Source organism: Emys orbicularis, chromosome 10, assembly GCF_028017835.1.
Source record: "Emys orbicularis isolate rEmyOrb1 chromosome 10, rEmyOrb1.hap1, whole genome shotgun sequence".
Lineage (NCBI taxonomy): Eukaryota > Metazoa > Chordata > Testudines > Emydidae > Emys > Emys orbicularis.
The window spans coordinates 47,502,974-47,566,150 of record NC_088692.1 but is presented as its reverse complement, the minus strand read 5'-3'; the positions used below and the strand labels follow the sequence as shown (position 1 = coordinate 47,566,150).

General features: G+C 46.9%; 4 protein-coding genes across 4 annotated transcripts in view; all 4 read left to right on the top strand.

Moving 5' to 3' along the window:
- The first annotated feature begins 5,740 nt into the window (after nt 1-5,740).
- Nucleotides 5,741-11,169, top strand: B2M (beta-2-microglobulin). The gene is made up of 4 exons (XM_065412481.1): nt 5,741-5,884; nt 7,491-7,769; nt 9,100-9,134; nt 10,277-11,169. The coding sequence occupies exons 1-3, from the start codon at nt 5,818-5,820 to the stop codon at nt 9,111-9,113; spliced, it is 360 nt and encodes a 119-aa protein (XP_065268553.1). The 5' UTR covers nt 5,741-5,817; the 3' UTR covers nt 9,114-9,134; nt 10,277-11,169.
- A 7,010-nt stretch (nt 11,170-18,179) lies between these two features.
- TRIM69 (tripartite motif containing 69) lies at nt 18,180-34,547 on the top strand. The gene is made up of 6 exons (XM_065412697.1): nt 18,180-18,686; nt 22,895-22,990; nt 28,969-29,202; nt 30,174-30,196; nt 32,011-32,135; nt 33,918-34,547. Exons 1-6 carry the CDS (start codon nt 18,180-18,182, stop codon nt 34,457-34,459), a joined length of 1,527 nt encoding a protein of 508 aa, XP_065268769.1. The 3' UTR covers nt 34,460-34,547.
- Nucleotides 34,548-38,577: 4,030 nt separating this feature from the next.
- On the top strand, nt 38,578-55,347 carry TERB2 (telomere repeat binding bouquet formation protein 2). Its single transcript, XM_065412827.1, has 7 exons — nt 38,578-38,641; nt 46,248-46,329; nt 49,842-49,987; nt 51,519-51,580; nt 52,169-52,254; nt 53,280-53,371; nt 55,085-55,347. Exons 1-7 carry the CDS (start codon nt 38,578-38,580, stop codon nt 55,228-55,230), a joined length of 678 nt encoding a protein of 225 aa, XP_065268899.1. The 3' UTR covers nt 55,231-55,347.
- A 5,995-nt stretch (nt 55,348-61,342) lies between these two features.
- LOC135884837 (trichohyalin-like) overlaps nt 61,343-63,177 on the top strand; it is a 10,207-nt gene continuing 8,372 nt past the window's right edge. The window contains exon 1 of the mRNA XM_065412391.1: nt 61,343-61,406. The gene's annotated coding sequence lies outside the window, so the exon portion shown is untranslated. The remainder of the gene's footprint in view (nt 61,407-63,177) is intronic.

The following is a 63,177-nucleotide window of genomic DNA, read 5'->3' as shown; positions in this document are numbered from 1 at the left end:
GCCATGGTAGGACACTTTACCACGCCAGGCCAGTAGCATGTAGTCTGGAATCATTGCATAACAAAGCATGGCAGCGTATGGTCCCGGTGTTTGCTGGCATGCAGACAACATCCATTCCTTATCGCTCTTTGTTATCCTCAGGAGAGTGATATCATTCACGGTCACTTGGTTGAAATGGGGCGATTTTATTAAGGGGACATTCAGAGGTGCCCCTTCCTGCTCTGCTGAACAGAAATATTCCCCGCTGTTAGCCACGCGGTGGGGGGGAGGGGTGAAGTGATCATCCCAGAGAATTGGGTGTGGGGGGGAGGGGAGTTAGTTGGGTTTGTGCTGCATGTTAACCCGGAAACCGCAGCCCCTCCTTTTACATTGCAAACCCATTTTAAATGGCCAACCCAACGGGTGCTTGGTATGGGAAATGAGAGCGCTACATGTTAAGAAGGTTAAAAAAGCCAAAAGACTGTGTCTTACCATGGCTGCCTGCAAGCCGAAATCTGTTGCCTGGCACTGCGTGAGTGATCTCTCACACCAAACCGGCAGGCCCTCAATATAAGAGGAAAAATGCGACCTTGTAACGAAAGCACATGTGCTGTGTAATGTGAACAGCAAAATTTAACGTGAAAGAGTGTACCCATTGTTCTCTAAAATGTGTCTTTTTTAACCACCTCTCCCTTCTCCTCCACCAGCTGCAAATGTTTCTCCTTCACAGAGGCTAGTGAAGATTAGAAGGAGAAAACGGAGGACGCGGGACGATATGTTCACGGAGCTCCAGATGTCCTCCCACGCTGACAGAGCACAGCAGAATGCGTGGAGGCAGTCAATGTCAGACTACAGAAAAGCACAATATGAACGAGAGGAGAGGTGGCGGGCTGAATCGCGGGATGAACAGAGCAAGTGGCGGGCTGAAGATGATAGGTGGCGTCAGCTTGCAGACAGAAGGCAAGAGTCGATGCTCCGGCTGCTGGAGCATCAAACTGATATGCTCCAGCGTATGGTTGAGCTGCAGGAAAGGCAGCAGGAGCAGAGACCGCCACTACAGCCCCTGTGTAACCAACAGCCCTCCTCCCCAAGTTCCATAGCCTCCTCACCCAGACGCTCAAGAACACGGTGGGGGGGCCTCCGGCCACCCAGTCACTCCACCCCAGATGATTGCCTGAGCATCAGAAGGCTGGCCTTCAATAAGAGTTAAAGTTTTAAACTGCAGTGTGTCCTTTTCCTTCCCTCCTCCCCCACCCATCCCGGGCTACCTTGGCAATTATCCCCCTAGTTGTGTGATGAATTAATAAAGAATGCATGAATGTGAAGTAACAATGACTTTATTGCCTCTGCAAGCGGTGCTCGAAGGGGGCAGGGGAGGGTGGGGTGGTTGGTTTACAGGGAAGTAGACTGAACCGGGTGGGGGGAGGCGGAGGGTTCATCAAGGAGAAACAAACAGAAGTTTCACACCGTAGCCTGGCCAGTCACAAAACTCGTTTTCAAAGCTTCTCTGATGCGCACCGCGCCCTGCTGTGCTCCTCTAACCGCCCTGGTGTCTGGCTGCGCGTAATCAGCGGCCAGGCGATTTGCCTCAACCTCCCACCCCGCCATAAATGTCTCCCCCTTACTCTCACAGATATTGTGGAGCGCACAGCAAGCAGCAATAACAATGGGGATATTCTTTTCACTGAGGTCTGAGCGAGTCAGTTATCTGCGCCAGCGCGCTTTTAAACGTCCAAATGCACATTCCACCACCATTCGGCACTTGCTCAGCCTGTAGTTGAACAGGTCCTGACTCCTGTCCAGGCTGCCTGTGTACGGCTTCATGAGCCATGGCATTAAGGGGTAGGCTGGGTCCCCAAGGATCACGATAGGCATTTCAACATCCCCAACAGTTACTTTCTGGTCCGGGAAGAAAGTCCCTTCCTCCAGCTTTCGAAACAGAGCAGAGTGCCTGAAGACGCGAGCATCATGTACCTTTCCCGGCCATCCCACGTTGATGTTGGTGAAACGTCACTTGTGATCCACCAGGGCTTGCAGCAGCATTGAAAAGTACCCCTTGCGGTTTATGCACTCGGTGGCTTGGTGCTCCGGTGCCAAGATAGGGATATGGGTTCCGTCTATGGCCCCACCACAGTTTGGGAATCCCATTGCAGCAAAGCCATCCACTATGGCCTGCACGTTTCCCAGAGTCACTACCCTTGATATCACCAGGTCTTTCATTGCCCTGGCAACTTGGATCACAGCAGCCCCCACAGTAGATTTGCCCACTCCAAATTGATTCCCGACTGACCGGTAGCTGTCTGGCGTTGCAAGCTTCCACAGGGCTATCGCCACTCGCTTCTCAACTGTGAGGGCTGCTCTCATCCTGGTATTCTGGCGCTTCAGGGCAGGGGAAAGCAAGTCACAAAGTTCCATGAAAGTGCCCTTACACATGCGAAAGTTTCGCAGCCACTGGGAATCGTCCCACACCTGCAGCACGATGCGGTCCCACCAGTCTGTGCTTGTTTCCCGGGCCCAGAATCGGCGTTCCACGGCATGAACCTGCCCCAGTAACACCATGATTTCCACATTGCTGGGGCCTGTGCCTTGTGAGAGGTCTATGTCCATGTCAATTTCCTCATCACTCTCGTCGCCGCGCTGCAATCGCCTCCTCGGCTGGTCCTGGTTTTGCTTTGGCATGTCCTGGCTCTGCATATACTCCAGGACAATGCACGTGGTGTTCATAGTGCTCATAATTGCCGCGGTGATCTGAGCGGGCTCCATGATCCCAGTGCTAGCTATGGCGTCTGGTCTGAAAAAAGGCGCGAAACTAGTATCTGACGGACCAGGGGAAGGAGGGAGGGAGGGAGGGGCGAGTGACGACATGGCGTACAGGTACAGGGAATTAAAATCAACAAAGGTGGCTGTGCATCAGGGAGAAACACAAACAACTGTCACACAGAATGGCCCCCCCCAAAGATTGAACTCAAAAGCCTGGGTTTAGCAGGCCCGTTGATTTCACGGAGGGAGGGGGAAGCAAATGAATACAGAACAAATCTATTTTTTACATCTTAAGCTGGCAGACGACGGTGCAGCATGACTGATAGCCCTCGGCATCTTCTGGGCGCTTGGCAGAAAATAGCATACTACGACTGATAGCCATCATTGTCAAGACAGTTCGATAGGACTGAGCATGTCTGCCCAGGTGCCCATGATTGACAGCCACTGCAGTACAATGACGACGGATACCAATCGTAATATACCATCTTCTACCAAAAGGCAAGGGGCTGCTGCTGTGTGCAATGCAGCCCCACGTCTGCCAGCCCCACGTCTGCCAGCACCCAGATCGCCCTCGGCCTCTTCTGGGTGCTTAGCAGAAAATACTGGGCGCTTGGCAGAAAATGGCATACTACGATTGATAGCCATCATCATCAAGACAGTTCGCTAGGACTGAGCATGTCTGCGCAGGTGCCCATGATTGACAGCCACTGCAGTATGATGACGACGGATACCAGTCATAATATCTTCTACCAAAAGGCAAGGGGCTGGTGCAATGCAGCCCTACGGCTGCCAGCATCCAGATCGCCGATGAAGGCTACCAGTCATGCTGCACCGTCTACCGCCAAAAGGCAGTTAGCTGCTGCTGTGTAGCAATGCAGTACCACGTCTGCCAGCACCCAGATGACATATGGTGACGGTGAGCTGAGCTGAGGGGGCTCCATGCTTGCCGTGGTATGTTGTCTGCACAGGTAACCCAGGTAAAAAGGCGCGAATCTATTGTCTGCCATTGCTCTGACGGCGGGGGAGGGGCCTGACGACATGTACCCAGAACCCCCCGCTACACTGTTTTGCATCATTCAGGCATTGGGATCTCAACCCAGAATTCCAATGGGCGGCAGAGACTGCGGGAACTGTGGGATAGCTACCCATAGTGCAATGCTCCGGAAGTCGACGCTAGCCTCGGTACTGTGGACGCGGTCCGCCGACTAGAGCACTTAGAGCATTTTATGTGGGGACACACACAATCGGCTGTATACAACCGATTTCTATAAAACCGGCTTCTATAAATTCGACCTAATTTCGTAGGGTAGACATACCCTGAGACTCTTGCTGTTTGGGAACAAGCTATGCTGCTCTGGTAAAGGCAGATGGACCACGACCTCAAAAAGAACAGAATTTTTCTGCTAGAAACTAAAAATGGATGAGTAGAGGATTTTTATTATTCTGCCATGAACCTTACATTCTCCTTCACCAATTAGGAAAAATAAGTGACTAAGCAGGGAAACCAGGAAGTAACTGTCACTCCCTGAAAGGGTCAATCTTGGCTAGTCTGGAGGGACCAAAATGTATTAAGCTAAAAGCAAATCCCAATAAATTTAAATAAAAAACAAGAACAAAAACAGGGGCCCAATTCTGCCCTCATTCATAACCATGTGACCTTATGCTCTTGATGAGGGGCTTGCTTGGGTATAACTGAGGGCTGATTCTGGTTCCTTGTTACTCTATTTTCTAAGAATCTCTCTCTCTCTCTCTTTTTGTTTGTTTTCAGTTCCATGCACCGGTAACATTCTGCGCTGCAGGGAATGACAAACCTCACACCACACACACACTCAAGCGACCAGTAAACCACACAGGAAGACGCTAGAAGCTATGTCAGTGTCATGTGACACTTAGTTAATTTGTCATAAAACCCCCCACGGCAACAGGAACAATAATGATGAATCTTATTTTATATTTCCAGATACAAAGTAAGTTAAACTGGAGTTAAGTCTGTGGACATATCAGTAATTTAACAGTAAAAATACTGTAGGGTTGTTGGATGTGACAGACTGATAATACCCTGGACAAATCTTCTGGAATTAAGATAAACTTTACTGAATGAAGTTAAACCTTACGAATTAGGTTTAATACCTTTGGGGTCTATTGTATTAAAAATACAGTTATGGTGTGTTATTGTGGCATTGTATGTACCTTCTGTAGTAGGAGGGAACATTAATGTCATTCCTATTACCAGCCCTTTGAAGACACCCCCAGAAAAGTGTACATACACTAGTTCACACTGGATTCTTCAGGAACTACCAGACAAAGAAGGGTAGCCATGTAAGTCTGTATCAGACAAAGAAAGGATTTTTGGATAAATAACCTGGTTTTAAATTGGCTCAGGGCCTTCTTCCTGATCCAGAAAACGGATAGGCCCTTGGCCCATGGATGCCCCAATCCTTAAGGAAGGACTGTGTGCTAGCTCTGTTGAACTTGTGACCACCAAGGGCACTACCTCTACTTTATGGGGTTTTAAAGGAGGGCTCCAGCCAGAGCCTCAAGCTCCCCATCTGTAAAAGGGGCTAAGGAGACTGACCGCCTGTGCACAGCGCTGTGAGCACTGTGGCTGAGCAGGGCTAGGTAAGGTGGTGGGGATTTTTGCAGAAATCCCAGTTGCAGGTGCTGGAGAAGGGGATAGCGGCAGGTGAGGCGGCGGAGGCGCTGAGACTATTATCTTGAGCAGGGTCTCAGCTGGGAGAGAGGCGCTGTAAGGAACCAGAGCCGAGCCCAGGCTGTTACACAAAGGGCCCTAGCGAGAGGGGCCCGCGCTAGTTGCTCCGAGACTGGAGCCTGGAAAGCGAAAGCGAAACGAGAGCTGGAGCCCGAGGGAGGGGCTGCTGTGAGGAGCGCGCACGCGCTGGAAAGCCCCTCTCCGCTCGGATAACCTGTCAGTGGCATGTCTGCCTGGTGACGAGTGACGCGAGAGGCCTCACCCCGCTGTGATTGGCCCGAGCCCGGCAGAGTATAAAAGGCGCTGGCGGGGCACAGGAGCGCTAGTCCGCTGAGAGTGATCGCGGAGGAGTGAGTGTAGCTGGAGCCATGGCACGGGGTCTCGGTGTGCTGCTGCTGGTGCTGCTCGGTCTCGCCGGCCTGGAGGCAACCACAAGTGAGACCCGCTCCCTGCCGCGCCGGGACCGCGGGGTGGGGGTGTGAGCCTTGAGACCGGCTCCTGGCCGCGCAGTGTTCGAGCCAGCTGGGGGGTCCTGCCAGGCAGCGGGGGCGGCTCTTAGCCGGGGAGCCGGGCCATGCTCCGAGACTGGGGGCGACTCCCGCTTCAGCTGCGCGGGGTGCGCCGAGTCCTGTACTGGCCCGGGCGGGGGCACCACCCCAACAGCCCGGCCCGGGAGCGGGTCCCCCGGGCGGTGCTCAGCGCCCCGCGGCCCCCTGGCTGGGTTGCTGCGGAGTCCGCTGGGGCGGGCGGCTCTGGCTGGCCGTGTGCCAGGGGCTTTCCGGGAAGGAGCCTGATGGCGCTGCCCGCCTGGCTTTCGCTTTTGGTTGGGAGGGGGGCGCCTCTGCTGCGGTGGTGGGAGGGCGCTGGATGAGCCCCAGCACCGGGTTAGCCCCCGGCGGGAGCCCCCAGGGCTGCGTTCATACTGGGGGTGCCCTGGTGTGGCTGTAGCCTGTGCTCAGAGAAGTGGTGCTGCGGTGGGGACCCCACCTCCCTCCGTGACTCTGGCTGGGCCAGCAGGAGCCAGGTTCCACTGACCCTGCTTGCAATAGGGTGATTAGATAGCAAGTGTGAAAAATCGGGATGGGGGAGTGGGGTTATAGGCACCAATATAAGACAAAGCCCAAAATAGAGTGGCTGTCCCTATAAAATCAGGATATCTGGTCACCCTAGCAGTCAGGGAGGTGCTGGTCCTACACTGGCAGAAAAGCTGCTGTTGGCATAGGCTGTCTGCACTGGGGCTGTGCCAGTGTAGAGGCTCTAGCTGTGTCTATGCTGCCGGGATGGCTGGCATGTTGATTGGGCTAAGGATTTTTCACACACTGATGGGCATAGCTAGACTGATATGTTGTAAATGTAAACCAAGCTGCGCCCTTATTGTGCTGCAGTGCCAGTCCTGCTTGCGCTCCAGTAGAACTCAAGAGTGTCGTGGAAAAAGTCACCCACGCATTAATTTTAGTTCAGACTCAAGCCTAAGGCCCGTTTATTGCAATACATACCAATGCGTTGGGGTAGCAGTCCGAAAACTACCGCACCCGAGTTACCAATTGACCAGTCAACCACACACCTCATTTGGAACCAGAAGTATATAATCAGGCAGCAGAGATGGGATGGGGGGAAGTAAATACTGTATTGTACAGTACTGTTAAATGTAAACTACTAAAGAATTAAGGAAAATCTATTTTTTTGACAAAGTAAGGAAACTGTTTCTGTGCTTGTTTCATTTACATTAAGATAGTTAAAAGCAGCATTTTTCTTTTGCATAGTAAGTTTCAAAGTTGTATAAAGTCAATGTTCAGTTGTAAACTTTTGAAGGAACAACCATAACATTTCAGCATTGCGAACAGCCTCCATTCCTGCGGTGTTCATAACTCTGAGGTGCTACTGTACTAGAGCTTTAAAGGCTCAAACTCTAGCAAGCTGCCATTGTGCCCTGGCTTGGCTCTTTGAGTCATTAGTGCACAGCTGGTGGAGTCTCCCTGGGGGGAGACAATTACAGCAGCTAGGATGTCACTCAGCTCTGTTCTTTTCTCAACTTCTTCAGGTTCCCCCAAAGTACATGTGTACTCCCGCCACCCAGTGGAGGATGGCAAGTCGAATGTCCTGAACTGCTACGTGGAGGGGTTCCACCCCCCGAACATTGAGATCACCCTGCTGAAGAATGGTGTTAAGATGGATGCCATGGAAATGTCTGACCTTTCCTTCAGTGACGACTGGACTTTCCAGCGCCTGGTGCATGCCCCGTTCACTCCTAATGGGAAAGATTCATATGAATGCAAAGTGGAGCATAGCACCCTTACAAGTCCCAAGAACGTCAGATGGGGTGAGTATTTCACTACTTCCATCTTGTTCACTTCATCCCTCAGGAATTGTACACTGGATTTGGATTCTGTTGCTACTGAGATCCTGCACTCTGCCAGAGAATGCAGCTTGTCTGCTTAGTCACAAGTCCAGTGTGGTGTGTGGTGGTGGTGTTGTTGTTGTTGTTGTTTTATTATTAAGCGTAATACAATAGGGTGAGTTCCTGAATTCTTGTTTCTAGAGACCTTTGGCCTCTTCCTAGGCACCAGTGAAATAATTTGTTTCTCGCTGCCAAAGGGAACATGTAAATGAATGCACTGCATTGGAACATCTGATAGTAATGGAAAGAGGGAGAGACTAATTTCTGGAATAGTGGAGGTGCTGTAGATCAGATCAGGCTATATCTACACTGTGGACCTTACAGTGGCACAGCTGTACCACTGTAAGGGCTGCCATGTAGCCACTCTTTACTGGCAGGAGAGAGCTCTCCTGCCGGCATAATTAAGCCACCCCCCAACAAGCGGTGTTAGCTAGGTCGACAGGAGAGGTCCTCCTGCTGACAATAGCACTGTCCACACCAGCACTTTTGTTGGTGAAACTTATGTTGGTCCGGGATGTTCTTTTCACACCCCGATCGACAAAAGTGCTAGCGTAGACATAGCCTCAGTTAGCAGAGCTCTGGGGAAGGTGTGCACAACCCCTGCCTGTCCACTCTGTAGCTGGCTTTAATGTTATCATAGTGTCTTAATGGTATCTTATTCCCTTATACTCCCCTCTAAATAAAAACTGCCTGAACAGATATGTTAGATGTAACTTTTATATGACTTGCCTGTTGAAAAAGGGTAAGTTATTAAAAGAGCAGTTTTTGTCAGAGAAACCATTTTCAACCTCAGCCTGGTCTTTTACTTTGCTGTCCTGTCTGCAGGCTTTTCCCTATGTCCCTCTCCCTCTTCTCCCCCCCCCCCCCCAATATTTGATACATAATCACCAACAATAAAAGGTCCAGGACTTTGAATTTGTCTGTCATGCTTGTGATGCCAGGGTGAAACGGAATCCAGTTGACTTCTGCTTGCTGGGAGGAGGAAACCTGATTAGTTTAGGTAAACTAAGCAAAGATGCTTAGGACAGTTGGCAAGAAGATGAGGTTGTGGTGTCCGTTTCTTTTCTGGCCCAGTCCATAATCCCCTAACGTGAGCAGTGGTGGCTTATCACAGTGCATCTCTCTGGCTGCTGGAGTGATAGAACTCTCCCAGCTCTGCATTAGAATTGTTGTGATTGGTGGGAGGATTATTTGTGCAGCACAGCAACGTCTTGGAAGTGAAGGCTAACATCCTGTCATCCTCTTTTTGCAGACCCAGATAATTAACCTGCTTCTTAGACGCATATGGTAAGTTATGGATATTTCGTTTCTTGCTGTCAAAGTGAGTTTGGTGCTAGACTGATCCTTAGGGCTTGACTACATTATCTGCTGGATCGAGGGTCAGCAATCGATCCAAAGGGGGTTGATTTATCGCATCTAGTCTAGACATGATAAATCGACCGCCGAGCCCTCTCCTGTTGACTCCGGTACTCCACCAGGGTGAGAGGCAGAGTCAACAGGAGAGCATCAGCCGTCAACTTACTGCAGTGAAGACACTGCGGTAAGTAGATCTAAGTACATCGACTTCAGCTACGTTATTCATGTAGCTGAAGTTGTGTAACTTAGATCGATTTTCCTGCCCCCAGTGTAGACCAGGCCTTAGGCTGAAGCCCAAGGGAAGGAAGCAAAAAGCCTGCCATGCTGAGGCAGAAAGACAGGGAGAAGATAAACAGGCAGCTCTGTCTCTAGCTTATTAGGTGGTATGCGTGTGGCCTGAAATTGTTACTCTTCTTAGCACTGGTAACAATATCATGCCCATATGGAGACTACACTTGCTTGTCCAAGGATTAGAGAACAGCCTTTTGAAGCAAAATCTATTTTTGTAAGGCTTATGACTTCACTTGGCACCTGGAAAGAAGGGTTCTTTATATGTCACAGGGTCTGCTAGTCACCAGACCCCATGGTGTTTTTTCTTCTTAGGTGGGGAGAAGTGAATTTGACCTTTGCCAGTCCTTGCTTATGGTCTAGCTATATCTCCTGGGAGGGATGGCTAATACTGCATTAGAGTTAGAGGGACAGTAGTCCCTGTAAGGCATCATTTTTGGGCGGAGGGGGGCACAGGAGCGGTCTCTTGCCAGGCAGTGCTGGAGCAGCTTTGAGTTGGTGAATGATAACAAATGGCTTAATGTACAGCACCAGCAAATGCAGTACACCAAATGTGAACAGGTAAGAGGTTCAGTGCCTTAAACTGTCTGAGAAGCTTGGGCATGTGACTTTGGAGGTGCAGCTGCTCTTAGAATCTATGAAGTCCAGAACCTGTTAGGGTTTATACTAGTTGTTTGCAGATGGGATCTCTGAGCCAGGTTCTCCCTTTCAGATTGCTTATTCTTTATGATAATATAAACTTTGTTTTTTATTAATAATCTCCCCCCCCCCCCCCCCCTTTTCAGGTCTGAAGAACTCTGCCTTGCAATCTGAAATCAGCTTAAGCCCTAACCTGTTTTCCTCTGCGCTCTTCATACCCCACATTCATTTTGTATTGGAGCTGAATGTTTAGCTTTTAAGATAATGCTAAATAATTTGTGTGGGGGTGGTCTTTTGTAATTAATAACCCACTAGTGTGAAATGTTAGATTTGAGTCTGGGGCCCCCTGTGTATGGCAGTGTGACATTAGAGCTGGCCTCGCACCAAAATTCTCGATGCTCTGTCTGGTTGGGGGGGGGGGGGGGGAACACTTGGGTAATCTGGTGGTGGACATGTTATAGAATCATTATAGGTCTTATGCAAAGATAAACCAATCTTGTATTGGGCTGTCTGGCGGGTGTGCTACTGCTAGTTAAACTGGCAGTTGTAAAGTAAATCCTAAACATATCTCAGGGTCTTTAAGACCCACGGATCCTTCTTCTAATCCAGATATGCTGTGCTCATGGTATTGAGAGAGATTGAACTGCAAATTTGGAAGATTTTTGTCTTTCCAGTAGCTCCAGAACATAAGAGCTATAACAAGGTCCCAGCACAACCTACGTGTAGGCAGCAGCAGTCTTCGCCAGGGATGGGGGCAGCATTGAGGGCTATCAGGGCCTGAGTGCAACATGTGTTAAGCCCTTTGGGGTGAGCAGTAGTAGAGCTTTCAAGAACAACTCTTGGCTACAGCATTTCTTACTATAAATGCCAATCAATAAAATTATTGCCAGTTTAAAGCAATAAATCTGTGTGCAAGTCTGTTAAACATTTTTGGACAATCTCTATATGGATCTGCTTTACTAATTAAAAGAGTGTAACACTTTGTATGGTTCTTAATTGTATATAATGACATTGTCTTAAATATATTTAAAAAAAAATCAACCCTGTGGAAGTTGTGATTTCTTAAGTTGAAGAAAGAACCAGCCTGTATGAGGCAGTCTGGCTTGTTGGGCGTAACAGTGTAGGCAAGGAACCATGCAGTCTGGAAAAACCCTGGTTAGGAGGGGAAGAGGTATGGGTCTCTACCTACAAGAGGTGACGGCTAAGGAACCAGAAGCCCAGACTGGGAGCCTGTGCTGGACCATGGAGGGGAATACAGGTGCATTTTCCAGCCTCTGCCCTTGCACAAACTCCTATAAGACACCCCCATGACCAAACTTCTGTGTGAGAGTCAAATGAATCATGATCCTTGTGTTTCTGGAACACCCAGCCTCACTATAGGGAGGGGCAGTAGAGTGACCAGACAGCAAGTGTGAAAAATTTGGGATGGGGTGGGGGTAATAGGAACCTATTTAAGAAAGACCCCAAAATCAGGACTGTCCCTATAAAAGCGGGACATCCAGTCACCCTAAGGGGCAGAGCTATGAGAAGAAGACTGGCTCAGTGGAGTTGAGACATTGTCAATAAGGGTGGTCTTCAGACAACTTTTCAGAAGGATTTTGAGTGAGTCAGTTCTTCAACAGAAATAAAAGACTTGTTTGAAGACAAATGAAACAAATACAGGAGTTACTTAAGGAGGTCTGATTGTTGAGGTTGCCCCGGATACTGCCAGAACAATACAAATGCCCCACCTATTGCTCTGAGAAGGTGTAGCATTCAAACAGACTATCTAGCAGATACTCTACTTTAAATAAAGCTGTTGCCAGATGTCAGGAGGGTAAACCACCATGTAGTTCAGCTGCTTTGAATTTCTTGTAGACTTTTTGTTCCTGTTAATTAACATTTAATTAAAAAAAAAAAAAAAAAACTAAAATGACTAAAGCCTTCATGCATAAACTTATAAGTTTCGCTAAGGTCTGTTCTGTTCTTTCAAAACAGGAAAAATAAAGTGATAAGATTTAAGCCCGAGGTGGGCAAACTACAGCCCGCGGGCCGCATCCAGCCCGTGGGACCGTCCTGCCTGGCTTGCCCCTGGCCCCTCCCCTGCTGTTCCCCCTCCCCTGCAGCCTCAGTTCGCTTGCTCTGCGGCTGAGGCAATGCTCTGGGCGGCAGGGCTGTGAGCTCCTGGGGCAGCGCAGCTGAAGAGCCAGGCCTGACCAGGTCTCTGTGCTGCATGGCCGTGGCGGCAGCATGGCTACTGGCAGCGCAGTAAGGGGGCAGGGAGTGTGTGTGTGTGTGGGGGGGGATTGCATAGAGGGCAGGGGAGTTTGGGGTGGTGGTCAGGGGGCAGGGGTGTGAATAGGGATCAGGGTGGTTGGGGGGGAACAGAGGGTTGAATGGGGGCAGGTGTCCGGGGGGGTTGGATGGGGCAGTTGAGGGGAGTCAGGAGCAGGGGTCCCAGGGGGCAGTCAGGAAGGAGTGGGGGTTGGATGGGGTGGCAGGGGGCAGTCAGGGAGAAGGGGTGGTTGGATGGGGCAGGGGAGCCATCAGGAATGAGAGGAGGGGTTGGATGGGGCGGCGGGGGTCTGGGGGTGGTCAGGGGACGGGGACAGGGAGCGGGTGTGTGTGGATGGGACAGGAGTCCTGGGGGGGAATAGGAGGTGGGGACTGGGCCACGACCCCCTCCCCTAACCGGCCCTCCATACAATTTACGAAAACCAATGCGGCCCTCAGGCCAAAAAGTTTGCTCACCCCTGATTTAAGCAGTTGGGAAAGAAACAGACAAAAATGGAAACTAGATGAGCGAAATTCATCAGTTTCTCTAAGTTTTATTTAAGTGAACAATCCACTTTATACAACTGTTTTTTGCTTTAAGATAACTTGCAAAAAAAAAAAAAAAAAAAAGCTTTTATACAAACTTATGCTTTCTCACAAGTGTAGTGCTGTGTGATAGAAAGGCAGGCTGGTCCAGGCCTGGTGAGCCCATTCCACCATGGAGGGAGAGCCAGGGTTCCTTTCTCCTACAAACAACTGCCCGAGCAGTCAGCAGCAAAAGCCAGGCTAGTTTCCGGTTTTGCGCTGTTCCTCAAGAGTTCAGGTATGTCAAAAAACAAGATTCTGGAAGGAATGGCACCAAAAACAGAGCTTCTAGCCAGGGGCGGCTCCAGGCACCAGTGCACCAAGCGCGTGCCTGGGGTGGCAAGCCGCGGGGGGCGGCCTGCCGGTCACCGTGAGGGTGGCAGTCAGGCTGCCTTCGGCGGCATGACTGCGGGAGGTCCACCGGTCCTGCGGTTTCGGCGGCAATTCGGCGGCAGGTACGCCGAAGGCGTAGAACCGGCAGACCTCCCGCAGGCATGCCACCAAAACTGTGTTACCAGCGGACCTCCTGCAGGCGTGCCGCCGAAAGCCCCCTGACTGCCGTGCTTGGGGCAGCAAAATACATAGAGCTGCCCCTGGTTCTAGCCCCACTAGAAGTTGTTCGGCTTGATGGAGAAATTCCACCTCTACCCCAATATAACGCGGCCCGATATAACATGAATTCGGATATAACGTGGTAAAGCAGCGCTCCAGGGGGGCGGGGCTGCACGCTCCAGCGGATCAAAGCAAGTTCAATATAACGTGGTTTCACCTATAAAGCGGTAAGATTTTTTGGCTCCTGAGGACAGCGTTATATCGGGGTGGAGGTGTACTGGGTGAAATCCTATACCTGTTGTGATCATAATGGCCCCTGCTGGCCTTATTTTCTGAAAAAGCCACTATTTTTGTTCAGTGTAAAAAAAAAAAAAAAAAAAAAAAAAAAAAAAAAAAAGAGCAAGTGCCCAATAAGGAACTAATATGGGGCAGGGGCAGGGCCAGAGCCCAGGATGCAGGGCACCCTAGTGCTTGCAATGTTTTCCATTTGATCTGATAGCGTGACTCTAACAAGCTTGTTGAGGCAGAACAAGCATGTATGAAAGACATTATGGAATTCCATCCCTCTGGTTTGAAAGGATGTGACAACTTTTTCCCATTTAATCATGAAATTATTTTTAACAGGCAAGGAAGACAGACATTACTTTGTACAATCTTCTCATCCCATTTAAGGTTTTGTACTTGAACACAGCATTTGCTTAAAGAGGCTCTCTAATTATGGAAATTTTAAGCTCAGGCTGAGTAAGAAAACTCTTTCTGAAAACACAGGAATAAAGAAAAGTCTGGTATATTCCAATTGTCGATGCTCTGTAAGAGACAGGAATTTATCTGTATTTTAAAACCAAGAAAAGTGTATCAAATAATTAAACCCCATTCTACTTTTCCAACCACCTAAATTAGCAGGGACAGAGTGAGTATAAATGTATTTGGTTACCAATCACTTTCCTGCATTCTCGCACATTAGCAGAGGGTGGCAATCTCTGGGTAGCAAACACTGTAGGGAAATGTTAGGCCTTTACCAATAAATTGTATCCTTTGAAAGTTTAAACAAAAAATTCACTGGAATGTTTCTATTGAGGTGTGAGGCTTAGCAAAAGTTTGTTTTAATTGCAACTACATTTGGGTCTAAATTTATCTGAAAGTTCACCTTTAATTACTTAATATGCGAGTAACACTTTTATTATTATGTAAGTAGTAAACATGAATACGTTAGTACTACTGCCCATCTCTCTAGCCATAACTTTCCTCCCCAGGTTCCTGTGACCTCACGGACTTACACCAAGCAGTTAATGTTTGCACAGCACTTTTAGGATATTTAAGATTGTAGAAATGCTGAACATTAAATTAATTAATTACTTTCATTAGGAAAAATGCTATCTGCCCATATGCTTCCCATTGACTAGCAGACTTCCCAATAGTTGTCCCAGGTTTAGCAGAACTGTCCTGCTTTGACACACACACACACACACACACACACACACACACACACACCCCAGCCCCCCAGTCCTGGTTCAAGTGGCTCCTGCCCCACAGGGCTTGGCTCCCTGCTCCCGGTATTACAAAGTGACCCCTGCCCCACAGGACTTGGCTCCCCGCTCCCGGTATTACAAAGTGACCCCTGCCCCACAGGACTTGGCTCCCCGCTCCAGGTATTACAAAATGACCCCTGTCACACAGGGATGGTCAGGTTTGGCCTGGCCTGCTGTTGGCATATATATATGTGCGCATGCCCAGGCTAAATTTGAGTGAGTGGCATTGTGACCTGGTGCATGGGGTGAGGGGTCCAGACCAAACCTGAGCAGTGCTGTGCACTTTGGCCTGGTCATAATGCCCAGGGTGGGGTGCTGAGCCCTGCCAACCCCACAGGATAGGAGCCCAGGAGTTGCTGCTGTGGGGTGAAGGTGGGGCAAGCTCACTCTGTAACTTCTCTCCATCTCCCCACCCCCAGGGCTTCCCACCCCTCCCTGGGGTTAGGACCCATCCCAGAATAACCACTTGAAATGTTGGGCAGTGTGGACTAGTGTGTAGGGTTGCCACCTCTCAGCTACAAAAACCCAGGCCATCCGAACCATTTCATCCAAGACAGCTACCCCAGCCAAGGGGCCAGCCTGGGAAAACGTGGATGGGAGAAGCCCTACCCTGCTGGTCCTGTTTTCTAGAACCTTTCCCTCCATGGGAGGGAACTGAGTAACTGCCATTCTGCCTCTCGCTAACTGCCATCCTCTCTGAGAAACCTCCCTTGCACTCCATGCACCCCTCAGAACACCGCCGGTCTGCTTCAAAGTCACAAATTCCTCAGCTCTCCCAGCGCCTGCCTCCCCCAGCCACTCTCTTCCAGCATCTGCCCCCAGGTCCCTGGGGAACTACCTGCCCCTCACCACATGACCACCCTCTTCCAGAACCTTGCCTGTGCCATTTTCCTGTGGCATCGCTCACTAAGGGCCCTGCTTGGCCAGACCCGGTGACTTGACAGCTGCCTCGTTTGCAAGTCTCCCAAGTCCTCCACATGGGCCTAGTCCAGAGCTCACCGATTGCCATCTTCTGAGGGTAAAACTCCTCCCTAGATTCATTGGGCCTAGTCCCTAGGATCTGTTGAGACCGATCACCTTGGGGTAAATCTCCATCACAGACATAGAGGCCTAGACTCTGGGACTCATGGACATTCATCACCTTGCTGAGTGATGTGTGGGGGAGCATGTGTGCAGTATATCTGGGTGGGGAGGGGTCATCTCCTGTGGAATAGCTGGATGTGGGGGGTAGGCTGAGTACCCTGAGGTGTCTCTGGATGGGGTGATAGGTGTACCCTGGACCGTGGTATCTTCAGCAGAGCTGCTGACTTTTCAGACTGCCTGAGGCTTCCTCCAGCCTTTAGGCTCTTCACACCATTCCCTCCTCCTCCCTTTGCTCCCCCCCCCCCCCTGCTGCTGTTTCCTGCAGCTCTGCGCCTGGTGTGCCATGCACACAGTCTGGCCTGGGAGGGAGCAGAGAGGAGCTGCCTTGAGTCTACCTTCCCCTTCACTCTGGGACCACAGAGCCATGGTGCAGGCTGCCGGCAGACTCAGGGCTCTGCTCAAGGTGGCTGCACAGCCTGGGACTTGCAGCTGCGTGGGGGTAGGCCCTGGGGAAGAAAGGATAAGAGCAAAAGAGGAAACCTCCCACTCCCTCTCCACTGTGCCGGAAGAAGAGGAAGCTCCTCCGGAGGACTGGAGTGAGGAGAAGGACGGGATGGCTGAGGGAACGGCTAAGGAGCTAACCCCTTGAGCCTACCCATGGCCGGGGGGAGGAGGAGCAGTGAAGGGGATACATCCTTAAGGGGCCATGAAGCATGGAGAAGAAGTAGCCGATGGCAATTTCTCCTTGTGAATCTTGCCAGGGCCTGAGGTAGGAGCAGCAGAAGACCCAGCATCTAGTACAGGATTCTCTCTTTATGTTGAGATTCTGCAGGGGATTTTCAGTGGGCCCTAAAGTGTTTGTACATGTTGAAAAATCCTGAGTGGCCAATAGCAAAGTGTAACCTACTGGTTCCAGGTGTTTTTTTAGTTCTCCGTTCTGGCTGGTCCTAAGAAAGATGATAAAAGCCTACTAGTGCAAGCGACTAAAGGCAGTGCTACCTTAGTTCGAATAGTTGTGACTCACATTTTGAATACTGAAGATCTGGGATTCAGTCTCCATTGCTGACCAGTGTGGAGTGGGAGGAGTCATTACCATATCAGAGATTACTGGTTAGGGCAGTTGAGTTACAAAACCGAGGGTTGCTAGTTTAAGACTGTAGAAAGATGATTTAGATTGGCTTTGCTTTTAAAACGATTTCCTCACTGAAGAAGCAGTGAAAAATACATCTATGGACCTACATTTCCAAATGTGACTTTTGCGTGCCCAGCTGGAATGTGATGGTGTCTGGGGTATATCTGGAAACTGGGGCTTCTCGGGTCTATGTGTGGAATGTAGCTATGTAGTGGTGAGTTGGGGTGTCAAGGACATACTTAGGGATAGTTGTTTCTGTTTCATATTTCTCTGGTATATGTAGGAGATATGAGGGGTGTGTGTGTGTTTGGGGCATATCTTAGTGCTGGGGAATATCTGGGGGGGTCTGAAGTGTAGCTGGGACATGCATTTGCGTGCAGTAATACATCTGGTGAGCAAGGTTTTGTCGGTACTGGGGCTAGATCTGTGAGGTCGGGAGTTGGGGAATGGTTGGGTGTATGTGGTGATATAAAAGCACACATAGCCCCGCCCTATAGGTTGTGTTACTTTGTATGGTTGTTCCTCATTGGATGCACATCTCTGGGTTGAGTGCTGTCTGCAGTCTCAGGTGTTTAGTGGGAGACCGGGGAGTGAGCCTGAGGGCTGGCTATCAGGTAAATTTGATTACTCCCTATGTAGCTGCCAGGCTGGCCCAGTGTCAGTATGTGCACTATGCTGATGCGCCAATGTGGGCAGCTAACACTGTGCTTGGGGGTGGGTGCGGCCTTGGTCATAGAGTCTCACTCCAAGGCCCCTCTCAACAGGAGAGTTTTGCTGAAGATCCTCCTCATGCCTAGGTTACCCTTGATGAGATCTGTGCCTTAGGCTAGGAAGGGGCATCTCATTCCAGTCATTTCCCTTTTGACAGGATGGTCTTTGCTTGGTAGTTGATCTAAGACATTTCCCTCCAGCACGATGTCATCTTTCTCCAGTACAAATGTCTCCTCTTCCTCATCCACTTCTGTAAGTGACAATGAAAGCAAAATAAACCTCTTACTCAGCACCAGCTCCTCCGACCTGCCCTCGAGGCCACAAGCTGAAGATTTCACCAAGGAGCTGACCTGCCCTCTGTGCCTGGAATGGTTTAAGGAGCCGGTGATTTTGCCTTGTGGCCACAACTTCTGCAGACCCTGTATTGAGGAAATCTGGGGCAAGGCGGAGGTCTGCCTGTGCCCAGAGTGCCAAGCACAGTCCCCGGACAGGCAGTACATCGGGAACATAGTGCTGGAAAAACTAGTGGAAAAGATCAAGGGCTTTCATGTAGGGAAATGCCAGCAGAAATGCAGCAAACACGGTGAGCCTCTCAAGCTCTTCTGGAAGATGGATGGGAAACTGGCCTGCTTTCTCTGCAGAGATGCCCAGAAGCCTGAAGATCAAAGCTCCCAATTCCTACTGCTCCCAGACGCTGTGCAGCTCTATGCGGTAAGGCTCAGTCAAAGGCAGGTGTGAAACATTCTCTGCTACTTTAGCACATTTTACAGAGAGTCCTTTCCACTGAAGAGAATGTGGAACATTCGATACGTTACAGTGTTGCAAACTCCCACAATATTATTGAAAGTCTTGCCATATTAGATATTATTCTTAAGGTCCTGGCTCCTGGAATTCTGTGATCTCGTGAGACTCTCAGCTTTCATTTCAAAGTAATAACAGGATCCTAGTCTTCATGGTTCTGAAGAAACACTTGAAAACATGACCCAAGGGAACCCCAAAGGCTCCAAAAAACAGGATGTGAATAAAAAGAACCCCACTTATTATTTTTTTAAAAATAATTATTTTAAGCCACTCTCTTGATTTTAGGGATCTGAGTCATGATTTATACATGCTAAGCACTGTCCATGCTACAATTAAAACATGAATATTTATGCAGTATGTCACTAGCCAGAGGATTTTATCTTCATCACCAGGGCTTGAAGTGCTCACAGCTCTGGAAGTGGGGTAAAGGTTTAAGCCTCCTAGGTTACAGGGCAGCTTGAAATTCTGAGGGATAAAAGTGAGACCCAAGGGCTGCATTTACATTAGTAAATTTCATAGCTGGAATTCACCACCAGTGGTAGCAACAGTAGAAGCTGTCGAGGATGCAGGTATTTTTACCATCATATCATCCAGCTGTATTAGGCAATAAAATTGCTTGAGCCCTGTGCATACTCTAATTTCCAGCAGTTGCACTGTCCCAGTGCTGAAGGATGGACTATGAAGTGTGTCAGTTATAAAGTGGAGTTAACATTCCACTGTGATGAACACTACTGCTCTTGGGGTAAATTCTGCCTCCTCTTTCAATGGCAGTGGAAGGCTCTCTTGTAGTGGCCCAGAACCAGCATAGTTTGTTTGTGCAGGGGACAGAACAGGATTTGGAGAGCCCATGCAGGATAGGAATATCCCTGCACACTATGAGGCCTAGTTTCAAGTGGGGCTGCCTCTGGACCCCACTGTACCAGGAATTTGGGAGCAGGGTGATCTACTTACCAAAAGCTAATAACCGTGTGCTACTCAGGCTTTTAAGTTGATTGGCTGATATCCTCAAAGGTTCTGAACCCACATTTGTATTCTGAAGGAAATGTGACTCAGTATCAGTTTTATTAATGGGATTATAGCTATTAATTAAACAAAAATAAATTGAGAAAACATCTAAGCTACTATCGGTACTTTTAAACTAAACTAAAAATGGTGCATTACAACAGTCAAATCAAAATCAAATCCACACATTAGTCTTAATATTGGATTGGAATTAAATAGTCAAATGAATGCTAAAAATAATCAATCCTTATCAATTCTAGAGAAGATTCTAAGAAGGTGGTTCTCTGTTTTGTTTTCAATTCCAACTAAAGAATTGTATCTAAATCAATCAAATCGAGGATTTAAAGCTCATCAAGAGCTTAATATGGAAGCCAATTACAAAGCTGCCTTCTTAGAATTCCTTTCTTATGTGGTGGCTAACAAGATCCGCTTCTTTTATAATACAGACTTTAACACAACGCTTTTGTACACATCCCAATGAGTAATTTTATGATCCACTATTTAGAGCTGTTTAAACCCGGGGAACTTTTCTTTCTGGTGCCTTCATTGTGTGAACTTTCTGAGGGTGCTCAGACACACATGCATGGTCATAACCACACTTTCCCACACTAAAATTAAAAAATATTAAGCACCTGGGATGTCTTCCAGCTAATAAAAGTACAAAAAGGAAAAATAAGATAACAGGGGCTCATGAACTCTCAATTCTTGCAGTCTTCTGGACTCTTGTAAGAGTAAGAGCTGGACCTGCAGGCAAAGAGCCAGACAGTGATGTTTTGCTGGTGCAGCGCTACACATTAAAGGGCCTTATTTGGGTGCTGAACAAAGGCTGTTTGTTGATGTCATGATTTCATATTCCCAAGATGGCCAGTCTTGGAGATTCTGGAAGGTCAGCCTTGCCTCAAGTGGCTTGTTGACCCAAAAGGCAAAGCTTCTTAGCCTTATCCTTGATCCTTATAGTTTGAAAATTTTGCTTGCTCAGTCTTGCAAGGCCTCCCTCCAAGTTCTTTGGACAAATCAAGTTCTGGGCCAACCTTGGAGTCATGCAATTTGCTCCAACGAGGTTCCAATTGGGTAATTTCTTAGCAAGTGTCAACCTGGAAAAGTCCCACTTAAATCAGTAAATGAAAAAAAATGTGGTGTTTTGCATACCACAGAGACTGACATCTGTGATCCCTTAAAATTAGCAAAAATCTGGATTCATGAGACCACTTTGGGGAAGCTGGCCTGGTCGTAACCAGGTGAAAAGGTCTTGAGATGACATTGTGTTACCAGTTTACAGGAAAGTTCAAAATCAAAGTCATATAAAAATAACTGATTGAAAAAAGAACCCTAGCAACAACCAATCATAGAATATTAGGGTTAGAAGGGACGTCAGGAGGTCATCTAGTCCAACCCCCAATTAAATCCCTAAATGGCCCCCTCAAAGGGATCTTCCCAACCATAAGGGCTAAAACCTTCATTTAAAAAATCCTGAAAGCTGAGATTCTGCAAATCCTAATGGGTAAGATCCAGTCACCAGGGCAAGTTTTTGATTCACCATTCGTCAAACCCCGATTCAGCTTTCATTAATCTTTCTCACCACATGTTTTGCTTTGTACAGATGTTTGCACTGAAGAGACATTTGCTCCTTCTCAGATTTGTCCAGCAGGGAGGTCACAAAAACGCAGTGTGTGATGTCATAATAATTTCCATGACAACAGACTGTGACGCCAGAAACCCACAGTAATGACTGTTGCAGAATTCATCTGCAGGAAGAGATAGCATGAGAGGGATGAAAAGCTCCTCTATAGATATATTTGCATTCAAAGCAAAGGGATCTGAGACAGATACTGGCTGAGGGACTGGATTTGTGTTTAATTATTCAAGCTTACCCAGCCGAAAGTCTCTCTTTAAATTCTGTTTAGGACTCTAGTTAACTATTGTGCAGTGATTAAGATGCTAAGGGAAGTTGCTGGTATCTCCCCAGTGTATTGAGCTCTCCTGAAAGGTGGGCTGTAGGAATCTCCTCTGCTTCCTACCTTTTGTATAGCCTCAGGAGTGGAGGGCTTGTGCTCTCTGGGATGGGGGAGAGGTGGAGCCCTAGGTGGGTGGCTCACTGCTCTCAGAAGGCAGAGTGCCTGCTGGCCTGTTCCTGTTCCTTTCCCCCTCCCCCCCCACTCCGCTGGCAGCCCCGGACATTGCGGGGCCCTCTTAGGCGTGGGGCCCCATTCCGGGGAATCGGCCGAATCGGCTTAAAGCCGGCCCTGGGAGGGGGAATGCTGCACTGATCCACAAGGACAGTAACCTGGGTTTGGTGGACAGTAACCTGGGTTTGGAGGGCTGCAGCAGCCATCAGAGAAACAACATTTTAAAAGAGAAGTACCAAATATGATCAGCAATAGGCTATGTATTCATGGGCTAGTGTCTGCCATTCTCTCGCCCCCCACAAGGATTCCACTGCACAGCAGCACTCCTATCTGCAGGGAGGCTGTGGACTGAGGTCACCTAACCCAGTGGCTCTCAACCTTTGCAGACTACTGCACCCCTTTCAGGAGTCTGATTTGTCTTGCATACCCCCAACTTACAGCTCACTTAAAAATTACTTGCTTACAAAACCAGACATAAAAATACAAAAGTGTCACAGCACACTGTTACTGAAAAATGGCTTATTTTTTCATTTTTACCATATAATTATAAAATAAAACAATTGGAATATAAATACTGTACTTACATTTCAATGTTCAGTACATAGAGCAGTATAAACAAGTCATTGTCTGTATGAAATTTTTGTATGTACTGACTTTGCTAGTGCTTTTTATTTAGCCTGCTTTTAAATTAGGCAAATATTTAGATGAGTTGATGTACCCCCTGGAAGACCTTTGCATACCCCCAGGGGTACATGTACCCCTGGTTGAGAACCACTGACCTATTTCCTGCAGTCTTTCCATCGATTACAGAGAATAATCTATGTGCCTCTGGTACCCCTAATCTCAACTGATCTCCAACATAACAACTGGAAAAGTGCAGGAGAAAAATTAGGTCTCATTAGGCCCATCTCCCAGACATCCATTTAGCTTCAGCTAGTATGAATAACTACATATGTTACAGCATAATGCCTGCGTTTGTCATACCAACAGGAAAAGCTGATCTCCACCAGAACTCAGTTGGAGGCCACCGTGCAGGAACTAAAGACTCTGAAGAATGCCCAGCAAGAGAAGATCTCTTGTCACAAAGTGAGTAGCATTCATTCAAAAAGACCTGATTTTAATGCACTTCAGGTGGCATTCTTGATGAGATCAGCACTCAGGGGTTTCTTATTGGAACAAAGAGTCTAGAGTGAGTAGACAGTTTACTACTAAGAACAAAATGATGTGCAGTCAATATGTGGAGGTATATATTAAGCATCTTAATGCACATTGAAACGTGCCTGCATTAAAAAAATCCTTTGCTGCATGGGCATTCAAAAAAAGCACTTGGAGAGAACTTCATTGGCTTTGTCCTCTAAGTCCCTCAACAGCCCATTTTCCAGAATCCAATATGCATGTTCAACTCTTTTGGGCATCCTAGAAATGTAAGGCTGGAAGTGACCTCAAGTGGTCATTTCATCCATTCATTGCACAGAAATCCCAAAGGTCTGGATAAGTCTGATTAACATCCTAATGTTGGGGCCTTACCTGAACCAAACCTCTGTGTGTTTGAGGTTTCCCCATCACTGCTGAAGGCCTCACACCTGACAATGCACCCAAGACATCCTCTATTACCTACAAAAACTGCACACCATGTTAATTTCTTAGCAATGGAGCTAAATGGGAGTAGAGTTTGGATCATTAGCTTCCTGAATGTGCAGAGTAAAGAAACTGCTCCATCAGGTCTAACCAGGAGACAGTTATAAATATCTACCATTCTTACCAGATCTGCTTATTTCTAGAGCCCTGCAAAGTGTATGTTATCGGTTCTAGAGCTGGGTGAGAAATGTTTTTCTTGTCCCACACATATTTTCAGGACTTCAGAAATTGTTCCCATTCCAGAGCAGGATGAAACCAAGACTTCTCACAGTGTAATACTGGGGGTCAGGGCATTGCCTGAGATGTGGGAGACCTAGGTTCTTGTCCCTGTTGTAAATCAGGCAGAGCAGGGGATTGAATCCAGGTCTTTCATAGCCCAGCAAGTGTCCTAATCACCAGGCTGTTGGCTAGCCTGAGGTACAGGTTCTCTATCTCTCTCACTTTGCCCAGAAATTCCCTCCTGGGCCTCAGAAACCTTCCCAACAAAATTTTCACCAAAACTGACCCTTTTCCATTGAAAGTTTCAGTTTTGATGAACATGCATTTTCTGGCAAAAACCATTTCATCAAAAAATTCCCGTCCAGCTCTAATGGGTTCAAAAAGGTTTGTGGAATATTTCTTTGGTTATGATTTGCAGTTCAAACTATCTCAAAGTGAACTCAGTCAGATTCACTGAGTTTCACCAGGTCTCACCGGAAAACCACAGTTGCTCCTGAAACAACCTTTCATTTATTGAAATATTAATGAGTTTCAAGACAGCAGCACAATCAGGAAGCACCTGTTGACAGACTTTCATAACATGAGGTTTGCTCAGCTCTGCCTCTTTTGCTTCTTGAGGATGATGCTTTGACCACTAGTAACATTTGTGTTTTGCTTTAACAGGGTAGCTAAATATAATGCTTCACAGCATGAATGGATCACTGTAGGAGTCAGGAAGGAATTTGCAGCATTTCACAATTGGTCAGGGGCATTTTTCTTTCTTCCTATGAAATATCAGTTCTTCTTTGAGTGATTGCACATATCCATTCCACTTCAGGAGTGTGCGTGCCCAGTACACAGTTGTCAGAGATCTTTCTCTCAGTGGTACCCATAGGGGGCAGTGGATGCGCCCTCTGCTTCCTCGCGCAGCTGTGCGATGGCATAAACGGTAGAACTATCCTTGACCCCTCTTAGTTCCTTCTTACCGCCCATGATGGTTGTTAGAATCTGTGGTCTTGCCTCTCAAGTTCCCCCTTTTGTATATAGTTGGTGCCTGTTTACCATGGGTTTAGTGTTAGTAGTTTGAGTGTTAAGTTTTCTTTCAGAGTATTTTTACATTTCAGTTCCCCCTTTTTTGAGTTCTGCTACTGGTACCTGGACATGCCTCAGTCACTTGGCTTCAAGCCCTGGTTTTCTTGTAATAAGCCTATGCCCATGAATGATCCACACTCCAGTTGTCTAAAGTATCATGGTGACTCTCAGGTACGAGATCGGTGTTGGATTTGTAGCGACTTTAAACTGAGGAACACAAAAGACAGGAAGGCCAGGCTGAGGATTTTGCTGATGGAGGCAGCTCTGCGACCTTTGGAGGCATCCTACTCAGAGCTTGTTCCAAGCACTTCAGCTTCTGTGAGGAGCACTCCCCCTGTGCTGGACAAATCCTGGAACTGTTCACCCTCCCCAGGACCAAGGAAGAAACATAGGGCCTCTAAGGAACTGACTGGGAGAGGGAGTCCTCTGGGTCCCAAGTCCAGCAGGCATGTGGACAGAGGTGCAAGTAGTGTGCACTCCAAACTGAAGCACTCCTCGAGGCAGTCGCTGGATCACAGGGTGGTTGACTTCAGCGCTGGCGCAGGCCCCATTGAGTTTGGCCCCAGAAGCGGTTCCTTTGTCCTCGGTAGTGCCCTCATCAGTCTGAGGCTATCCCAGGGCTGTTCATGCCAGAGGCTTATGTGACAGCCGTGTGTGTGTGTTTGTGTGTGTTCTCTCAGTGTGCTTAGAGTCATAGAATATCAGGGTTGGAAGGGACCTCAGGAGGTCATCTAGTCCAACCCCCTGCTCAAAGCAGGACCAATCCCCAGAGATTTTTGCCCCTGATGTCCAGCTCTGCGCAGACAGCTGGTGCAGCAGACCTCGATAGTACTATCCAGAGTTGTTAAGTGCTGGAGGATGGAATGTCGTTGCTTTGGTAATGCTGTTTAGGCTGCTCGGGCTTCTGACCTTGGAGCTCCAATGTTATTAGTAGATAGCTCAGCATGTTAATGTAGCACATCTCGATGTTACTCATAAAGGAGGACCACAGGCTCAGTTCGGTGGCGAAGGCTCTCAGTCAGGTTTGTTGTCAACGATACGGACTGCTGCATTAGACCTGAAAGCTCATCCAAACATGACAGTGTGAAATTGCCTCAGGCTTCTAAGGCGTATGGCCTCATGGACATATATAGTCCAGCACATCAGAGGGTGTCTCAGGAAACTGCAAGGATGGCTGGCTTTGGTATACTCACAGACCCGTCACCTCCTAGACATGTTGGTGCAAGTACCCTCTCAGATCTTAGCCTCTCTGGACTGGTGGACAATCCCTGCCAATGTGTGTGGGGGGTTCCCTTTGCTCCTCTTTAGCCAACGTTAACCTTAGTAACAGACACTTCTGCTCTTGAATGGGGAACCCTCCTGGGTTCCCCGCACAAACAAGGTGTATGGTCCACTCAGGAGTTAGCTCTGAGTATAAATGTCAGTGAATTGAGAGCCATTTGACTGGCATGTCAAACCTTTCTTCCCCATATCAAGGAAAGAAATCTGCTTGTTCTTGCAGGCAATACAGCGGCCATCTTCTATCTCAATAGGCCAGGTAGTCTTTACGCTGCTAAGAGGCAGCAAGCAGTGGGACTTTTGCATTGCTAATTCAATTGACCTCAAAGCCTCTGATCTTCTGGCTGTGCAGAACAGCTGTCAGACCAACTAAGCAGCTCATTTATGAGTCACCATGAATGGTCTCTCTATCTGGATGTCACCTAGGGCATTTTCCTGCTGTGGGGGAATCCCCAGGTAGACCTATTTATAATGAAAGCCAACAGGAAATACCAGCAGTTTTGTTCTCGACAAGATCACAGTCTGGGGTCCCTCACAGATGCTTTCCTGTCACCCTGGGCAAACAAGCTCCTGTAGCCTTTCCTCTGATCCCACTCCTACCCAGAGTGTTGTTGAAGATCGGGCAGACCATGCCTGAGTTATTCTTATAGCCCCATTGTGGCCTCAGCAACACTGGTTCTCCATTCGCTTGTCCCTGTTGGGCATAGCTCCACCCCCTCCACCATTGGACCCAGACCCAGGGGCGGCTCTATGTATTTTGCCGCTCCAAGCACGGCAGTCAGGCAGCCTTCGGCGGCACGCCTGCGGGAGGTCCACTGGTAACGTGGATTCGGCGGCATGCCTGCAGGAGGTTCGATGGGCCTGCGCCTTCAGTGTACCCGCCGCCAAATTGCTGCCGAAACCGCCCCCCGTGCTTGGTGCGCTGGTGCCTGGAGCCGCCCCTGCCCAGACCTAATTTCTCAAGACCATGGTTTCCTGCTCCACTCCAACCTGCAGGTTCTCCACCTGACAGTCTGGAAGTTTCATGGCTAGACCCTCAAGAAGAGGAGACATGTTCAGGATGTGATTTTAAATAGTAGAAAACTATCTGCTAGATACACTAACATGGCAAAATGGAAGCCAATCTCCATTTAGTCCTGATGAAAAGGGGTTTCACTGGTCTGATCTTCAATACAGCATATTCCAGACTATCTGTTATTCCTAAAACAGGGTGCTGACTGTTGGTTCTAACAAAGTCCATCTGGCAGCTATTTTGGCTTTCTACCCTCCCATTGATAATTGTTCTGTAGTTTCCAATTCTATGTTAATAAGGTTTTTGAAGTGGCTGGAACAGATGTAGCCACAGGTACAGGTACCCTGTTCCTCTTTGGGACTTAAACCTGGTAGTGTCAAAACTACTGAATTCTCCCTTTGACCTTTTTGCTACCAGATCCTAACTACATCTCTTGATAAAGGTAGCCTTTTTGGTGGCTATTACATCAACCAGAAGGGTAGGAAAGCTACATGCTCTAATATCTAGCACTCAATACACTATTTTATTTAAAGACAAAGTTTATCCACGTCCCCATCCAAAGTTTGTTTCAAAAGCGGTGTCTAACTTCCATATCAATCAGGCAATATGCCTTCTTTCTTCCCAAAACACATGCGCATAAAGACGGAAGAGACTTCACACTTTGGGTGTCAGGAGAGTGTTAGCATTCTACCTGGACTGGACCAAGCAGTTTAGATCATCCTAACAGCTGTTTGTGGCGATGGCAGATGGATGTAAGTGCTCCCAGTCTGATATCAGAGGATATCATCTTGGACATCCTCATGTATTCGCTTGTGACATGGCTTGGCTAATATATCTCCACAAAGCAGGGTAACACCACATTCAACAAGATTTCAGGTGACCTCCACAGCTTTTCTGGCTCAAGTGCTAGACATTTGTAAAGTGGCAACCTGGTCTTCAGTACACACCTTTGTCTCCCATTATACCATCTCACAGCAATCTAGAAATGAGGCAAGGTTTGGATGGGTAGTTCTTCAGTTACTATTCAGGTAGATTCCAATCCCACCTCCAAATTGAACTGCTTTTGAGTCTTCTAAAGTCAAATGGACATGTGCAATCACTCAAAGAAGAAAAAATGGTTACTAATCTGTCCCATAACTGCTGTTCTCTGAGATATGTTGCATATGTCCATTCCATGACCCACCCTCCTACCTCTCTATATCAGAGTCTATCTGGTAAGAAGGAACTGAGAGAGGTTGGAGGTCATAGGTGCCGACTCCATGGGTGCTCTGGGGCTCAAGCACCCAATGAAAAAAATAGGGGGTGCTCAGTACCCATGACCCAACAGTAGGTGACAAGAGCATGTACATGGCAAACAGTGAAACCAGAAGGCAGAGAGCACCCCCTGGCAAAAACAAAAGTCAGTGACTGTATTGGGGGTGGCTCTGCATTTATGCCATTGCATGGCAGCATGAGGCAGCAGATAATGTATGCGCTGCCCCAAGGGAAAAATCTTTGACAATAGTGCACTGGGCGTGCACACACTTAAAGTGGAATGGACATGTGCAACACATCTCGAAGAACAAAAGTTACAGAACATGTTAGTAACTGTTTTGTATTTGTCCTGGCAAGAGTTCAATAGCAGACTTGACAGACCAAGGGTCTGTCCTTGTAAAGCAGATTCTACAATCCTCTGAGAAGGTATAAATGGTTCACAGGATACACTGGCAATTATAAAATATGAAACAAGTGATTTGTCACTTGTGCTTTATGAGCTGGTAGCAATTAGTTATCTTAGTAAATATTTTTATCTGAAGCTGCTGAGTACAAGATATTTCCCGTTTAACAAACTGTGTGTATTTTCCAGGAGAACAAATTTCATCTTCAGCACCACATCTCCTTAGAGTTTCTGAAACTCCACCAGTTCCTTCATGGAAGGGAGAAAAGATTAATGAATGAGCTGCAAGAGGAGGGGAAAATCCTCCTCCAAGAAATGGAGGCCAATCTAAACAAGCTCCAGGAAAAGTGGCAGCGAGCCAAGGAGACAGTGTTACGCATTCAGTCCCGGCTCTACCAGCACAGTTCTATCGACTTCCTTACAGTGAGAAATCTGGACTTAAAAATTAACACAGAGTGAAGTGTAGACTGACAGAGTAATAATTTGGGGAACATGAAGTTCTATCTGCAGAGCACATGGGAGGGAGAACTGGAGAAGGGTGATCCAAGTCACCATCATTGTTTTTTACCTCTTGATATTTCTAACCCCAGCTGATTCCTAATGAGACGCTTTAAAATATTTATTTAGAAACATTTGTCAGCTAATGCCTGGATTTTATTATGAAGGAAATGTGCATGAAAATAGGCTAATTGTTTTTGTTAAGAATTCTGCTCTCCTGCTTATTTCTCACCTGAAAGCCTGATCCTCTGTGATAATCCTGATACCAAGACCTGCATTGGGACAGCCAATGGATTGTGATTTTGGTTGGGGAATAAGTAATAGGAGCAGATGAAACCTCAGAGAGAAAGGATTCTGATTGACTTGTCCTGTGTACTAAAAGCTGAGAAATTCAAAGGAGCTAAAGTGTGCCCAACTCCTATGGACTTTCCTTGGTATTTGGGTGCCAAACTCCCTTCGGCCCCTTTAACAATCCCAGCCAAAGAGCACAGGAAAGTTAATAGAAAAAGTAGGATATATTTATGGAGCTGTTTCTAAGCAGCACATTTCTCATAATTCCCTCTAAGGGATTGGTTGCATCTCCAGTATCAAAACCAGAACAAGCTGTGAAATACCAAATATCCTGAGAAGCATGTTTGCTGAAATCACCCCTCAGACCTTGGCCAGGAGGGAGAAATGGAATATGCTCTGGAGGAAGGCTAGAGACAGTTTCAGAGGAGAGGCTATGGCAGGGCAGGGTCATCTTCTCCTTTGAGAGTTCAAAAAAACTGTCAATTTCCTTTCCACTACAACATATAGCTGCCTGCTGGGGTTCTAAATACCATTAACATGTGCCATACAGAATTAGATAGTTAATAAATGGCTCTTCTTACCTTTCTCTTTTTTTCCTTTGACAGGGCATAAAAACCTTCATGGAACAGTAAGTACAAGTTTATAGTATTCTTCAGTCTCTGTTAGAGCTGGGCAAATAGTTCATAACAAATCATTTAGTTGACAATTTTTGCTTCTTTCTGTTTGCAAAACCATTTATGAACAAATTGTGAAATTCTCAAATTTAGCAGTTCATAATTATTCACAAATTTCTTCAACAAATGATTGCTGGTCTGCAGATTGTTTGCAAACAGCACCATGTGAATATTCAGAAAGTGGAATTTGTGTGGGGTTGGTGCCATACATAAGTCACGTGGTATTGTTCTCATTCCCAGATTGGATGATTTATGCTATTAATCAATAAAAGAGTGTAAATTCTGAATTGCATGATTGGGTGTGAAATTCCACTTTCTATTGCTGTTGATTAGTTTCACCACCTGACATTCAGTTTTGGTGAATATTCAGGTTTCATATTTGCTTATCCTGAGTATTTGTGCTTGTCACAATGTCTGGTATGGGTCACAGCTGAGAGGGTCAGTCTCAGGTCAGACTGTCAAAGAACTGGGCAGACACTCCCTCACTGGCAGTATAACCTATAATTAGATTTAACCAAATCAGCAACAAATGTGTGCTTCTGGATCACTATACTAGCTTACTATGGAGCCACAGACAGTCCCCCTAGACACTCCAGACTATACCACCATCCAGACGAACTGGATGTCTATGATTAAAGCTTATTAAAACCCCAAATCACCATCTTTAGGTTCTTACAGCCACCTTAAAGAGACTTATGCTCCAATACTTTTGTTAGTCTATAAGGTGCCACAGGACTCTTTGTCGCTTTTTACAGATCCAGACTAACACGGCTATCCCTCTGATACTTAAAGAGACCGTCACTTACCCCCAGGTCAATGGATGCTCAAAAGCTCACTCCAAAGACAATGCTGTCAGTCAATTTCTTGGTAAACTAACTAAAGATTTATTAGCTAAGAAAAAGAAATGAGAGTTATTTAGAAGTTAAAGCAGGTAAAATGTGTTACAGGTGAATTAGAGTTTGTAAGTCCAAAATGATAGCAGGGATGTTCAATCTGCTAGTTTTCTATACGTCTCTCTGGGTTTCCCAAATAGTTTTTGGGGACCTCCCTCCTTTTGTTCAAAATTTCCTTTGTCAGAATTCACCAGTCCAGAGATAGGGTAGGAAAGAGGTGGCCAGGGGCCTTTCTTCTCCCTTTTCATATGTTGACCCTTTTTGAGGGAAAAATCTTTGCTGTGTCATAGGGTCAGGCAGTTCAATCGTGTCTGTGCTTTGCCATCAGTCCTTCATATGAATTGCAAATTTTTGCTTGCACCTTCTGTGCACGTGTCCATTTGAAGTGTCTTCAGGAATGACATGTAGAGGCTCTTGTTTACAGTTCCTTTATTATTCCTGAAGAGCTAACCTATGGGCATTTCTCAGACTCACAACATGTTTGAGTTACAAACATGAAGCAAAATTTCATAACTCCACACACAATGTTGATAGACACAGTACAATAAGATAATAATACTCAGCAGATTATAACTTTTCCAATTATACCTCACAAGGCATACTTTGTACAAGATTTATCACAATTTTGTAAAAGTGGTGACCATATTAGATTAGACACAGTGGTCTAATTAATCACAGTGCCAGTACAGCTTGTTTGCTATAATGTTCACAGAAAGGGGAAACAAAAGGGCTTGAATCCAGTCAAAGAGACTTTCTTTAACATTTTATCAAAGACGCTACAATGTTTTTTGCAGCATTAGTGCATCTGTAGCCTCTGTATTTACCAGACACTGTAAACACAATCTAACAGGCAGTGTGCTTTGTGTCCTGCACAGCTTAGAGCAAAAAGCAGGCACCTTATCTCTGGGTGCACTTGTCTGTCGTGAACTGAGCCTGGGACAGTTCAAGGGTCCAATTCAGTACAACGCATGGAAGGAAATGAAATCCATCCTCGGACCAGGTAATGAGATATTGCTTCATTATTCGCTACAGCCCATTTGACCCATTCCTGCCTTTTTTCAGTCCTGGTTTTATTTTTCCTTTTGTGTTGCTGTTCCATCCTGATTTTCAAAATGATGAGCAGTTACATGCAGTTTCCCCCCTAGTTTCTAGTCTGTTTCAATCTGTAGTTCACATGCAATAACAACATACTGATATGCCTGGAGTCCCAGGACTAGAGGGAAAGGTTTAAATCTAAACAAACAAAAATAATTTAAATTTAATTTTTGAAAATTATTAAAATATTTCTAGTACTGTTAGATTTTGTAAAACTCAGAGGGGTGCTGGGAAGATAAATTCATTCATGTGTATGATCAAATACTATGATGAGAGCACCACAGAAATGCCCAGCAGGGAATTAATAGTTTTGGGATTTGGATGGTGTGCAATAAATAAGGCCTGGAGCCACACCCTGAATGAGGAGAATGAAAAACAAAAATGGAATAACTAGTCATTCACTCTATGAAGTCCTGTGGAAGAAATAGCACATGATCATGTAATTAAAGACAGTATCATGATGCATACACACAAGGGAGCCAAATTAAGGTGGAACAGAAACCTTAATTCTGATATTTCCTAACATTTGAGTGGTTGGTTTTACAACCTTAATGTTTTTTTTAACATTTTTGAAGGGGGGAGAGGGCATATGTAATAATATCTTCTGTACAAAAAAAGCACCATAAAGAAATGTTAAGGTTGCAAAGTCATAGTAAATTCAGGAAATGGCAAACCTTAACTCCGCCCTCTTTTGTCTACGCTTTATGATTTAGCATTTTATTACATGGCCGTATCCTGTGTCTCAAGTAATGCAATATAATATCATACAAGTTTGTTATGAAATTATAATTGTACATTTGTGACATCCTGTTGTCACAGGTGCCACAGCACATGTGAGACACAATCACACTATTTCTCAGATGATACAATATACCCCCACACACTTTTCTACACTTTAGTTACATATGTGTAGCATATTGTAATATTTGTTAATGTATCTATGCTACTAGGAGTAACTCTATTTTACAGCTTTAACAGATGATCTGGCATATGTTTTCTGAGAGGCTCTGTAAATGGGACATGGCTCTTCCTGGATTCTAGTCCCAGCTGTGCTATAAATTTCTTTTATAACCTTGGGCCACCTCCCAGGTACTCACTTAACCCATTTGTAAAATAGGAGGTGGAGGAATGTGGTGATGGATGTTTGGGAACCCTTGTTAGATATGGCTTGAGAAATGTAGTGCTAGTCAGTGGAAGAGCTAGGATTAAAATGGCTGGCTTCCTTTTTCTAGGCTAAGAGGTATTTTGGTGGGAGAGCAACGTTGTAACCTTATTAAAGGGTGAAAGCACTTAAAAGGACTATCTGATGTGGAAAGAGGAGAGGGGAAGCATCATCTCCTTTGTTTCCTCCTCTTCTCTCCACCTCTCACCTCATCCCAGAGTGTCTCTCCCCCAAATAGATTTTCCCCATAGTTTTTCCTTTGGTTTGGTTGCACCTTCCTTGCTGGGTCTTTTTGGAACGATTTGGTGATGAACCCTGCCATGTGTGGAGCTCTGCTTCCTCTGTCTGCTCTGCAGTGCTTCTTAGGTCTGATTCTCCTGCTTGCTGATGAGAGGCCCCCAGGCAAGAGGAGAATTTCTCAGTTCTGGGACAGTTTTGGCAGCATTCCCAGGGCCCTCGTTACTCTGTAGAAAGTACAATGTTAAAATGCTCTCTCTGATAACCATGTTTTCTCTTTTTACCAAGGTCTTTCCTTGGTGACTCTGGACCCGAAGACAGCGCATCCAAACCTCGTTCTCTCTGAAGATCTGCGCTGCGTGAGACACGATGACACAAAGCAGATGCTCCCAGATAACCCAGAGAGGTTTGATTCCACTGTTGCTGTCCTGGGATCTGAAGGATTCACTTCAGAGAAACATTATTGGGAAGTGGAGGTGGAGAACAAGACCAAATGGACTTTGGGGGTGGTCAAAGAGTCCATCAACCGGAAAGGGAACAACACATTATCACCCAGGGATGGATACTGGCTTATAAGGCTCAGGAACAGGAATAAGTTTAAAGCTTTGGATATACCTGTGAGAGGTCTGACCCTGAGCACTAGCCTGTCTAGGATTGGGGTGTATCTGGACTATGAGGGGGGACAGGTGTCCTTTTATGATGCTAATAAGATGTCCCATATCTACACTTTCATGGACACTTTCACAGAAAAGCTTTACCCGTACTTCTGTCCCTGCTTGAATGACTCTAGTGAGAACAGCGAACCCCTGAAAATCTTCTTCAACATGTAGGAGCAGATTTGCTGACGGCTCCCCTTGTGAAGCAGGGTTCCCGAGACACCAGTAGGTCTGAAACAAGGCTCATAGATTTAGTAACCGATGTTACTAAAAATGTGTTGAATATAGCAGGGTGTGTCCCTTCCAACACACCCAGCATCACAAATGCTGTTTGTAGCACTTGCCTCTGTTGGTTTCATAGGGTTTTCCAGGTTTAGGGGCAATAGTCTGGGGAATGGGGAGGGTTTCTGGTAGTGGATTGGTGGGAGATTGGGACTTCTGTCATGAGTGAGTCCTGATTCAGTCTCACTCTATTTTGTTGATGGAAAACGTTCCTGAGTCCTGGCAAATACTCCCCACTTGACCAGTTCCACTGGCTGGGACAGGATCCATTGGGCTGGGATCTTGAAAGTGTGGAAGGTGAGTTGATCAAGTCCAGGCAGGACTGGGTAGGAAACCAGCAGGGAGCCAGATCCGAGAGAGTAATAGAGCCAGCTGCAGGGAAGGGTGGTATTTGGGCTGAGCTGTCTCCAAGGGGTTGCCTGAGGGCAATGGAGTTGGGGTATTGGGGAGAAGGAGCTGAGGATGAGTATACTGTTCTTCACTTGTTCTAAGGGTTAAGAAGATCCTCTTAGGCAAGGAAAGGGTAAACATTTCCCCTCTAAATAAAACAGGCTCAAATGGCTAAGGCTGGGAGAGAAATGTGCATTGGGACTCCTTGAGTGTAAAAGTTGCTCTTTTAAACCAAATTTTATTCTATTCAGTCAGAGCTGTAACTAGGTATTTTTGCGCCCGAGGCAAGAATATAAAATTGCGCCTTCCCCCAGGGCTGGCTCTTCGGCGGCAAGTCCCTCAGTCCCTCTCGGAGGGAAGGGCCTGCCGCCAAATTGCCGCCAAAGAATGAATGAAGCGGCAGTGGTAAAGCCTGTGATTTTGGGAGGTCTAACTCATGATTTTTGACTGCTTGGGCTGGTAATGTTGCTTCCAAGATGGTCTTTGGTTCCAGTCCAGTTCCAATCCAGAGAGGGACTCACAGGTTGAGAGAGGAGGGAGGTGCTGGATATCAGCAGTGGCCACTAGGGATCAGCATGTGTCCTGAGAATGCTGGGCGTTCAGGTTTGCAGGGCAGGATCGGGGTGGCAGGTTTGTAGAAATTTTAGTGGTGTCCAGAACCCGCCCCCACCCAAACTCCGCCCCCTCCCCCGCCTAAGGCTCTGGGAGGGAGTTTGGGTGAGGGAGGAGGTCTGGGGTGCAGGCCCTAGGCTGGGGCAGGAGATTGGGGTGCAGGCTCTGGGAGGGAGTTTGGGGATGGGAGGGGTGCAGAGGGATGGGGTGCAGGGGTGAGGGCAGTGGGTTGTGGCTGCAGATGAGGGGTTTGGAGTGTGGGAGGGGCTCAGGGTGAGAGTAGGAGTGTGGGGGGTGAGGGCTCTGGCTGGGGCTGGGAATGGGAGGTTTGGGGTATGGGAGGGGCTCAGGGTGAGAGTAGGAGTGTGGGGGGTGAGGGCTCTGGCTGGGGCTGGGAATGGGAGGTTTGGGGTGTGAGAGGGGCTCAGGGCTGGGGCAGAGGGTTGGGGTGTGGGGGTGAGGGCTCTGGCTGGGACTGGGGATAAGGTGTTTGGGATGCTGGAGGGGCTCAAGGCTTGGGCAGAGGGTTGGGGTGCAGGGGGGGTGAGGGCTCTGGCTGGGGGTGTGGGCTCTGGGGTGGGGCAGGGCAGGGGATGAGTTTGGGGTGCAGGCAGGCTGCTCCGGGACAGGGGCCAAAGCGGAGGACTCCCCCAGCCCTTTCCCTGCCGGCAGCAGCAAACTCTGGGGGAGGAGCCCCCCTTTCCTGCCCCCCCCCAGCAGCACACTCATCCCCACCATTGTCACTGCATGTGCTCCTAGGGCCTCTCTCAGGTCCAGAAATCTCCCTCGCCTCCCCCGTGGTGGGTGCCGGGGGGTGCTGCGTGCGCCTCCTCCCCTGCTGTTGCCCCTGACTGTAGCTTCACTGGGGGTGAGGGATGGGGCTGCCTCCTTGCCCAGCATGGGGCAGGAGCCGTGACTGTGGGCGGGGGGGAGGGGCTGTGCTGGTGGAGGGTCCCATTGGAAAATGAAAGAGTCTGAGGGGGAAGGGCAGGCTCACAGTCAGTCTGCCCTTGCAGTCAAGATGGTGGGGCACTAGGACCCTGTGGCAGTAGTTGCTGCAGGGAGGTAGCATGGAGCTGCTCTGCTCCGGGGCTGGGAAGAAGGGGTGGGGGAAGCAAGTAGGGGTCGGGGGGCACTCGGGGGAGGCGCGGGGGGGCCGCAGGTGGGGCTGGGGGGGGAGATCACCCCGGTTATAAATATCTCCATGCCAGCAGCTTTTTTCCCCCTCTCCACCGCTTTCTGTGCCCCCCGCCCACGCCCCGGCTTTGTGTGCCCGAGGCAAGTGCCTCACTCGCCTCACCCTTGTTAGGGCACTGCATTCACTCTCCTCTTGTCCACCACAAACCAGTATAGAACTCTGCACAGCAACCTATACAGATAGATTTGTTTTAAAATAATACAATTAGAAGGGGGCAGGAGCAGAACCTAATGCAAAGAACAGCAGTGAATTTCTGACAGCTGCACATAGGCTATTGCTGAATACAAAAAATAGCAAATGGAGACCAAGAACCGTACTGAAGTTTGAACAGCTAAGAGGTCACTGAAGTCCATTGGCATGAGCCAGTTTTTTAAACGAATGTAAAAAGACATCTTTTTTCCAATGGAAACAATCATAAGGGACGAGTGAGGAGCACAGAGGCAGTCAAACCATGGCATGACTAAAGTACAGGGCAATGAGAAAGATGTTATAGAAAAGAAACAAGTTCACTTGAGGCCTGACCCTATTCTCATTAAAGTCCATAGCAAAACTCCCACAGAGCTCAGTGGGTGCAGATCATGGCACTGACAACTCAGAATTGTAGAGCCCTCTAAAGAAGTGTGGAAATATCGGAGAACATGTGAGAAGTGAAAATGTCCAGATTCCAGAGATCTATGAAGGAGCAGAAGTCTTTGATCTAACTAGTGCCACCTGTCAACACATTACAATCTTGTAGTCATTAATATTCAAGAAGTCCTTACATATAGAGCAGTGCTTTAGGGTAGCAGTTTTATTAAATCTTAATGACAAAGAAATAATTCTCACCCCTAAAATTGCTAGAGGAAGTTAAAGTGGGCCCCTAAAATTCTGCCATGAATACTTGGTTTGATACAGGGACACATCTTTAGGAATGGAAAATACTCAGGGCCTGATTGTTCTCTGATTTACACCAGTGGGAGAGAAGAATCCAGTCCTTACTATAAGTGCTGGACACTTGTATTATATTGTTTTTCAGATTTAAAGTTGAAAACTTATATTACTGACAGCTTTTTTTCCTGGTTAATTGTTGTTGCTCATTAAAGTCATAACGATGATGGGGATGCTGGTTTCGCAGACACATCCTTACACACTGCTTTTTTGCATCCTATTAGAATCTAGAGTTTATATTCACTTTTTTGTTAATGTTAAAAATATTTAGCACTTACTGCAACTCATCTGAAAGCTGTGTACTAGTATTCTCTTTTCTGAACTGAGTCTGGCCTGGCTGGACTTGTGAGTTTCCGCCAGCGGGGCATTCCTAAATAAACTTGTAATTTACATTTTCCCAGTTGAGTTTATACATACAGGCTCTTGCTGTATAACTTTGCCTGAAAGCCAAGTTGTTTGTTGTCTTTGTTCGACTGATCTCTTGACTATAACGTATTGCAGTTAATAAACAGAGAAGTTTGCAAAAGAGAAACACAATGAATATGACAAGAGGAGTGAGGGTATCTGTTTAAGGGCGCTGTGACCAAGGCGCATTATTGACTCTCCGCTGCCCCAGGAGAGGCGGTGGGCGGGGCAATTGTCCAGGCCCCTCCCCCTACAGCCCGGAGACAGGCGATGGGCGGGGCAGTGCGCCAGGCCTCGCCCCCTACAGACCGGAGACAGCGGTGGGCGGGGCAGTGCTCCAGGACCCCACCATACAGCCCGGAGACAGGCGGTGGGCGGGGCAGTGCTCCAGGCCCGTCCTCCACGCTGTCCCCGCGCTGCCCGCCAAGCCGAGGGCCGGGAGCTCGCGCTGAGGCGCTGCCTGGGCTCTGGTGTCGGGATGTTCCGGGGCCGCAGCGCCTGGTTCTCGCAGAGCGTCAGCCGGGAGCTCCGCGATTTGTGGGGTGAGGGGGGGCCCGAGCGGCCAGTTATTCTGGAGCCCTACGGAGCCCCCCGAGGGGGGGAACCGCCCCCTAGCACTCACCGGCGGCGCGGCTGGGGCGGGCCGGGTCCCTGCACTTCCCGCCGCCGGTGCGTGCAGGCCCGGCCCTGCTGCAGTCCTCGGGAGCGGGGGCGGGTCAGGGGCGGGGGCCTTGGGGAAGGGATGGAGTAGGGGCGGGGCCTTGGGGAAGAGGCGGGGCAGGGGCTGGAGCCTCACAGCAGCTTTCTTGATGCCCTATGCAGCTGTGTACTTTGTGTATGGGTCGGGACGGCCCTGGACACACCCCGCTGAGGGGGGCGTGAGGTGGGTGGAGGCAGTGGCACACGTTCTTGAGTGGCCCAGCTGGAGAGGGGGCAGCAGCACACCCTGCTGATGGGGTGCAGGCCTGCGGGGAGTCAGTAACACGCCCTGCTGAGGGGGGCGCAGACCGGGGTGGGAAGTCAGTGACGCACCCTGCTCTCGGGGGCTGTGCGGGTGGAAGCGCTCTGGGGTGACTGGGTCTCGGAGCTGGGGTGCGGGGCAGGTGCCTGCTGCTAGAGCAGCCCCCCTCCCCCGGCTGGGCTCTGGCCGTTGCCAGGGCTGAGTGGGCAGCAATGAGTGTCTGGCTGGGGTCACCCACCAGGCTGCTGCGGCGCCGCACAATGACCCTGCCTGGTCTGCCCCAGGGGGAGCCGCCCTCCTTCCCCAGGGCAACCCGCTCCCTCCGCATGGCTCAGGTGGGGTAAAGGGACGCTGAGGCCGGCCCCTGGCGAGGGGTCCCAGCAGACAGCCCATGCCCTGCAAGGGGCAGTGGATGGGGAGCATCACCCCTGGAGCTGCTTCACAAGGGCTGTTCCCAGCTGCAGGCATGGCACTGTGGGCACTGTCACAGCCTGTGTGAGGGTGTCTCATACTTAGCACAGGGCCAGCTGGTGATAGTGCTCACTAGCGGCTGCATGTCCCTGTGCCCCCAGTTTCTGCACCCCAGAACTTCTATACGGTAGTGCTTTGAGACCATCAGAGCTCATTGGGGACCAGGCTGATCGGCTCCTGGCACAGCCTGCTACAATGAGTAGGAAAATCAACTGTGATCATGGGTCACTTCAGTCTAACTGACACCTTCATAGACTCCAAGGCCAGAAGGGACCATTGTCATCATATACTGTAACTTACTGTGTAACAGAGGCCAGAGAACCTCCCCAAAATAATTCTTTGAGCCACCTCTCTTAGAAAAACATCTACCACAGCCTTTGGTAAATTGTCCTAGTGGTTAATTACTCTCACTGTTAAAAATTTACACCTTATTTCCAGTCTAGACATGACATGCTGCCAGTACTAAAACATCTTTGGCATTTCTAAATATTATAGATAGCAATATTCTAACTCAAGGTGTTGCATCCAACACAGGAGAGTTCTGTATTAGACCTTGTCTTGACAGATAAAGTGGACCAGATCGCAGAACTAAAAATTAATGGGTGCTTAGGTACACATGATCATAACTTGATCACATTTATAATGTGAAAACAGAATAAAGTCTAGACCACTAATACACACACACACACTTGGTGCTTTTAAAAGGGCCGATTTCACAAGCTGAAAACAGTTATGAGCCAAATCAAGTGTGAGGAAGAATTTAATCAGAAAAATATGAATAATAATTGGGAATTGTTTAAGAACACTTTATTAGATGCCCAAAAGGCCACAATCAAGGAAGAATGCCAAGTTGGTTAAAAAAGAGACCTGGTTTAGAGGGGAAGTGAAGACAACTATAAAAAAATAAAATATAACAAATGGAAGAAAGGGGAAGTTGACAGTAATAATTATAAATCAGAAGCTAGGAATTGTAGAAAATTGATAAGGGAAGCAAAGGGACACCATATGAACTCTATGACCGACAGTTAATGTCATTAAGAAAGTTTTTTAAGTGTACTGGGAACAAAAAGACTCCAAACAATGGTACTAGTCCAATAGTAGATGGAAATAGTATAATTATGAACAGGGCCGGCTTTAGCAAGAGTGGGGCCCGATTCCTGGGAGCAGGGCTTGCGGCAAGCCCCGCCCCAGTAATCGAGCCGCGCTCCAGCCGGGGTCGCTGGGCTTGGGTCCGGCCCGGAGCCGCTCGGCGGCTGGAGCCGAGCCGTGGGGGCCGGGCCGGGGGCTGGAGCCACGCCGCGCCGCAGGGGCTGGGCCGGGCTGGACCCGAGCCGCACCGCGCCGCGGGGGCCGTGCCGCGGGGGCCGCGCCACTGGGGCCGGGCTGGACCCGAGCCGCGCCGCGGGGGCCGGGCCGGACCCGAGCCGCGCCACGCCACGCTGCGGGGGCTGGGCCGGACCCGAGCCGCACCGCGCCGCAGGGGCCAGGCTGGAGCCGAGCCGGGCCAGAGCCGCTGGGGCCAGCGCGCTCGGCCGGAACTGTGGCCGGACTGGGCCGCACCTCCCCGGAGCTCTTCTCGCGCCCCCCGCCACCCCAGCTTATCTGGTGCTGCCTGTCCGCCCCTGCTTCTTTTCAGACTTCCCGCGAATCTCTGATTCGCGGGAAGCAGGGGAGGGGGAGGAGCAAGGGGCGGAGCATTCGGGGAGGGGAGGAGGGGGAAGTGAGCTGGGGGCGGGGTGGAGAGCTGCGGCGCAGGGCCCTCAGTGCGGGGCCCAATTCAGCCGAATCAGCTGAATCGCCCTAAAGCCGGCCCTGATTATCAATAATGATGCAGAAAAGGCAGAAGCGTTCAACAAATATTGGTTCTTTATCTGGGGAAAAAACAGATGATGTCATATCATATGATAGCTCTTTTTCCATTCCATTAGTATTGGAGGAGGATGTTGAATAACAGCTAAGGTTAGACATTTTAAAATTAGCAGGTCCAGTTAACTTGCATCCAAGACTTAACAGAGCTGGATGAGGAGCTCACAGGACTGTTAATGTTGATTTTCAATAAGTCTTGAAAGACTTAAGTTCCAGAAGACTGGAAGCTTATATATACCAATTTTAAAAGGGTAAATGGGATGACTTGGGGATAATTATAGGTCTATCAATCTGACATTGATCCCGGACAATATAATGGAGCGACTGATACAGGCTTCACTTAATAAAGAATTAAAAGAGAATAACATAATTAATACCAATCAACATATGTTTATGAAAAATAGAACCTATCAAACTAAGTTGATTTTTAATGAGATTACAAGGTTAGTTGGAAAAGGTTTTGATGTATATACTTAGACTTCAGTAAAGCATTTAACCTGGTAACACATGACATTTGATTTAAAAAACTATAATGATATAAAATTAACATGGCACAGATTAACTGGATTAAAAACTAGCTAAATGATAGGTCTCAAAATATAATGGTAAACAGGAAATCATCATTGAGTGGGTGTGTTTCTAGTGGGGTTCTGCGGGGATCTGTTCTTGGCCCTACGCTATTTAACATTTTTATCAATGACCAGGAAGAAAACACAAAATCCTCATTGATAAAGTTTGCAAATGAAACAACGTGAGGGAGTGGTGAATAAGGAAGAGGACAGGTCACTGATAAAGAGCAATCTGGATCACTTGGTAAGCTGGGCACAGGCAAACAATATGCATTTTAATACAGCTCCATGTAAATGTATACTGTCACAGTTTCAGGGTAACTGTGCCTGTATTCCCCCCTATCCCCATAGTCCATTCCAGGAGTGACCAGACAGGTCTCTAGTCATTACCTGTCTCTGGCTAGAGACCCTTGTCCCACTCCTTTCTGATTGGGATTTTAAAGCTGCACAGCTGCCTTACACTGTGACATCCCCAGCAAGTCAGTCTGCCTAACAGCCAGCATCTGTTTGTTGGTTTCTCTCAGAGGGCGATGAACAGTGAGTGTATTGCCAGCATTTACAATTAACATACAGCTCTTTCTAAGCAAGCATCTTTATTCTTAAGGTAAAAGCATTACAGAAAAAACATATAAAATAATAAATGTACATGCTAAAAGCTTATCACCCATCAGTCTTATGGGGCCCTAGTAGGCCAAAGTCTTTCCAGCCCACAAGGGTGGCCCCCGCTTCCCGGGCCAGAAGGTCCTGTCCATTTGCTGGATCAGGTTTTTATACCAAAAGCCTTCTTTGTTTAAATCTCTGGAAAACACAGTTTGAAGCAGTATTTGCAAATACCCCTGGGGGTGATGCTTCTCTGGAGTTGTTTACAATTCCCAGGGTAATCACCTTCCACTGTTTTTAGTTTCTGGATGAGCTGTGGTAACCCTTCCCCATGGACTAGAACACAATCATACATAAACAATTCATAAATTGAATACAATGGTCCCCAAAAATACTGCATGGGATTGCAATATTTGGCACATACACCTCTAGGAACAAAGAATGGAGGCCCTACTTACAGAATGGGGGATTCTATCTTGGGAAGAAGTGACTGTGAAAAAGATTGGGAGGTTGTGATGGATAATGATAATCAGCTGAACATGAATTTCCAGTGTGATGCTGTGGCCAAAAGGCTAATGCAGTCCTTGGATGTATCAATTGGGGAATTTGCAGTAGTACAGAGGTTATTTTACCTCTTACTTGGCACTGTGAAATCACTGCTGAAATACTGTGTCCAGTTCTGGATTCCACAGTTCAAGAAGGATATTGATAAATCGAAGAGGGTTCAGAGAAGAGCCAAGAGAACGATTAAAGGATTGGAATACATGGCTTATAGTGATAGACTCAAGGAGCTCAATCAATGTAGCTTAACAAAGACGGCTAAGGCATAACTTGATTACAGTCTAAGTACCTCCATGGGGAACAAATATTGAAAAGATTGGTTTATTAAATATTTAATCTAGCTGAGAAAGTTATTGTGATAAATGAAGGGCAGGGGGCGGGGGGTCATCAGATCATACCTAGAAACTACTCATTTGAAACCCCAGATATGTAAGTAGATCAGGAAATGTCTAGGAAGATGTGATTAGGTTTATCCCTGTTTATTTCTTTATGGCTTATGAATTCTGTGCTAACCCCAAATGCTTTTGTTTTGCTTGTAACCTTTAAGCTGCACCTCAAGAAAACCATTCTTGATGCTTAATTATTGTATTTGCTCTTTTAAATCTAGCAATAGCCTAAGTTTTCAGATGTATTTTCTTTCTTTTTGTTTAATAAAATTTACCTTTTTTAAGAACAGGATTGGATTTTTGTATCCTAAGAGGTTTGTGCAAATGTTGTTTAATTAGCTGGTGGCAACAGCTGATTTCCTTTGTTTTCTTTCTCAACTCTTCCCCAGGGGAGTGAAAGGGCTTGAGGGTACCCTACAGGGAGGAATTCCCAAGTTCTTCCTGGGTTTTCAAAGGGGTTTTTGCACTTGGGTGGTGGCAGAATCTACCCATCCAAGGTCAGAGAAAATCTGTGACCTTGGGAGTTTAATACAAGCCTGGAGTGGCCAGTATTAATTTTTAGAATCCTTGTGGGCCCCCACCTTCTGCACTCGAAGTGCCAGAGTGGGGAATCAGCCTTGACAGTTATAATGCGATTTAGTGGCCTGAAGTTGAAGCTGGGCAAATTCAGACTGGAAATAAGACATATGTTCTTAACAGTGAGGGTAATTAACCATTGGAACAATGTGCCAAGGATCATGGTGAATTCTTCGTACCTGGCAACTTTTAAATCAAAATTGGATGTTTTTGTAAAAGAGTTGTCATAACTATAAAGGGAAGGGTAACAGCTCTCCTGGGTACAGTGCTATAAAATCCCTCCTGGCCAGAGACTCCAAAATCCTTTTACCTGTAAAGGGTTAAGAAGCTCGGGTAACCTGGCTGACACCTGACCCAAAGGACCAATAAGGGGACAAGATACTTTCAAATCTTGGGGGGGGGGAGAAAGGTTTTTGTTTGTGCTCTTTGTTTGGGAAGTTGTTCGCTCTTGGGACTGAGAGGGACCAGACAGCAATCCAGGTTCTCCCCATCTTTCTAAACAAGTCTCTCATATTTCAAACTTGTAAGTAAAAAGCCAGGCAAGGCGTCTTAGTTTTACTTTGTTTTCTCAACTTGTAAATGTACCTTTTACTAGAGTGTTTATCTCTGTTTGCTATACTTTGAACCTGAGGCTAGAGGGAGGTCCTCTGAGCTCTTTAAGTTTGATTACCCTGTAAAGTTATTTTCCATACTGATTTTACAGAGATGATTTTTACCTTTTTATTTAATTAAAAACCTTCTTTTTAAGAACCTGATTGATTTTTCCTTGTTTTTAGATCCAAGGGGGTTGGATCTGTATTCACCAGGAGTTGGTGGGAGAAAGGAGGGGGGTGGTTAATTTCTCCTTGTCTTAAGATCCAAGGGGTTTGGATCTGTATTCACCAGGGAATTGGTGAAAGGTTTCTCAAGGCTTCCCAGGGAAGGGAATTAGCTTTGGGAATGGTGGCAGCGGACCAGATCTAAGCTGGTAGTTAAGCTTAGAAGTCTTCATGCAGGCCCGCACATTTGTACCCTAAAGTTCAAAGTGGGGAAGCAGCCTTGACAAGAGTGAACTAGGAATTATTTTCGGGAAGTTCTGTGGCCTGTGTTATACAAGAGAGCAAACAATGGTCCCTTCTGGCCTTAATTCATAGATTTTAATCTCTTGTTTCAAAGTGGGGTAGGTCAAAGTGCAATATGGAACTTTTAGTGCACAGCAGCGGAGTCCACATGGACACTTTGTGTGTGGCAGGCTAGTGCTTGCTGTGATCAAAGCAGGGCTTTGGAGCGGAGCCCGGAGCTGGAGCGCAGAGCAGCTCCGGAGCAGTGGAACTGCAGGTTTTTGCCTGGAGCTGGAGCAGAGCCAGAGCACAGCTCCAAAGCCCTGGATCTAAGTGTTTGTGTGGACAAGCCCAAAGTTAGAGCAGGTTGCTGGCCAGCTCTAAAATAGGGAGGGGGAAATGTGTCTGCAAGTCACCTTTCCTTGTGCCTTCCATTTCTGCCCTGAGGAGGGCTCATTCAGACTGTGAACCAAACTCCTGCTCTCCAAGTACACCAGAAACAGCCTTATTGTAAACTTCACTTGGCAGGGGCTCTTTTACTCTTGTGAGTTCCAGTGTGAGCCATTGGGGAAGTAGAATAGGGAATGAATGCAAGATTGTTGTCAAGGGAGAATGATTGATCAGGGCAGTTACAATGTGTATAAATTCCCAAGTACTGAATGAACTCTTTTATGTGCCACAGAATAAGAAAGTGATGGGTTAGGAAAATATGCCTTGGTCCTTAGGCCTTGAAGGTCTCCAAATACATTTTTTAAATAGTTTGAGAACTCAAAATATTGCATTTTGGAGATTTTCTAAACATTTCAAATGGCCGAACAATAGAGAAGATAAATTGTAGTAGGGTTGCATTAGGCTGAGTAGGATTGATGCAGGAATTATTGGGTGAAGTACTCTGGCCTGCGTTATGTAGGAGGTCAGACTAGATGATAATAACAATCCCTTTGGCCTTCACCCCTAGTCATAGATTTTTAGATTTGAACTGTCAGGTAAAAAGCAGAAGTTCATATTTTGTTCCTTAGGACTGGAGACATTGACCTCCACAAATATAAAGGTGTTCTGAATATACTGGGGGTAATAATCCTAAACCAAGAGTGCCATATGCGCTCTTTTTTTTGCAGTGGCTGAAGGAGGAGTGATTTCAACTCATCATGGTGCTGATTACCTGTTCAGCAGTGATGCTTCACACCCTGATACACAGAGGTACACTTTGTAGGTTTGACTCTTGTAGCTGTTTGGCTGTGTTCTCATCTGTGGAGTGTTTGTGGATATGCCCTGACCCTAATCACCCCTCCCCTGCTTCTCTAAAAGTGCCTTCAGCTAACAAAATTCTCCTTCCTTTTCCTGTTTTTGTTATGGATTATGAGAATTCCCTTACCATAGTTTTGGAAATATTGTGCATCCTGCCTCTGTTAGAGCTCTGAGTGTATATATTATATATTGTATACATCTAACCTTTTGAGTTTTTCAGCTGCGCAATTAATTATATACAAAACATAATGCAATACAAACATTATTAACATTAATGATTGTGTTAAATAACCATCTCAATATTTAATGGCAGTAAGTTAAAAACACAGATGGAATTTTTAAAAGTGCCCAACTCTATTCCCATTGAATTACTTAAAAGGGGGCAGTGTTAGGCTAATGCTGAGCATTTCTGAAAATCACAACCACAATAAACTGTAGGTAAGATGTCTTGGACAAGATATGTAAGTCTCATAGCAAACCACTTTGGCCTTCCCTATATGCAAAAGTTGTACAGCTTTAACTAGTACAGCTAAAGTGACACAACTTAAAGGTGCTTATACTGCATAGCTTATTCCTGTAAGGTAAGGGGGAAAAGCTATACCAGTAGAAGGCACCTATATATCAGTATAACTGCATTCATAGTAGGGGTTGTACTTGTATTGCTATTTTGGTTTAAAAATATATATCACTCCCCTAATCAAAATAGTTATGCTGATACAAAATGTGTGTGTAGACCTGGCCTTTGTTAATAAAAACTTAAATGCAAAAAAGGAAAGTAGTTTAGTTTTCCAAACCAGCGTTAATTCTACAGTTAAATGAAATGTTTTCTGCTGTTATGCTCTCCCAGCTGGTTTTGTAGCAGTTAGCTGACAACCTCAAATCCCAGAGTGTTGCTGACTTCTTCACTGAGGTATAAGAACGTAATCAAAACAAGAGACATAGAAAATTCAGTCTTTATAAGCAAGGTGGGAGAAAAAAAATCAATACTTTCCAAATGGAAAACAGCCAAATCGCTAGGGAAAGAAATTTTACTTTCAGTCTGCTAAGTTATTACAAACAAAGGAAAGGAAAGGAAATACAAAAAACAAAAGAGGGCTTGACAGTGGGTTTTTTTTAAAGGAGAGCTGCAAAGCTTAAAATGAAGAAAAGACTGTAAAAGATCCTCAATCATGAAGTGAATATTTGTATAGATCAGTGGTTCTCAACCTATTTATCATTATGGCCTGCAGGTTGAGAACCACAGTGCCACCCGTCCAAAAACTCCCTACAGTCCCCTATGCCCAGCGCCCCCCACCCAGAGACCCTTCCACAGAGCGGGGCTAGGAGCGCAACCCTGGGCACGGCAGCTGGACCCGTGGACCCACCATGTGCGGCCAGCAACTGGACCCTGCAACCTGGACCCAGGGACCCTGCCAAGTGGGACTAGGCATTCGGGACCCCTGGCCAGGAGCAGAGCAACCGGTGTGGGCCGGCAGCCAGGATCCCGAGGTATGGGGCCAGGAGCTGAGCCCCATCTAAAACCTGGGGGTGTTGCAGCACCCCTGCAAACCCCTAGTTCCCAGTGTGCTCTACCCACCCCCCACAAACCTGCCCAGAGACCCCCCACTCCTACACCCTGCCCCCCTGCAGCAATCGCCTGCCCCCTGCTGGCAGGAGTGCTCCTGCAGGCTGCTGGACACTGTCTCCCCCTCAGCCAGCCCACCCCTTGCCAGACCAGAGCAGCACATTTTGAATTTATTTTAGCACACAGCTGGGCCACAGCTGTGTGCTAATTGGTCCGCATGCGGGCGAGCTGTGGACCTCTGGTATAGATTAAATGTCAGCTAAATACATTTTACAGATGACACACACAGGGAATTGTCAATGTTCTGTTAACTTTAGCCATATGCACCACCTTCTCCTATTAATCAGGATAACGGGAATTCAACATGTTATTACCTAAAAACTTTCCCTTTTCTGCTTAGTTTTTATGACATCACTGGCTTCAGTTCTGAAGTAACACCCCATTGTGTACTATGATGATACTACTACTGCCACAGAAGGCTTTGGAGCATGGTGCTGGCCCACAGGTCACCAAACATTAAGTGCAGGTTTTCGTCAATACTTTGTGGCTTTGAAACAATGTAAAGATATTCACTTCTATTCAAAGGGCTTGAACCATTTCTTTAACTGTTTGCACAGCCATGCCATTTAGTATATAAAATACATATTTACCTGATCTATGGGCTCTGCCTCCTTGCTTCAGTGGGTTGGTGAGGCTGATGTGGCCTTTTTTTTCCTTGCTGATTGGGGCCTTTTCGTTACTAGCCACACACCATAAAGAAAATATATTATTTTCTTTACCAAACTCAAGCTAACTTTAATTCTGTCGTTTCATAACTATCCCTACACCTTTGCAGGCATTTACCAGTCAAGTTATGAGCTAAGGATTTGTTTTCCCCACAACAGCTGATAACACTGTAACCCTCTGACAGAACTATGCCAATTATTACCTGTCTGGCATAGTTATATATAGTTCCGCTTGCATCAACTGTCAGGAAAAATGCACAACCCTGAAGTCAGGACTTGACAGATAGTGAAAGAGAAAATGCTTTTCATATAATGTTTGTTTCAAAATAAAAATGTATCTGTAATATCAGTTTCCATGCACTATATATTTAATTAATGATTTTGGATGTAAAACATGCTCTATATCGGGGTGGCCAACCTGTGGCTCCAGAGTCACATGCGGCTCTTCAGAAGTTAATATGCGGCTCCTTGTATAGGCACCGACTCCCGGGCTGGAGCTACAGGCGCCAACTTTCCAATGTGCCTGGGGGGGGCTCATTGCTCAACCCCTGGCTCTGCCACAGGCCCTGCCCCCACTCCACCCCTTCCCACACCCTCCCCTGAGCCTGCCGGGCCCTCGCTCCTCCCCCCAGAGCCTCCTGCATGCCACAAAACAGGTGATCGGGAGGTGTGGGGAGAGAGGGGAAGGCGCTGATCGGTGGGGCTGCTGGTGGGTGGGAGGCATTGGGAGCGGGCCTAATGGGGGGCTGCTGATGTATTACCGTGGCTCTTTGGCAATGTACATTGGTTCCTTCGCAGACTCAGGTTGGCCACCCCGCTGTCTATTTTTTGTGAAAGCTTTATATTAACTTTTGAAATATTAATATTTACAACAATTGAAACAATTTAAAGTAGGTCAATTGCATGACAGTATTCTTATTCTTATTTATTATTTGACTTATCATAGTGCATAGCAACCCCAGTTGCAGACTAGGATCCCATTGTGCTAGGCACCGTACACAAACAGAACAAAAAGACAGTCTCTGCACTAAAGAGTTTACAATCCCTTTAAACTCATTAGTCACTGTGTCCAGCCTTGGTACACTCTAGGGTTAAATTGATCATTCAAATAATTATGATTTGTTTTTTTCACATTTCTTTTTTATAAAAGCTTTTTCTGTTTTTTTTTCTTCTAGAATACACCAGAGCTTAGATTATATAGAGGGTAAAGCTACAATTTTTCATTCTTGTTATCTCTCTGCAAATGCAAGTGCCAGCTCTGAAATGAAACAGACAGTGGCTTTGGGTCACTTCATCCTTCCCCCTGCCTGTGTACAAGAAGGTTAGGAAAAATATAGAGCATTTAGCATACAGTTTACTCATTGTTTTAAAACCGAGACTGTTGGTGATGTTGAACATACGTGGTCAAATTACAGTGACCTCAGTCTGGGTGTACTGGGGGAGAAGGGGCATAGGGAGTGTCCCAGGACTGGAGGCATTCACAGTTCTGCAGTGCAGGTAGATCTGAATCTACTGCTGCTCGTGGTGCTTACCCCTCTACTAGGTGCAGGTCTAGGTTGACAGTGTGAGTGAGATCATGCCCATAGAGGAGCAAATGCTGCTGCTCCATGAGCTGCCCCCAGTCAGGGCATGTGCCGTTACACAGGTATTGCTTTGCTAATATGTTTGGCCGTTTGTTTCCTAGCAGATGAGTGGATTGGAGTCACCTATGAGTTTGGGATCCTGCCGTTTCCGGTATCTTGACAGTTGATGTGGGGCTGGGCAAAAAGCTCTTCCCTTCCTTTCTCCCCATTTCTCTCTCCTCTCTCTCCCCGCCCCCCGCCTGCTACTCTCCACAAACCTGATTGGTTGGGGGGGAATGCCATTCCAACCCCCCCTTTTTCTCTCCTCCCTGCTACTCTTCACAAACCTGGCAGGCAGAGCAGAGTGCCACTCCAAAACAAGGACACAGAATTAACTCTGACCCTTGGGAGTCCAAAAGATTAAAAACAGGAAGAATAGGGACGGCATATTGTGTATCAAAATTAGGAATTAATATGTCTAAAAGAATATCCAATTGTGCAGCTGTCATGACAGCTGAACTAGTGGCGATAATGCTAGTGTTAAACTGGATCTGGAGTGTGCACCCAGCAGCGGCAGTCGTTTTTTCAGACTCGATATCAAGCCTTATGGCAATAAGAAAGGATGCCTCCATATGTAGAAGTTATCTAATCAATTAAGGGGAGAATATAAATCCCTAGGTATTTAGGAATTATAGTTGGTGATGGCTATGGACTAGCCAATCAAGTCTGCTTTGCCATGAAAAAGAAAAAAAAGAGAGACCCCCTGGAGGGTTTGAGTGAATGAGCAGATGAGGGACCAACCTGGGAAGATTCAGACAGGAAACAGGAAGAAGCAGAGAGCAGGAACCCTGAGCTATGGGAGAAAGGGAGCTGTTCGGAGGGGAGCCAGCTGCTTGTAAAAGGGGACTCTTATAAGTGCTCAGCCTGGACCTGACAGAACAGCTGAGCCCATGCGACAGGACCCATTATTTTGAGCTCATACCGCACACCAGCCTCAGAGAGCACAGACAGGGTGGACTGATCCAAAGGAGGGGACAGATTGCATTGGCATGGGGCAGAGTCTCTGCATGTCTAGCCAGGAGTGGGAGGCCTGTTTTGCTGTTTACTGTGCGGGGACAAAGGAGTCTGTGTAACCACTGCTAGAGATCCTGACCTAGGTACCAATTAGTGGTCATTACAGTTTTGTTTCACACTTGGTTAAAGATCATTTCTGCTAGCTGACTGATTTTTTTGCTGGAGAGATACCACTGTGTAATACTTTTGACATTAATTTATTTTTATTCACTACAGAAATTAGAAGAAAACTTGGTAGTTTTATATGGGAGCAGATGAATGATTCCCTGATGGAACAGGTAAGGTTGTACTAAATGCACATCAGGGGTGAAATCCTGTCCCATTGAAATCAATGGCAAAACTTTGCCTGACTTCAGTGGAGGCAGGATTTCATCCCAGGGCTTCAAGTCAAACAGTGGATCAAATGTTTTTGGGGTTTTTTTTTGACTGAATTGTGATAATCAAGATGTCTACTACTGCCTTTGGCCTATTGTATATACCCCTTCTACTGCTTGGTGTGAATCAAGGGCTGTAGATGGCAGTTACAGTAAAGGAATCACACAGCTGTGTGATTATTTCCCCCTTGAGGTGAACCCCAGTCCACTCTGCAGGGCAAGGTTAGACTGTTTTGTTCCCACTTCAATTTTGGTGTTTGTGTGATTTTAAAAGTTTGTTTTGTGTGTGTGTGTGTGTGTGTGTGCATGCATGTGTGCACGTACACACTGGGGCATATTGCCCTCTTGTAAAATTTGCATTTGATAGTGCCTATCATGGAGTGTCAGAAAATTGAAAATGATAGTTATCAGAGGAACTTTCCTTTACTTCCTTATCAAGTCAGAAGGGGCTGTATGCACAATTTTAATCAAAATGTATGTTGACATCCACAGCTTGATGAATTAACACCAGTTGACATAAACACTAGCATAAAAGAGGATGAGCAAAGAATAAAGGGCAAAAAAGACCTGGATGGAAGGTATTTTCTTTATTTCCATGTTAGGATTGCTTAGGTCCTGATGTTTAGGCACATGAGCGTATAATGGCCGAACTTACTGCTCTTCCGAGCCGCATACAATAATCTTCAGAAGTTCGAGAGCCGGGTGCACCTGTTTGGGGCTTCTGCCCTGTGGCAGAGTGGTGGGGCTCGGGGTTTCAGCCCTGTGGGAGGTGCCTGCCGGTGCTCAGGGCTTCAGCAAGAGCCGGGCTGAAGCCCTGAGCCGCGGCAGACACCTCCTGTGGGGCTGAAGCCCCTAGCCCCACCACCCCGCCGCAAAGTAGAAGCCCTGAGGTCCCCCTCCCAGTCTGGTAGGTGGAGAATGAGGAGGCATGGGGGGCTTCGCAAGCCGCGCTTTAGCTGTCAAAGAGCCGTATGTGGCTTGCCAGCCGCAGTTTGGCCACACCTGGTATAACATATCAATTGATCGATAACTCTGAATCCTAATGATTACAGTGTAAATCTCAACCATAATTATTTTGCTGTTGATCATTTTAACAGAAACATCCAACTAATGTATTTATCCCAGGATCCCAAACTGTATTCCACTTGTTCCCAACTGTGCCCTGCCTACTTGCCAAAACCTTCAACTTCCTCTCCTGTCAACTTCTGCACTGTGGTTATATGTTCAATACAAAAATCTGCAGTGCAATGAAAATTGAAGATGGAAGGCCAGACTGAAATAAAATGAACGTGATATCAAAATAAATAAGACAATGGATTCTGTACCCATTGTATTATTTATTTCCATATTTAATTCAATAAAAACCTTCATTTGTGAATTTAGCAGAGGTTGCTGCAGAATTTCCATCTTGCCACATTGGACTTCTTCAGAAATGAGGAGTTCTTGCTGTGGAATTTAGGCCCTTAGCCTTGACTATAGATTGACAGGGAAGGGAAAATTTGAAATTCTCACGAATAGCCGAATCCAGTAACACAGCCATTCCTGAAAGCAAGCTTTAAAAAGTAAACGAAAGAAGCAAAAATAACACTTTTTTTCTCTACAGCAGTAAAGAAAAAAGAGTATCAAAAACACCAGTGGGAGGGAAACTTGCATACTGTCCACTTCAGGATTATCCAGTGAACAACATGGTGACAGGTAAAGATTAATATAAGTGAACTTTCTGCCAAATGGAACAAATGCAAACAATGTTATGGGTGATCCTGATGAAGATTGGCCTATTCTATGCCCTGTTCATGCTTGATTTCTTTATAATGCAGACAGAAAATCAAGCAGTGTGTCTTTTCTGTGCAAATTCTATACAATCAATATTCATGCAATTCTGCATCTATTCCTAGTGAGATGTCCTTCTCACCATGTGAACTTTCTAACAGTTGGGTTCAACAAAGGGTATAGTTTTCACTGAAATTGATTTGATATTTGTTTTTGATGAATCCAGGTTGTCCCCTATTTATCACTTTAATTTCTCTAGGTGTTTGCAAGTATCAAAAGTGATGCTGTATTAACATTTCTAGCAGTTTATCAGATGTTGCATCAAAGTTAAAATGACTGTCCAGTACAGAGGTCGGCAACCTGTGGCATGCGTGCCAAAGGTGGCACGTGGGCTGATTTTTAGTGGCATGCTGCTGCCAGCCAGGGTCCCGGCCGCCGGCCCCGCTCAGTCCGCTGCCGGCCTGGATGGCACGCGAAACCTTTTACTGGCATGCGAAACCTTAAATTAATGAAGACTTGGCACACCACTTCCCAAAGGTTGCCGACCCCTGGTAACTCCCTGGATCCACCTTTTCCCCTCCTAAAAATAGGTGCTGTATTTGCCATTTTTTTGACCCTTTGGGAGCTCACCTGTGCTTCCGATACTCCATCTAGTTTCATGAGCACTTTAGGGTGTGTGTCACTAGACGCTGGTGATAAGAAAAAGTTCATATTATCTAGGTATACTTCTAGAGGATGAGTTATGGCTGCCCCTTTTCTTAGTTGATCATTACGAGAGGTTCCCGAATCTGGTAAGTGCAGTATGGGGTTCTATTACAATATTTTTTATGTATTAATAATTTTCAGTATAATTCACCTACTGTGAAATTCACCCCTGTGCAGAGGGCCAACCCTATGGGCAACTTAAATTCTATTTTGAAGGCTTAAGCAGGACTAAAGTGATACATAGGCTTGGTCCTGTCTTTTCTGCACAGAAATGAATTTCTATCCTAGTAGACAAGTTCATTCCCACACTATACTAAGCCTATGTCTACATTGCCCAACAGTTTGGCCTATGGGGGTATGAATAGCAGTGCATACCAGTGCTGCACTGTAGCACTCGCGTGTGAACGCTGCAGATGCAAACTAAAAGGTTCCTAGCTTGCATTAACGTAGTACTCTTCAAACAAGACTACATTAATGCATAGGAACCATTTAGTGTGCACCCAATGGGGTAGAGAGAAGGATTGTCCAAGGACATCACTCCCAGTATAAAGGTTCTTTCTCTCCAATTTGCACCAGTGAAAAAGACTTTCTTTAACTTGTGTGCATACTATTAATGATTTAATAACCTTTGCAGCTCTGTGCTTGCTTTCCCTGGGGAAATGATGGCAGAGTTTCATGAGCTGCATGTATTTCCCAACAAAGTGCTCTTCTCTGCAATACATTATATAATATTTGATGTAATCTCACTGAAAATAGTAATAAAGTACATTTCTGTGTTTGTGATACTGTGTCTGTGATTCTCCCCCACCCCATATCAACAGTGTTTTTAATTTTGTGGATATTCATTCCACACTCCAGAAAGTCCAATAAAAAAGACTGGCCCGTGTGCTGTAGTTTCTGTGGTGTTTATAAATATACATTTTCACTTTGTAGGTTATGTCTCTTCTAGTGAGATGAAGAAATACCTTGGGGAACTACATGACTTCATTCCTGGCACTTCAGGTTACTCGGTATATTGGATTAAAAATGAAATGGACGTTTTCTCCGATGTGAAAAATAAATTGAAAAGAAAATTATAAATGACATTTAAATGGTTTGTATCAAAAACATAACTTGGCTTTGCTAAAACATTGCTAAATATATGTATGCCTGTTTAATAACATCCCATCTTTAGCATTGTATATGTCCTTGTTCTCTCTCTCTCTCTGTGTTGGTTGATGGTTACTTTAAATAGCACTGTAATGGTACTTAAAGGTTTTTTTAGTTCAGTGACTGGAGGACTGAATTCTGAATTGAATTTCTTTGTATTATTTTTGGCCCAGGCTAACTTATTATATTGACTACAACTGGGTGTGCCTTATAATTTTTTGGATACTCATTATATTTTAACAACTGGTTACATTTGCTGTAAACAGCTTCAACTACTTAAAAATTTATTTCATATTAAAATTACATACAAGCTTTCATCAAATAATTGCAAGATGTTTACAATTTTTCGGGTAACAGGCTTTGATTTCAATATGACTTCTTTTGCGGAGATTTTATTCTCACATGGCTGCATGCAAAATACTCCCCAGGGTGATTCTGACTGTTAGTAAAGCAGGTGTTAGTAAAAGTAATGTAAAAGTATAATTAGGCAGTCCAAAGAAGAATTTGAAGAGCAACTAGCAAAAGACTCAGAAACTAACAGCAAATTTTTTTTTAAGTACATCAGAAGCTGAAAGCCTGCCAAATAGTCAGTGGAGTCGCTGGATGATTGAGATGCTAAAGGAGCACTCAAGGAAGACAAGGCCATTGCAGAGAAGCTAAATGAATTATTTGCATTGGTCTGCAGAGGATGAAGGAGATTCCTACACCAGAGCCATTCTTTTTAGGTGATACATCTGAGGAACTGTCCCAGATTGAGGTGTCAGTAGAGGAGGTTTTGGAACAAATAGATACATTAAACAGTAATAAGTTACTATCATTTAAATCAGCTTCTGTACCAGATGACTGGAGGATAGCTAACGTGATGCCAATTTTTAAAAATGGCTCCAGAGGCGATTCTGGCAAATACAGGCCAGGAAGCCTGACTTCAGTACCAGACAAATTGGTTGAAACTTTAGTAAAAGAACAGAATTAGCGACACATAGATGAACATTATTTGTTGGGGAAGAGTCAATATGGCTTTTGTAAAGGGAAATCGTGCCTCACCACTATATTAGAATTCTTGAAGGGGGTCAACAAACGTGTGGACAAGGGTGATCCGGTGGATATAGTGTACTTGGACTTTCAGAAAGTCTTTGACAAGGTCCCTCACCAAAGGCTCTTAAGGAAAGTAAGGAGTCATGGGATAAGAGGGAAGGTCCTCTCATGGATCAGTAACTGGTTAAAAGATAAGAAACAAAGGGTAGAAATAAATGGTCAGTTTTCAGAATGGAGAGAGGTAAATAGTGGTGTCCCCTATGATCTGGAAAAAGGAGTAAATAGTGAGATGGCAAAATTTGCAGATGATACAAAATTACTCAAGATAGTTAAGTCCAAAGCAGACTGCGAAGAGTTACAAAGGGATCTCCCATAACTGGGTGACTGGGCAACAAAATGGAGATGAAATTCAATGTTGATAAATGCAAAGTAATGCACATTGGAAAACATAATCCCAACTGGACATACAAAATGATGGGGGCAGGGTCTAAATTAGCTGTAACCACTCAAGAAAGAGATCTTGGAGTCACTGTGGCCATTTCTCTTAAAACGTCCACTCAATGTGCAGGGGCAGTCAAAGAAGCTAACAATGTTAGGAGCCACTAGGAGAGGGATAAATAATAAGACAGTAACTATCATAATGCCACTATATAAATCCATGGTACGCCCACACCTTGAATACTCAAAAAATGATATATTAGAAAAAGTAAAGAGAAGGGCAACAAAAATGATTAAGGGCATGGAACAGCTTTCATATGAGGAGAGAGTAAAAACACTGGGACTGTTCAGCTTGGAAAAGAGGCGACTAAGGGGGATATGATAGACGGCTACAAAACCATGAATGATGTGGAGAAGGTGAATAAGGAAGTGGTGTTTATCCCTTCACATAGCACAAGAAGCAGGGGGTAATGCAATAAAATTAATAAGCAGCAGGTTTCAAACATAAGGAAGTACTTCACACCATGCACAATCAACCTGTATAGCTCATTGCCAGGGGATGTTGTGAAAGCTAAAAGTATAACTGGGTTCAAGAAAGAATTAGATACGATTCTGGAGGATAGGTCCATCAATGGCTATTGGCCAAGTTGGTTAGGGATGCCACCCCATGTTCTGGGTGTCTCTTAACTGCTGATTGCCAGATGCTGGGACTGGACGACAGGATGGATCACTTGATGATTACCTGTTCTGTTCATTCCCTTTGTAGTATCTGGCATTGGCCACTGTCAGAAGACAGGATACTGAGCTAGATGGACCATTGGTCTGACCCAGTATGGCCATTCTTATGTCCTGTCAAGGGGATAGTTCACTATCACAAAGTGATTCTCCTTTCAGTAAGGGAGAGTTGCTGCTAAATACAATGGGCCAAATTTTGCCCTATGGCACTAGTGTGTCTCGCCAGTCTCCACTGGGGTGTATGTGTGTAACTGAGGACAGAATTTGTCTCTCCTGTATTTAGTAAAAGGAGGGTGTTAAAATTATATATGTACACAAACTGAATATGGGGAGCCCCTCACTTTCACTATCAAACCTTCAAAAATAACTCAGGCTAACTCAGAGTGTTGGTAACTATTATTTATTGTACTTTGGCTCCCTCTGGTGGAGATAATTAGCACTGAAGATGGCAGCAGAGATTAAAACCGGACCTGTGTTTCGTAAATCTTATCACACCCTCAACATTTTTATCTTTTCTTCTCACCCTTTCAGGATTTACATTGTATTTATTTATTCTGGGAATACCTCTTTCACTGAGACTGTATGTATGTGTTAAGCTTGGTAAACCCTAACTTTTATTAACATAGACTACACACTTCAGAACATTCAATAGCTTGTTGATCTACCACCTCTTGTGTAGGGTGAATCTCTGGTTTTAGAGTTCAGAGAGGCTGATTACCATGATTTAATTGTCTTGGGTGGAATTTTCAAAAGCACCTATGTAATTTAGGAGCATAAATCTCACTGACTTTGATTGGTCACTTAGGTGCTTTTTGAAAACCCCACCCTAAATTTGGACCTTAGCTCCAAAGGAAATGAGATAAATGAAGTTAAGTTGAGCCACTGTATTTTTACCATCCAGGCAGAGGTTCGGCAGTAGATGTCTTGCAGTTTGTTCAGTGTCATTTTTCTTGTGGTCTTCTATCTACTGTACTCTATGGCTTGGACATGTCTACTCCCATTTTTCCACCTTAATGGACTGGAGGAAGGGCTGTGTTTCACTAATTCTGCTGTTGCCCTTCTATGTGTTTGTCCCTTTCAAATCCACCCATATCTAGCTTAGGCACATTTTTCAAGCATGTAAGTGGGGATGTTTCATAGAGGGTTTGTATTATAACAGTCAGACATTTATACTTATCGTTATGAAAGAGCCCAAAGCCCTTTCTAACCTCTGTGTCTGATTCTGATCCCACTTATATCAGTTTTACACTGAACAAGTGCTGATCAACCTTTGGACTAATAGTGTCGACTCCTGAACCTTATTGGGGTAGACTGGACACCCCAGGGATACACTGGAAAATCCCAACAGTCGGAGCCAGGATGTCAGGCAAGATGGACTGTGGGCTGACCCGGTATGGCTGCTCTTATTAGTATGCTCTTATCTGGACTTGCTGCGCTGATCTGCAGTTAACAGGTCTTGTACCAACTTTGTCACAAACCACCATGGTACGTGTGTGGTGACACTGCGCAGTTAGAGAAAGGAACAAAAAATAAAGCATTATCTTGTTTCAAGCTCTACGAAGGCAGCTGGGTGGGTGGTGTGACTGGAGAGCCCATAGCTCTGATCTGGCAAGACACATCTAGCTACTGTACAAGGAAGTAGTTAGAGCAACCAGAGCATCATCCAATAACTAGATTAGCCTTTGCCTGTAACTATCTACCTCAGATTATTTATTAACCATTCAGCTGCACCCAGGTTTTTTCACCCAGACACAGCAAATAAACTAGGGTGTCAAGGGCAGCACTGGAGGCCATCTGGGCCCAATCAAGTTCCCCTGGTGTGACATCAGGTGTCCCTTTTGCAGGGCTGAGATCCAGCTAGAGCTTCCAGGGCATAACTGAGACCCTGTGGTGGGGCTCAGGAGACTGGTCATGGGTCTCTTTGGTAGCATCAAGAGCCCCTGGTGGGAGGCAAGGGATGTCTAGCTCCCTGTCTGGCTAGCTGTGTTTTGTCTGCCTCGCGCTCTGTGCCCATTTGCAGACAGAGCCAAGTGCCAGGCAAAAGATTGCAAAATGTTTGAGAGAGAAAAGATACATGAAAAAAATCAGCAGGGGGCTTGCTTGCTTATGATTGACAGCAATGGAAGGGACTGGTATAGCTTGGGGAGGAAGGGAGATCCGTCACCTAGAAGCCAAGCTGCCAGTGTGCATGTCTTCTGAAAGGAGGGTCCCAGCCAGCTTGGCTGTACAGTGCTGTGAGAAGGATTTTTGGGTGAGAACTATCTTATCAGCCAAGAAGGTAACTTGTTAAGCAAGTCTAGGCTCTAGGATGGGTGTTATGATTTTATGCTGGATGTAATCATTTGTTGCCAGCACATCTACATGCTATTACGTAAATCTCTGGGCTTTGTTAAATAACCGTATCCTTGATTTCACTATAAACAAATGCAAGTGCTGTGAGTTAAATGGAGTTAGGAGCTGAGCTGGAACTGGTAAACCGGGGGCTCACTGCTTCTCTGGAAGCTGCTGACGAAGCTGGTGAATGCGGCAAGTGTCCAGTGGCTCAGGGGCGGGACGTTCCTGAGAAGGCTTGGGGGTTGGAGCATGCCTATTGCTAACCTGCAGAGTGACAGCTGGGTCCGCAAGGCCAAGATGGCAGGGCTTGTGTTAGCCATGGCCAGCGGGGTTGACAGGCACAGACAAGGCTCCTCATGCTAAGGACAAGCGGTAGCGAGGTGCTTGCCACCCTGGGTATCCTGGGAAATGTCACAGGGATGCCCCCTGTCCCTCTGCGTCTGCACCTCCTCACTGGGTGCTCCAGTGTGGTCCTCCTTCCATTCCACGTCCTCCTCCTTGTTGAACAATCCTGTGCGGTCCCTGTCCCCTCCCCTTGCAATCCCACAGGATCCATGTCCCCTGCCCCCTCACCAGGCGATCCCACGCAGTTCCTGTCCCTCCCCCCTCTCTGGGCAATCCGTGTGGTCCCCATCCCCCCTGCCCATCTCTCTCTCTCTGTCCATGCAGATCACTCATCCATCGCTTTATGTCCCCAGCATAAGAATTCCTTGCCCAGCACCACAGACTGAGGAGGGACAAGGTTGTTTCTCAGTTCCAGGGCCTCAATAGCCCAGGTAAGAGCTACTTCTGGCTTTAGTGTTCTTGCATCACTGGAGCTGGATGGGTGATGGGAAAGATCCCCTGTCTGGGGGCTGGCTCAGGGCTCATGGCTGGGGCTGTTTTCCCTGCAGTATTTTTGAATGCTAGTAAATATGGGGGTTTGGGTTGGGCCCTGGGGAAGGTTTGGGCCAGTTCCTTGGGGCAGAAGCCAACATTCATTGTGTGTTACAGCAGCATCTGCAGGTGCCCCAGACAATGTGCGAGGGGAGAGCGCTCGACAAGACCAAGGAAAGAGGAGAAGATGTGATGGCTGCACATCAGATCCCTGAAGCTGGTGAGTGGGATCCATCGTCACCCCTTGTAGCAAATGGACTACACAGATCCCTACCTGAGTTTGCCCCCAGGTGTACAGACTCACGGGGGGGCAATATATAAATGAGCCAGGTTCACAGACACGTGCCAGCTGCTGCAAGGACACACAGCAGCCATATCTCAGCTAAACCAGCTAAATCAGCCAGCTAAACCTGATGTCCCCCCAGGGGAACTTTATTGAGCCCAGATGCCTCTGGTGCTGCCCCTGATGCACTAGTTTATTTGCTGTTTCTGGAGAAAAGCCTGGATGCAGCCAAATGATTATAAGAACTAATCCGGGGCAGGGAGTTACAGGAAAAGGCTAGTGTCTCGTCACTGGGTGTTCTGTTTCCTCTAACCACTTCCTTGTGCAGCAGCTAGAAGCTTCTAGCCAGATCAGCGCGACAGGCTCTCGGGTCAGAGCACCCACTCAGTTGCAGGTTGAAACAAGGTAATGCTTTACTTGTTCTGTTCAGGTCCTTTTTCTAACCGTGCAGTGTCACCATGCGCGTACCTTGGCGGTTCTGTGGCAGGACTGGTACCAGACTTGTTAACTGCCAATCAGCGCGGGAAGTCCAGATGTCTTTAACCTTTTCCCATTAACAACTATCTGACTTTGGCTCATACTGCTGCCCCTCTGCAATGTGTGTGTCTGTGTGGGGTCTCGTCCCTCCTTGCACTGTCCCGGTCTGCACTGATTTGAAGTCAGATGCACTAACGTTGGGGTGGGCAAACTACGGCCCGTGGGCCGGATCCGGCCCTCGAGCTCCCACTGCGGAACAGGGTCTGGGGCTTGTCCCGCTCCGGCCAGGCGCAGGGTCAGGGGCCGCACAACACGGCTCCCGGAAGGTGCGCCACGCGGCCGCGCTCCAGCAAGTGACAGGCAGGCAGGGGGGCCTTTGGGGGAGGGAGGGAGGAGGAGAGGAGGGATGTGGTTAGTGGCAGGCAGCAGAAACCTCGGGGGAGGGTGGGTGGAGGAGGGGAGGGATTCAGCGGGCAGTGGGGGTGGAGGAGGGGAGATATGCGGTGGGGTTCTCGGGGTGGGGGGAGGGATGGAATGACGCAGTGAGCGACAGGCAGGGGGGCCTTTGGGGGAGGAGGAGTGGCGCAGAGGAGGGACACAGCAGGCGTCGGGGGCAGCGGGGAGGGACTCAGCGGCAGGGCCGGATTAACTTTTTGTGGGCCCGGCGCCAAACATATTTGTGGGCCCCCCCTGGGGAATAATTGTAAAAGGGGCCGGGGGCAAAAGCACAGTGGGGCAGGAGCTAGGATTGGTCCCTAGAGCAAGAGAGGGGCCAGGGGTAAACTGCAAGCGCAGCAGGGCTGAGAAGGGAGTAAACAGAACTCCCTCCCCCCCCACCCACATAGAGCGGGTACCTACCTGGTTCTAGCCCATTCTCTTCACCTCTCTGCACTGAGCTGCCCTCCTCCCACAGCAGCAGGACAGGTTCTCTTCCAGCCCTCTGGGGTGGGTGTTGGGAGTGGGAGGAGCGGAGGCTAATGTGGTTACTCCTATAACCGGACATTTAGTTTCCAGTCAGCACTGCTAACCGGACACTCAGGGCCTGTTTTCTACTGGAGTTTCCAGTCTAAAACTGGATACCTGGCAACAGGGCTGCCAGAAATGCCTGGGGGGGGGCGGGGGGTAAGCAAGCATGTTTAAGTGTGGGGGGGGAAGCAAGTGGTGGGTGGGCTAGGGAGTGGAGAGGAGCTAGTGGGCAGGGCCATGTCTGCTGTACTGCCCAGGTAGGTTGGAGACCGTGGGGATCAGCTGACACAGTATCCAGGGCTGGTGCAAGGATATTTTGCACCGTAGGCGAAACTTGCACCTAGCACCCTCCCCCTCCCCTCCAGAGCATCACTTATTATAAATTTTCAAAAATGAATACAGTGGAGTCACATCTTACGCGGGGGTTAGGTTCTAAGGTCAGCGCATAAGAGGAAAATTGCGTATAGTGAAAATTACCATAAAGTACAGTATACACTAGAACAGGGGTCCTCAACCTACAGCACGCATGCCAAAGGTGGCACGCGAGCTGATTTTTTTTTTTTTAATGGCAGCCTGTGGGTCCCGGCCACCGCTGAGCCTGCTGCCAGCCAGGGGGTCTGTTCACTCAGCTGCCAGCTGGGGTCCCAGCCGGCGACTCCGCTCAGCCTCCTGCCATTCACCCAGGCCGGCAGGAAGCTGAGCAGGGCCAGCGGCCGAGACCGTGGCTGGCAAG

Bases quoted from the DNA above. Each gene is read 5' to 3' on its own strand.
- B2M (XM_065412481.1), top strand. From the start codon at position 5,818: ATGGCACGGGGTCTCGGTGTGCTGCTGCTGGTGCTGCTCGGTCTCGCC. The intron at 5,885-7,490 runs GTGAGACCCGCT...CAACTTCTTCAG, and splicing joins CGGCCTGGAGGCAACCACAA to GTTCCCCCAAAGTACATGTG.
- TERB2 (XM_065412827.1), top strand. From the start codon at position 38,578: ATGTTCCGGGGCCGCAGCGCCTGGTTCTCGCAGAGCGTCAGCCGGGAG. The intron at 46,330-49,841 runs GTACACTTTGTA...TTTTTCTTCTAG, and splicing joins TCACACCCTGATACACAGAG to AATACACCAGAGCTTAGATT. The intron at 51,581-52,168 runs GTAAGGTTGTAC...TGACATCCACAG, and splicing joins ATGATTCCCTGATGGAACAG to CTTGATGAATTAACACCAGT.
- TRIM69 (XM_065412697.1), top strand. From the start codon at position 18,180: ATGTCATCTTTCTCCAGTACAAATGTCTCCTCTTCCTCATCCACTTCT. The intron at 29,203-30,173 runs GTGAGAAATCTG...TTCCTTTGACAG, and splicing joins GTTCTATCGACTTCCTTACA to GGCATAAAAACCTTCATGGA. The intron at 32,136-33,917 runs GTAATGAGATAT...CTTTTTACCAAG, and splicing joins GAAATCCATCCTCGGACCAG to GTCTTTCCTTGGTGACTCTG.